The sequence below is a fragment of the Cetorhinus maximus genome, chromosome 26 (assembly GCF_964194155.1).
Source record: "Cetorhinus maximus chromosome 26, sCetMax3.hap1.1, whole genome shotgun sequence".
NCBI classification, from domain to species: domain Eukaryota; kingdom Metazoa; phylum Chordata; class Chondrichthyes; order Lamniformes; family Cetorhinidae; genus Cetorhinus; species Cetorhinus maximus.
Genome location: NC_135904.1, coordinates 6,671,285 through 6,743,373, shown reverse-complemented (window position 1 = coordinate 6,743,373; position 72,089 = coordinate 6,671,285). Strand labels below are relative to the sequence as shown.

At 46.0% G+C, this 72,089-nt stretch overlaps 1 protein-coding gene and 1 long non-coding RNA gene across 5 annotated transcripts in view; one reads left to right on the top strand and one right to left on the bottom strand.

Annotated features, from left to right (window-relative positions):
- Window positions 1–2,576, bottom strand: part of LOC144668247 (A-kinase anchor protein 13-like) — a 385,814-nt gene extending 383,238 nt beyond the window's left edge. For 2 of the 4 annotated variants that reach the window (XM_078530039.1, XM_078530037.1), the window contains exon 1: window positions 2,222–2,576. The gene's annotated coding sequence lies outside the window, so the exon portion shown is untranslated. The remainder of the gene's footprint in view (window positions 1–2,221) is intronic. The other 2 variants (XM_078530033.1, XM_078530032.1) reach the window with 2 other exon arrangements.
- A 33,672-nt stretch (window positions 2,577–36,248) lies between these two features.
- LOC144668163 (uncharacterized) lies at window positions 36,249–48,358 on the top strand. The gene is made up of 4 exons (XR_013573431.1): window positions 36,249–36,398; window positions 44,050–44,139; window positions 47,276–47,678; window positions 48,284–48,358. It is a non-coding gene; the product is annotated as an uncharacterized LOC144668163 (long non-coding RNA).
- Window positions 48,359–72,089: the final 23,731 nt, after the last annotated feature.

The window sequence follows — 72,089 nt, the reverse complement described above, 5'->3', positions numbered from 1 at the left end:
AAAAGAAAGCTGATTGGTGAATCTTGAAAGGGGGAAAAAAAACCCACGTATCATTGAGGAGGAGGGTTAAAGGGCGGGGGGGGCCGGGGTGGGATGAGGGGCCTGGAAACAGGAAAAGCACCAGGGCCCATGATTTCTCTCCCCAGTCCTGTTTATAAGGCTGGAGTTACCACTGCTGACTGCACCTCAATGTAGGTTACACCAATGTCAGCCACACTGGGGCTCTGTAAACTAGGATGGATGCTCAGAGCACTGCCTCACCCCGCAAAGGCAGTTCATCCAATCTTTTTCAGAAGAGCACAGAGAGATCGCAGGACTCTATTTACACAAGAAAGAGATCCTGTATGATTTTTTTTGAAAAGTAGTAAAACAAACCACCAGCGTACTATTAACATGCAGGTTTACACCAACTTGGAGTTATATTGCTGCTCTGGATGAAAAGACAACCTTGAGAGCAGGGTGGGGGGCGGGGGGGGAGGAGGGGAGAGAGCAAGGTGGAGGGGGCATGGGGAAGAGTGGGTGGAGGGGATGGAGAGTGGGCGGAGGGGATGGAGAGTGGGCAGAGTGGGGGGGAAACAGAGTGGGATGGAGGGCGGGTGGGGGGGAAGAGTTGGGTGGGTGGGGGGTTGGGTGGGGGTGGAGGGCGAGGGGAGCAGCTCACACCATTTGCTGCTTTGGAATCAATTCCCGAGTCAAATTACCATTTTCATGTTAATGCATGACCAACCCCAACAGAACCGTATCCGCTTCATAAACATGCAAACAACAATCCAGCTTTTCTTTCTGATAATACTGCTCTGATACTACAGAAGGTGCTCAGGGGAGGGTCCTTTAACAAACATCAGGAGCACATGTTTACAAATTCTGTTTTTTATTGCATGGGATTCCTGGATTTTGGACATTTTTTAAAAAAAAATTATAGCAAAAGACGTGTTTATATCTGCACACAAAGGGATTGCTACTCCCTCTAATCAATTATGGTAACTAAATAAGCCAAGTTGTTATTACATAGGATTTCAATGTTTTTAACCAAACTCGTGGCTTTGGTCATTCACAGACGATTGAAAAAGTCAAGTTTGTAAACTTATGTTCGTTTATTTATTTTTTATAATCCATCCGCAGTTCTGTCAGCAGGAGAGTCGCTCAGCTAATTTTCAAAAAGGGGACTAGTTAAACCAAATGGATTCATTCAAATGAATTCTGAATGTCAGACACCGCATCGAATATCAAAGTAACAGTATCCTGAACATCGTACAACCAGAGAGAGTGTGCTTTAATAAATACTCAGTGTCGGAGTTCCCTGTAAGATCTGACCTTGATCCTTGCAAAGCGGATGAACCGTGCGCATCCCTTCCCCAGCACAACTATTAATAACAAAACAGCGCATAACGCTTAGTGACAGACCCCAGGAACACCATCGAATATCAAACGTTTCAGCCTCTAGTCAGCACTCCAACTTCGCAAATATGTCCAAATTAAATAAAGGAAAAAAAGATATAGAAAGTGCACCTGACGCTAAAGTAACTCACAAGCGAAACCCATCCACAACAGAACAAATGATCAAAATGTATCATTTAATAAGGGACCACAGACCTAACGCTCCCCAGTTTAAAGTGTTTTTGGGGAAAGTTACATTTAAAAGTCCATGTAGGAAACATGGTGTTTCTCTCTCGCACAAAACTAAAACAAAAAACAGTTTTTCTTCCAAAAACATTGTGATGAAATACTCTTTGAAGAAGAATATGTTTGAAAGGCAAATGAAAATAAACTTAGGAAAAGTGAAAAGCCAGAACCCAAGTGGAATTTACAACTTCTGAAAACTAACGCAAAACTTTGACAAGATTTAGAGGAGGGGGGGAAAGAGAGAGAGAGAGAAAACAAACCTTTTTTAAAGAAAATAAAAAACCACATAGATCTTAGTGGGATTTTTATATCAAGGGGGGGGGAGCTGGAAGTCTGAATCCCTGTTACATTGTATCCCTAACCCCCCCAGCAAAACACACACACAGAGACACACAGAGAGACACATTGGCCCTGCAGGTAACAATGCAGTTGCAAAAAAACAGAACAAAGCCCACAGTAAGAAAGAGGGATATTAAATTACACGATTGCAAATACATTCATTTTGCGAACATATATTTTGGCTTTCCTTCCTTCCTTCTTTTTTTGGGGGGGGGGGGGAAAAAATCTTTAAAAATGAAGTTCATTGTAAAAATCTTACCTTAACCAGGCCTCATTTAATGAGAACAGCTAGTTTTAACTGTGCTCCCTCATTGCCTCCGTCCGCATTCCCTCTCAAAGATGTTACCAACTCATTGCACTTTTGCTGTATTATAAAATGCTTTTTCTTCTTTCTTCCTTCCCTCTCCCCCTCTCTCTCTCTCTCTCTCGATGATCTATATTTTCATTGAGTTAATCTCAGATACTGTCTGGGGTTGTTGAGGTCGGGGAGGGGGTTGGTGTTAATGGCCTGATCCAGCCCAGCTTCTACTTTCTTTCAATTCCCCCCCCCAAACACACACAGACACACAACTTGTTACTCCGGAGACTCGACACTTCGTCCCTCAACTTGGATTAAGGCTACTACGCCTGCGCGCTCGATGCCGGCTCCCTTTACTGCTTCCTCGTCCCTATTGGACGAGCCCGACCGCAATCCCGGCACCTATTGGCTCTCTCCCGTGGCAATCCTAATCTATAGCCGATCTATAGGTTGAGTCGCCAGGCGTCGAGGACCGCCCCTTATTAAATTCTATGGGTCTCAGAAACTATTTCCCATTTTCCACAATGTGGAAGGGAGAATTTAGAAACATATATTCCACAATCAGTTAATAAAAAAATAGAAATCCATATTCAGATATAATTATTAGAATGCATCCTGATTAATGTTATTAGTTTGGAAACACAAGCATAAAGCTATATTAACCACAGGTAGTCACTTTGAATTAACCTAATTTTGCACTAATTTGACTTTTATAAGTATCTCCACTGGAAAGCAACATCCATTAAACTTGGGGAGGGGGAAACACCCATCTTTACCTCTGTCCCATCTCTCATACCTCTCCATGCTTGCCTGATCCTTTGATGAGCCATAATTTTCACCAACTAAACTTTGGGAAGACTCACCCCAAGCTAAACTTAGTTTCTGCAACATCATTTGCGACATTTGAGCCTTCCCAGCTCAAATTGAGCTTCTGAACTAACTTTCTCTGTTCCACAAAGACTTTACAACATCTCCTGCCTTTGCCGCTATGGTTGCCAACCCTCCAGGATTGGCCTGGAGTCTCCAGGAAGTTAAGGACCATCGCCAGGACACTGCTGTCAACAGGGCATGAAAAAAGATTGTATTTTTTTTCATTTTCTTTGAACATTTCTTTTTGGCAGATATAAAATTATTGAAAATGGGAAAAAAAGGCCATTTGGTTGACAGTCAAGCATCATCTAATTTGGTCATTAGTCTTTCTGCTTTCCAAATGGTGGCAGAACAGCACAAGGATGGATGTATTGGCCAATTAATGGCTGGAGTGCGGGGGGGGGGGGCAAGTCATGTGATGAAACCTCCAGGAATACATTTAAATACATTTAATCACAGTTAGCAACCTTGACTCTGGCCCATTTGCTTCTGAAACCCTCTTTTCACAAGACTTAATGGTTCCAATACTCTCATGCCTGGCCTCTCATCCTTGATCTTTTATAAGCTTCAGCTCATCCAAAACTTTGCTGACAACTTCCCATCTTGTACTAAGTCCTGTTCATTCATCATCCCTGTCCTTATTGACCTATGTTGACTCCCAGTCCTCAAACTCCTCAAATTTCTGATTATCACTGTTGCATTTTACATCCCTCCATAGCCTTTCCCTCTCCATCTGTGTAAACTCCTCTAGGCTACTACCCCACACCCACACTGCCACAAAAAAAATCTCCATCCCTCTTTTGCCTCACATCTGTTAGTCATGCTTTCAGTTGTCCAGGTCTCACATTCTGAAGCTCTCTCACTAAGATCTCTGTATCCCCACTACCCTGCTTTAAGCCTCTTCTAGAACCTATCTCCTTAACCAAACTCTTGGTTACCCTTTTGAAAACCCCTTTCTTTGGCTCAAAGTCAATTTTTTTCCCTACGCTTCCGTGATATGTCTTGGGATATTTTTCTACATTAAAGGTACCGTATAAATTTTTGTAGTTGTTGTAAAAGTTTTAGAGGGCATTTGTCAGCTTGGGTCAATTATTAACACTCACTTTTCTGAGCCAAGATGTAAATTCAACTCCCAGTGCAAACTTGAGCTCATAATCTAGGATGACATTTTATGTAGTACTGTCATTCAAATGAGACATTAAACTAGGCCCATGTTTCTCTGCAGATAGATATAAAATGTCCCATTAAAAAAACAGGGGTTTCTCTTGATCTTTTACCCCATATTATTTCCTCAAAAACTTTAGCCGGGACACCAATTCAAGGTGAATGACAAAAGAACCAAAGGTGACATGAGGAAAATCTTCTTTACACAGTGAGTGGTTAGGACCTGGAGGGTACTACCTAAGAATATAGTGGAGGCAGTTTCAATCATAACTTTCAAAAAGGAATTGCACAATTACTTTACGAGAAGAAATTTTCAGGGCTCGAGGGAAAAGATGGGGGAGTGACTGATTTTCCTCTTACAGACGGATGGCATGGACATGACAGGCTGAATGGCCTCATTAAATTTCTGCTGCAATCATTCTATGTTGTTGACGGGAACATGCTGTGCACAGAAGGCATGATGCATTTTCCCTACTCTTACATCTGAGAGGCAGTTTCAAAACCCCAAATGGCTGAGTCAGTGATAAACTGGACAGTCGCCATCTTTACTTTCAGAATTGCGTGATGGTATATTCATGTTTGTCCACTCCTCTGTATCTATTGTCTAAAATGTATTAAATTTGCTAAGCATGGCTTGCATTCTTTATTTGGGCATCGCCAGCCTGCAACACTGTCATACCTGCAGCTGGACATTTCTACCAGTCGATGATGGTAATTTACCCCCTTCCCCGGTTCACAGTGGTAAAGGCCAACTTCAGCCAACTGGCCTCACTAAAATCAGCCACCTTAACACAGGCAGATGGAGAAATACAGCAACCTCAATCCATTTATGGACAAGGTGCAGAATTATAATGGTAAAAATGGGAGCAGGTTTATTTGTTTTTTTTTATCAGTGTGACTAGTTCCTGATCATACTCAGCCTCAGCCTTGTCAACACAAACAAGGTGCGAAGGACAATTATTTTCTGAAGAGTTGAAGACAAATTTGACCAACTCATTCTCGACTTCTCTGGTGCATCTCCTAGTGGCTGATTATAAAACGACACTGGTCGTGGTTTGAGAGCTGACCTTCATATCTGCCACAAATGATAAAGGGAAATGGAGAGAGAAAATGTATAAAACAGAAACGATTCCAATGTCACTGATACAAATTAACACTGAGGCTAGCATTCATTTTTGAGAGCTTACTGAGATTTCCATTACAGTCAAAAGGTAGATTGAGATTTTAAAGCAAAGTAAAATAAGATTTTAGTTGTTGAGTTACTTATGATCACACAATAGCAGTACCACATCTGTGCTATTAAACACGATGGAACCAGGAAAGAAATGATTTGCGCTTATGTAGAACCTTTGATCACCTCAGGGTGTCTCAAGGAGCTATACAACCAATGAAGCACTTTATGAAGTGTGGTCGCTGCTGTAATATAAGAAATGTAGCAGCCAATTTGTGCACGGAAAGCTCCCGCAAACAGTAATGTAAAAGTGACCATATAATTTGTTCTTTAGTTTTGTGAAGTTGATTGAGGAATGAATATTGGTTAGGATATGAGGGAAAACTCCCCTGCTCTTCCTTCAATAGGTACATGGGATCTTCTATGTGCACCAGATTCAGGGAAGGTTGAAGCGTGGAGATGGTGGGGGTTTAAATCTGGGGTGTGAAATCCATAGAGATTAAGTGTGGGGGGTGGAGTCCTTGACGCAGTGGATTAAACAGGGCCTGTGGAGGGATTGGGCTGGCTGCCAATGGTCTTTTTCTTATTGCATGCCTTCATATATTTTTAAGGAACAAATACAGTGAGGGAGGACCCCAAGGCCAATATACTATATAATAGGTGAAAAATCAGAACAAGAGCTTGCAAACGGGCAATGTCATGCTTGCAAAATCACTTGAAGCAATTAAGCAAGTCAGTAAAATTGCTCAAATTCAGATCTAGGGAAGTGAACACTTACAGCTAAAATACTGATTTTAGACAGCGTCAACATTTTTAAAAATGAGAATGTTTAGTGAAGAATCAAGTCTTGCAGCACAGCAGATGATATATTTGAAAAGCCTAGGGGGAGAGGATGAGATAAATCATGCAGGTTCTTTTCAATTTCAGCCTTGGCTCAGTGGTAGCACTCCTGTCTCTGAGACTAAAAGTCATCAGTTCGAGGCTCACTCCAGAGACTTAAGTACACAATCTAGGCTGATACTCAATGCTTCACTGTTAGCGGACAAACTATTAAAGTCAGATTCTGTTTGTCTTCTCAGGTGGATATAAAACACCCCAAAACTCTGTCCAAGGAAGAGTAACGCTTCTCAACTAAACAGATTACCTAATCATTTATTTCATTGCTGTTTGTGGGAGCTTGCTGTGCACAAACTGGCTGCTGAGTTTCTTACATTATAACAGGGCTACACTTTAACTGGACTTTGTTGTAAAGCACTTTGGGAAGGACTGAAGCCACAAAAAAATGCTATATAACATTACCTTTCTTTGGATGACTCCAAATTTGGGTGTTAACAGCTTGTAGATTAGAGAAAGGAAGTTCCTTAGTGTTGAAATCCTGGCCAACAATGAGTTAAAATAGGAGATGGTGTAGTCAGAAGACAGGAAGGAGGAAGAGTATAAGATTGAGGAGTTACAGCTAAGGGAAACCAAAAGGTGGAAGTTCAGAATCATTGACATAATGAGGCCAATAAAATAATATCATGTTTTAGACATGTTTCACAGCTGTGCACACACTGAGATTTTGAAACTATGTCACAATGTCACAGAAAACTAACATACCACCACAAAAAATAAAGGAGGTATGACTGAAACTATACCACAATGGAAAGAAATCCAGATTAACATCCGACTAAGGATTTAAATCCCACACTTAACCCGTCTAGATACTTACTGACCTGCAGTGGATTGGTAGCCTTTTGCTGCTTCTATTCCGGATTAAAGGTCAGGAAGAATTAAGTTAACGTCACTTGTAACACAGATGTTTTTTTTGCAAAAGCGGAGAGTGCTCAGCATTACAGCTCAAATGGAATCCCTGCTGGGAATGGAGCAGGGGAAGCTCCTATTTATGGGGTACATGAGAGAATGTCCCTGATCTAGACTAATGTTCTCATTTAATTTTTGGGGGGGAAGGAGAGTTAATTTTTGCAATGCAACACAGTCCCCACTGTTTATAGTGGCTCCATGATGTCAACAAAATTTTCCTGTTACACCTGGTGCATGGTAAACTATAATAAATTTGCAACAGTGAATTAACAAGTCATGATGGGATGTAACCAACTGCACATTTCCATTGAAGACTTCATCGGGATACTTTCCTGTTCATATTGGAAGTATTTCACCTATAGGTTTTAAAAAGTCAGGTACATTACAGAACACCTGAAATCTCCAATTTCCAACTGACCCTCCCATAATCATCAACGGTTGCATCTGAATCAATTTCCACTTAATTGGCACCCCATCCATCACATTAAACATTCACTATCACCAATGCACAGTGGCAGCAGTCTGTGCCATCTACAAGATGCACTGCAGGAACTCACCAAGCCTCCTTCAACAGTGCCTTCCAAACCCGCAAAATCTACCATCTGGAAGAACAAAGACAGCAGACGGATGGGAACATCACTTGCAAGTTCCCCTCCAAGTCTTTCACCATCCTGACTTAAAATTGTATAATTGTTCCTTCACTGTCACTGGGTCAAAAATCCTGGCACTCCTTAACAGCACTGTGGGTGTACCTACACCACATGGGCTGCAGCAGTTCAAGGAGGCAGCTCACCACCACCTTCTCAAGGGCATTTAGGGATGGACAATAAATGCTGGCTTAGCCAGAAACGCCCACATCCTATGAATGAATTTGTCCCAAATATAGAACATACCGCCCATTGTTTTTTCTAAGTGCTGTGGCAGGTGGGTTTTGCAATGCGTTTCCCGCTGGTCGTAGTGGTGGCAAATCGCACCTGATTCAGCACTTGGAAGCTCATTAATGATGCACAGGTGAGTAGCTCTCCGTGTCTCCTGGTGGGTAGGAAGCTGAGTCGTCCACCCCACTGTTACCTGGCTGGGTCGACGTTCCAGAAGCCATATTTAAACGCCACCTGAGCACACATGTTTCGCTCTCTCCAGCCCAGCTGTCTCCAGGACATGCACAGAGATGTCTGAGGACCAGAGGGGGAAGGGTTCGAACCACAAGAAGAACGCTGCACCCTGTTTCAGCCCTGATGCCCTCAAGGCCTTGTTTCGAGGAGTGCATGAGCCTAGGGATGTGCTGTACCCGAGGGATGGCTCCAGAAAGCATACCAGCCTCCCCCCTCTGGCCTGGCAGGAGGGTCAGTGCGACCAGCCACCGCACCTGCTACATCATCCAATGCAGGAAGAGGGTGAATGACATCATCGGCTTCACCAGTGTAGGTCAACATTCAACTCCAATATCGAACTCTCATCCTGGCATCATGTACTCAAAGGGCTACTCTCTTCAGGGATCTCACACAACCACTAGCGGGGGGCACATGTCACCACTGATTGTCTCACGGAAGTTTTCACATCAGCACATTTCATCCATCACGTTGCTCACACTCCATCCTCAGCCCTTTCTCGGGAGGGCTCACCATACACAGAGGGCATGCATGTTTCCAAACCTCTGCTCCATCCCTTCTCATTACATTCCTTTCTTTTGTCTTCACCCAGGGCAAGCTGGCCCACAACAGAAAAGAAAAATCCCAAACTGGGGGAGGGGCGGCCGACATCATAACCCTCATCAAGTTGGAGGATGCCACCAAGCTGGCTGGCTGGGGAGGACAGGGATCACTCCTGTGCAGAAAGGGAGATCGGCCTCTTCCTCCCAATGCTGGACACCTGGGCTGTCTGTGCCTCCGACTGCAGCAGGGAAGTGTCAGTGAGGTATTCTCCAGGAGGTAACCCCAGGCCAATCTAGAGTTATGCTCCACTGAGGTGTGTGTCTCTGTGCTGGTGGAGGGTGCTGATGAGCGCAGCAATGGTTCTTCCTCAGTGGCTTCCTCAGCTGGGGCTTATTGTCGGACACCCTCGTCTCCCTTCATCTGCTGGTGCCTATAAGAGAGGGAAGATAGTTTTAGTTCATGAGCATTCAGAATAATCAGAGTGTGGTTCGAGACCAGCCACCTGCTCAATCCGCGTCAGATGATGATCCCCTGAGAGCAGCCGCCAATACAATGTTGGAGATGCAACAACAGGTGGCGGGACATCAGGCAGTCACTAAGCAGACTGGAGCAAACAATGGAGGCATCCGTCTGTGTTCTGTATAATGTCGTGGCTCCAACATGCCAGTGCCTCGAGGTCACAATGGCAAGGTTGGCAACTACCGTGGAGAACTCGGGCCAGCAGGTTCTGCCAGATTTGCGCTCAGCCCTGGATTCTATGGCCACACACGCTGGTGGGCACCATCAGGGTCTAGGTGATAAGGGGGTGAGGCACCTTGACCTCCCTCCAGGTGCCCCTTCCCCTCACGGAGTCATGGAGGGGCCCTCGGGCACCCAAAGGGAGGATGAGCGCCAGTCGGACACCCCGGGAGTCTCCACTCAGGATATTCCAAGAGTGTCCAGCTGCGCAGAATCCCCTCTGCCTGTGACCACATCCATCCCAGCTTCTCAGGCCAAGGAGCATCTGTCCCTGAGCAGGAGACCCTTATCAGGCCAGGCTCTCCAGTTCTCGGGCCACCAGAGAATGCCTGCCAAGGTCATCACAGACATCAGGACGTAGCAGTCAGCAGGCTGCCTCCACCTCAGCTGGGAATGGGGGGCTGCACCCAGGCGTAGTGGTAGGGTTAGGAAAATTAAGAAATATTGAAATCACTCTTGGGTCACAGGTGTGCAAACACTAAAAATATTGCACTTTTGTTAATACATTTGCTGTTTCTGTGAATGGATTGGCCAGATGAAGGTGTTGCAATTATGTGCATTTGAATCCTCTGATTTTGAGGTTTAGCATCAACCCACTCAGTCTCTCTTTGTGAGATTCACATTCATGTGATATCAACCTCACTGAAGATATTTCCTGCACGCTTGCATGATGTCATGGAGATGTGTTACAATCTTTATTGGAAGCCTATGCTTTATGCGCTTGTAACCCTTTATCCTAATGATACACCATAATGTGAGGGCAGCTCAACAGCCATGAGGAATTAGCTGCAGTTGTGTCTCCTTGGTGATAGCGTCAAAGGACGAGACCTGGATTGGAGGATGATATCCCCAACCATGTCCTCACCTCACTGGCGCTGTAGTTTCTCATTAATGTGGCGATGCCTGCATCAAGTAAGTTGCTGCTGCATTCTCGCTGATGTGTCAACTTTCATTCCCAGAGCAAGCACATACAGGATGCACTGCTGGCCTTCTTAGAAATCATGGCTTGGTGAATCATGAGGCTGGAAGACTCAAGTCTGAATGCTGAACTTGCTGTCCATGTGACTGGTTGGCCATCCCCTTGAAAGCAATGGAATTACATTAAGGGACAGGAGAAAAGTGGCCATCTCCTGTTGCCTTCATTTTACTCCTCCTGGAACCTGGCAGCAATTAAAGTGGCACAGGTGCGTCTTCCACATCATGCTTCCTCAATGGCATCATCCTGTGGAAGCTCACTCTCGTCACCTCTTCATGGCCCTTGCCTCATGTGGACCTCTACCCTCCCCTTCTAGAGGCTTTGCGTACAGTCACCTACAGAAGAGATCCCTCCATTCCCCCCACCCCTCAAAGAAAGCTTCACCTACACCCCCCCCCCCCCCACAACTTTACTATGTTTTTCTCATATACAGGCTGCAGATGCCTCTACAGAACCAGACAAGCCAATGGACCTAGACTGCGAAAACACCCTGCACACCAAGCTGTGCATTACCCCAAATGAGCACACAGCCCTTGCTCCTCCCTGAAGCGGGAGTACAATTTGCTTGCCATGCATAGCCCTGCAGCATGGGCTGCTGCACCCCAGGACTGTTTCTTCTCTATCACTCTAGACTGTGAAGTCCACAGAGACCAAGGACAGCCTTTATTCTCTCATTCCTGACTGTGATCCAAAGGAGTGGCTCAACTCTCTGACTCTGGCCTGCTGGCTCCAGACCAAGGACTTTGATTTTCAAAGCGTTGACCATTGCCCTCATGACTGAACACTACATTGGCTCCCTTCCCACCCCTCCTCCCATCTTCATGAGTTTCAGTGTGAGTCATACCTCATCCTCTACACTAACACGCTCGTAATCCGGAGTCTGCGTGCTCACCCTCCCATTCATACTTGTTGTATCCCATTCACACCCTTGTTTGTCAGTGTTTCAGTTTCACTTGCTGGGCTCTAGCTTCCCACCCCTTGGTCTCCCCTCTGCCTGCTATCATTGCCGCTCTTCCTCCACCCCCTTGCAAAGCCTTCCTACCTCTCTGCCTTCCATTGTTCCCCCTCATCCCAACCTCTTCAAATGCCTTTCTGCCTCTTTGCCCCCTGCCCATGTGTCCATTATCCTTTCGCCCCGCAACCCCAGGTTGAAATGCTGGTCCGTCTGAATGTTCAGTCCTGCCTGAGCACAGTGCTGTCCTTCTGGACTATGGAGGCAGCCACTGGAGGCAGACCAACCCAACATCCTCAGCAATGTAGCGTTCCAGTGGCATCGCAGCGAGAATGGTGCAGCGCTGTGGCAGGTAGGCTCTGAATGTAGCACTCACCTCGAAGCCGTGAGCAAAGTGAGGTCCGACCACCGCGCACCACCTTCTTCAAATGTGAGTCGGACCGGTGCAATTTGCCACTGGCATGACGCAGGATTGGAAGGAGGCATGTGATTCCCAGCGAGCAGCTGATTTAATGAGCATTCATGAGATGGTAATGAATGCAAATGATGTTCGCATCACTCATCAGCGAGATACCCGACCCGCCATTAACCCACCACTGGGAGAACTGCAAACTGTTTTCACGCCGGCAGGGTTCCGATTTTTTGGCTCCTGCTGGATTCCCTGATCCCGCCTGCCACAAAACTTGCCGCAGGCAGGGTGGGAAAATTCCTCCCAATATTAGGAATCTCGTCAGTAAGGTAAACATACTTGAACAAGATGCAAATTTCCCTAATGTAGGTGACTGCCGATGATAAGTGATCAGTATAAGTGCTGGAGACTGTATGAAAATGTTCCAGCACCACTTCAGGTTGCTTCAGAGACCTATTCTCTTTCTTTTATCCAATATCCCCCCCTCCCACCTCCTGAGGTGCTGACCTCTCTGAGATCGCCAACTTGCCCTCTTTTAAAGTAAGAAGTGAGTATTCTTCATGTGTGATTCTAGACACTGAGCGACAGCAGGCTTTCAAATTAATCACACTGGAGCTTGTTGCTCATCCGACATCCACACACATGTACCTTTTCAGCAGAAATCACTGGATGGCAAGTGCAGTGTTTAAAATTATATTGCGCAATTGAATCTGTAGCCAGCAGATGGGGACAAGTTATGGAGGTAAAATGCGACTTATTTGGTACACACCTGGCAGGCACCTTTCACAAAAGAAAGTGCTTGCATTTATATAGTGCCTTCCACAAGCTCAGGACCTCCCACAGCACTGCGCAGCAAGTTAAATACTTTTGAAGTGTGGTCACTATTGTGTTTAGGAAACATAGCAATGAATTTGTTCACAGTAAACTCCCAAAAACGATCACGAGGTAAATGACCAGATAATCCGTTTTTGTGATTTTCGTTGAGGGATAAATATTGGTCAGGACATCAGGGTGAACTCCTCTGTCTTCAGAAAACAGCACCACGGGATCTTTTACATCCAGCTGAGAGGGCAGATGCGACCTTCGTTTAACGTCTCATCTAAAAGACGGCATCTCTGCCAGTGCAGAACTCCCTCAGTACTGCAGTGGTGGTCTAGATTTCATGCAGAATCCACAACCTTCTGACTCAGAGGTGTGAATGTTACCAACTGAACCACAAATGGCATCACAGAATCACAGGATGTTGCGGCAGAGATCATTTGGTCAGTCAAGTCTGCGAATATCTCTTCATCATAAGCATACTTCCACCCATCTGCTGGATACTTATATCTTTAAATATTCCTCTTATTCAAGCAGCTATTTGTCTTTTTTAAAAACAATTATACTGCCACATCTGTGACAGAGAATTGCACATTCTAACTCTATATTATTTTCGTTAACTGTCCTTTCATTCTTTTCATGATTGTCTTAAATTTGTGCCAACTATTTACTGTCTCTCTAACCAGTGGAAAATAGTGTAGTACTTTCCACTTTATCATCACCCTACAAAAAACCCAAGGAGCACTGGTAACATTCTAACTGATCTGCAGCTATAGCATATCTGTCAGATATCAGAGTAAGAGACCACCGAATTGGAACATATGGTGCTGGAACGATGGTCTTGAGAGTAATAAAGTCAAAGATTTTGTAAAATAATTGATTTTCTTCAGTTTATTCAAGCCTAGTGCCAGTATACAACAGCCATCAATAGAGGAAACCTAGCTGATTATATTTGCCTATATTTTCCTCTAACCACCCAGCTACCGCCCCCGACAATTCTGGCTGAGCCCAATTCTGGCATCTTCCCCCATGATCCTTACTTGGATTCTGCACTTTGTGTCCAAGATCAAATGAGCCATTGAGAAAATCCAACACACAGGTCTGACCAGGACCAGCTGTTCTTTCCTCATTATCCATGTAAACAACCCTGTTCTGTTTTTCAAATGTCCTTTAAAAAAACTCTTGAAGGATATTCTGGAGGGTAGATGACTTTGGTCACATGGCTGAGCAATCAAAGTCCTCACACATACTCAACATGTGTCTTTAATAAGTGTTTTCATCCAATTGCGCATCAACAATCACACAGTGAAGCAGAAACATAAACCCATTATATTCCATTTGCTGTTGGATTCCTGTTAACCATTCATTGAGTTGCCAGGATATTTCTGCGTTGCATCCAAAGAAAGAAACAAGGTCTAAGGAATCCGTTTCCTGTTTGTTTTCATTTTCAGTTTTCTCCCCCTCTTCTGCAGACGCTGACTCTAGTTGGTGTAACTCCACAAGAACTAACAGCTCTCAATTCCTTGCCCAAGTGGCCTTGTTTCAAGCAGCTGTTGAACCAGTGAATTCTGGCAGACTATTCCTGAGTGTCAGCCATGGCTCAGTGGGTGGCACCTCTTGCCCCTGAGACAGAGGCTGTGAACTCAAAGTCCCATTTCTGAGATTTGAGCACAAAACCCCAAACTGACTGAGGAAATGCTACACTGTCAGGAGTTCCATCTTTCGGAGGAGACTTTAACTTAAGGGCACATGTGCATTCTCAGATGGGTGTAAAAGATCACATGGCATTATTTTGAAGAGGTGGGGAGTTATACCCAGTGTCTTGACCGTAATGTATCCCGCCATTAAAGTCAGAAAAACATGTGATTGGGTCATTAACACATTGTTGTTTGTGGGAGCTTGCTGTGCACAAATTGGCTGCCACGTTTTCTACGTTACAACAGTGACTGTCCTTCAAATTCACTTCATTGGTGGTAAAGTGATTTGCAGTGCTCTTAGGTTGTGAAAGGCGCTATAGGAATGCAAGAGTTTCTTTCATTAAATGGTGCAATCGCTGGCACACTGATTTAAAACATCTGAATCAGGAATCAGTCAATAGATGTGACTGGTCCGGACAAGAGAAGCTTCTTGTTTAGTGGGTATTTTGGAAAAGCTATTCCTGTCTCCATTATTTCTGCATTTGACACAATAACTGTGGCCTTGAGTGAAATGCAGGAGCATTGGTGTGATGGTATTTCTTTATAGGGTTGGTTTAACAGTCTGAGCCATGTAATTACATTTGTCATTGTTCTTGTCCTCTAAAATCCCATTTCACAATAACCTCATCAAAATAAAAAGGGGGAGAGGAATAGAGAACTTCTTTTTAAAAAATAATTTTTATTTTGCGTGAATTTTGTGTCCGCTATTCAAGCAAGTTTGTGCCAAGGAATGGAGTGCTCGAGGGGTTAGCATCATATACAACAACACGTAAAGCTCTTTCTACTTCCTCCCAACCTTGAGATGGTTTCTCTTTCAACTTAGAGGGGTCACGGGCCATTAGTTCGTGACGTGTGGATTTCATTCATCTAGTCACAATCTCCAGTAACTATGCTGCGTTTGCTCACTCTGGCTGCTGGTTAGACCTATCTTAGAGCGTAGGGAAGCTCACAACAAATTCCAATTATCAATTGCCAAGCACTTGCAAGAAACAACAACAACTTCTGTTTATATAGACCCTTTAACGAAATGAAATGTCCCAAGGTGCCTCACATTATTCACAAGGAGCATTACAAAACAAAGTATGGACCCTGAGCCACATAGGATGACAATAGATCAGATGGCCAAAACCTTGGTCAAATAGATAGGACTTAAGGAGTGTCTTATAGGAGGAAAGCAAATTAGAGAGGCAGAAATGTGTGGGGAGAGTATTCCAGAGCTCGGTGCTCAGGCAATTGAAGGCACAGCAATCAATGGTGGAGCTATTAAAATTGGGGATGCACGGGAGGCCGGAGTTAGAGGAGTGCAGAGAATGTGGAGCATTGTAGGTCTCAAGGAGATTACAGAGATAGGGACGAGCGAGGCTTTGGAGACATTTGAAAACAAAGATGGGAATTTTAATATGAAAGCAAAATACTACAGATGCTGGAAATCTGAAACAAAAACAAAAATTGCCGGAAAAACTCAGCAGGTCTGACAGCATCTGTGGAGAGAAAATCAAGACATTGCTTGACTGGGAGCCATTGTAGGTCAGTGAGCCCAGGGGTGATTGGGGAATGGGACTTGCTGTGAGTTAAGACACAGACAGCAGGGTTTTGGATGACCTCTACTTTACGGAGGGTAGGATATGGAAGACCAGCCAGCGGGGTATTGGTAAACTCGAGTCTAGAATTAACAAAGGCATGAATGAGGGTTTTAGCTGAGACAGGGGTGAAGTCAGGTGATGTTACAATGGTGGAAATAAGCAGTCTTAGTGTTTGCTAATTTGAATAGGTCAGTGACACTATAGAATTACGAGAATGATCGCATCAACTCTACAGGTAGAATTTTGCCCTTGGAGTGCGGGATCGGCGGGGACGGTTGGGAAGTTGACTGCTGCCTGCAATCCACAGTGCACCGCGATTTTACACGGGCAGGCCAATTAAGGCTCACCCAGCGTGATACACGAGTGGCAGTGCTGAGCGCAGCCTGTGCGGGCGGGGGGAGGAGTGCGAGCAGGCCTAGTGCGCACTTGGCGCACGCGTGAGAACGAGCGCTGGGTGATCTCCCTGAGGCACGGAGCTGCCTCAGGGAGATGAAGAAAATATTGAAAACATTATTTAACATCAGAAAAAATTAATAAAATGTGTCCCAAAAATTAATAAAACGTGAAAACATGTTTTCAATTAAAAATTAAAGTTTGTATTTCGTTGGTATTTGCTTTTGGAAGCCTCAACCCGCCCGTGGATGAGGTTTCCAAAAAAATTGCATGGACCGTTTGGCCTTTTCGCCTGCCTGCCAACCGTTAGGTTGAATGGGCAGTGAAAAATTCAGGACAATTGATAACTTAATGGCCTTAATAGGCCTTTTTAATTGTCGGTGGGTGCGCTGCTGGCTCTGTGCACGCCTGCCGCCTGAACTATCATGCGACTCCGCGTTGATGTCGGCACGCTTGGCCGACGTCAACGTGCGTCATTTCACACTAGGTCGGGTTGGGCGCGCACCCACCCCCCCCAAGCTAAAAACTCTGGCCTATGTTTATCAGCTCATGCAGTTCTAATTCTAAAATGTCTCTGGCTGAATATATAACTGTTTCTGTCCCAAGAACTTCACGGTGGTGACTCCAGTGCTTTGCTCCTTCTGTTTGGGCCTCAGCAATGCTCCAGCTGGACACACAGTGGAGGCTGCTGTCCTCACTTGCCGTGTGCCTCACTGTATTGAGCTCCCACCTCTGGAAACCACCCCGCCATCCCTGATTGGACGGTGAAAGTGGAGGCAGCCTGTTAATTAGTCGCATTCCATAAAATTAAGGTAACAGGCCTGCTACTGAAATATGTGGGCTTGGGACCCAGAAATGGTTCCGCGTCTGATGCCCACAGGAAAGTTGAGCCCATATATTCTTTTTTGCATTTCTTCCTAGCAGACTCCCTGATGTGTGTGTGTGTGTGGTAGCCTCAAGTGGACAAAATGCACATTGCACTTTTCACTACACTACAGCAATCATCATCAAGGATGCGGCAAAGACATTATGAAGTTCCTGGTGGCCTGATACTTCTGCCTCCATGAATTCCACTCCCAATGGCAAGGCTGCAATGTGGGAGGACAGCAGCCTTGCTATTTTCTACAAATATCCATTAGATCATATGTGCCACAGCCTCCAACCTCCATTGTGCAGCTGCCTCCTCGTACTCACAGGGGCCTGTGCGACGCTGGCAAACCTGCTCACGGAATGCCTATTAAGTGCCTCACTAACTTGCTTAACTATCTGCCTGCTGGCATCAAGCCCATTGGTATTGCTGGTGTACAATTTCCATGAAAAGAGCGAGGAGGTGGGAGCCTGCCCAACGCTTCCATTCCAAAAATCTACATGGTCCTGTCTCCAAAGCTGCCTCCCTGGGGCTGGGAAAATCCTGGCCTATGGCTTAACGTAAGTTACTTAACATAAGCTTTGTGGGTATTGACTGACATGGAGTTCCAACAAATCCAAGGTACATAGCCAAGACGATATGAGGGAACTGATAAAACTTACAAATGATTGTTGCAGGTTAAGCAAATCCCTAGATTAGCTGGAAACCCCCCTGTGGTCACAGGCTGAGGCTGCATTTTTACTTAAAAACAATTCAGATAAATTGCTTGTCTGTCGGCACAGTTTGTTTTTCTCCCCATGTTGTAAACACTCATTGGGACTAATTTTAACTTTGGACAATGACGTAAGGGAGGCGGTGTTGAATCAGCCGCCCATTTTACATCACTCCCAACTTTCAATTTCATTGAAGCGAATGAAAGGGAAAATCGGGGGGAGGGGGGAGCTCATAGTGGGAGGTCAATTCAATATTGTACATTCTATACTGATGCCCAACGTTAGAAACTCCCAATGTGTCTCCATCCATTGCCCCATCTATTCTCCCTATTTCTTGAGCCTCTCTAGCTCCACCGAAATGACAGTTGGGAGGCCATAGGAAGTAAAAGGGGAAATGAAGTTCTATGGTACAAGAAAGAAATCAATGAAGATGTGAGCTGTAAGGGAGCCAAGTCCTCAACATGACACCCAGCAGTTTGCTAATTTGGGTAGGTCAGTGACTGGTGACTAGTGTCAGACTTGGCTCAATAATAGTGCTCTTGGGCAGAATCTTGTGCTCTCGCTGGTGGTGAACTTGGAGGCGGGAAGGGTATGTAATTAGGCGAGGTGGTGGGGCACTGGAACCCTGCCGTCTTTCTGTCTCTGCCAGAATTAAGTCCTGGGATGGAAGGCCCATGGTCGACCGCCCAGCCATGGTGTCAACTGAGGCCCTTAAGTGGCAAATTCATAACCACTTAAGGGCCTCATCCCACCGCCGCAGGTATTAACCCCAGCTGCAGGTGGCCTATTACCTTGCGGCCTGCACGACAGGTGAAAATCTGCCAGCCGCTTGTCTCCTCAGGGAGGAGCGGGTGAGGCGGGGGGTCCTCGATCAAAGGCACTCAGTGCCTGATCAAGCGACTGGACATCAGGGAGTGGGGGGGGCCCATCGAGAGCCACCCCCTTGCCCCCTTTCCCTGCGACACCCACCCTCCCTCATCATTACTTACCTGTAGCCTGAGTCCTCTGTGATCCTGGGTCTCCAGTGGGGTTCTGAGTGGGGTGTACTTCAGCAGCAGCCAATGGCCTCCTCAGTGGCGCTGCTGAGCGCAAGAGCTGCTGGCCCCAGATTGGCTGACAGCTCTCGCTAGGTGGGACTTCTGCCTCTGGGGGGGGTCTTGATTCCTGGGCAAGGCCCGCCGGTGGCCTTGCCACTATCTGATTGGCTTGCGGTTCGATTGGCTTGAGGCAGCACGGGTCCACCACTGGCTCTCTCCAGCCGATGGGCGAGGCCTCCAAAGCCACGACAGGATTCCGCCCAAAGTTTCTGAGTCAGATAGTTGTAAGTTTAAGCCTTGCTGCAGAGACCTGGGCAGAATTTTCCCTTTGGGTCAGGATCCCGGAATGGAGATCAAATGGGGATCAAATCTCTGCCCTGTGTGGGAAACATACAGCCAGCTGTGATTTTCCCCTAATTCGTAGTCTGGAGATGGACTTACCGTCCAATTGATAGGAAGCCCTCCTGCTCAGAAGAATCTGTAGCCTGCAGTTCAGGTAAGAGAGAGAAGGTGTCATCATCTGAGGCACCCTCTCTCCAACTTTTTACACTTTTAATTTTAAATTGCCCTTCGCAGCTGGGTCACCGTTGTGGAGGGGGAACCTTTTTTACAGGTTGGCTTGCGACTGCAGCTGTAACCCCGGCAGGCCAGGAGGCCCTCAAAGCCTGCCACGTGCACTGGCTGCCCCGCTCGGACCTCAGGATGCCGCCTCCAGGCAGATGACCACGGCCATTGATGCTTCCAGGGGCCTGTAGTCCGACTGGTAAACTCCAGCTGGCCTTGGACAATAGGCCTTCACCTATGCTTAATTGGCTACCCCCACTTGCAGGCGGGTAGGCCTTCCAACTCTGAACCCACCTCCATGAAAATGATGGGTATTTTCGTGCCCCTCTGCCACCATACTTGCCCAACTGTGGGTAAAGGTCCAGTCCTTGAATGAACACTGTTGGATGCTGTCTTTGAATGAGATGTAAATCTGAGGCCCTGTCCAGCTCCTGAGGTCATGTAAAAGGTCCCGTGGCACTTTTCATTCGGTGTCCTGGCAAACATTTATCTCTTAAACAATACCATGAAAAACTCATTGTTTGACATCCTATCTCCTTGCTGTTTGCGAGACTTTGCATTGCACATATCGACTGAAAGATCATCAACCTGTAACACGGAATCTGTTTCTCACTCCGTAGATGTCGCCTGACCTGCTGTACTTCCAGCATTTTCTGTTTTTATTTCAGAGTTCCAGGAACTGCAGAGTTTTGCTTGCTTTTTTTTATTTTGCGACTGAGAGCCTGTCATGTTAGTAAACATTTCCGATAAACTTCTCATTCCTGATGGATGTTCCACGTAAACAAAACAGCTCAGAACTAAACTGGTAGCCTGTGTTTCCTTTTTGTCCACCCACCATTGTGTGGCTGGCGGAATGTGTGAGTCTTGTCTTGAAGGCTGAGTGATGTCTAAGGTCCCTTCCATCCCTTCCATCTCCAAATCGTCAATGTTTTTATCCTTTTATCTAAATACCTCTGTAAGTCTTTTTTTTCTCAATTTCAACTTTAAATTTGTCAGTCCCTTCACTTCTAAGCCTCCAATTTTCTTCTTCCTCCATCAGCAACCCCTCAGTGTATTTGTACCGCCATCTTCAATTCTTATTTGCTTACAGTCGCTTGGTAGTACAGAACTCGAATATTACTGAAAAGGGAGACATGTCGCTGAAGCTTTTCAACTTGCACTCAACAGGACAAATGCAAGAATGCCAAATTTCAAACGATCACAACAATTTATACTACAGGAGAAAAAGTTGGTGATTGGTTGGCAAGCTGGCTCTGATTGGCTGAGGTATTGCCTTTTCTCCTGATACAGTAAATTGTTCGTAATCATTCAAAATTTGGCATTCTTGAGCTTGTCCTGAATAGTGAGTACTGACTCATTGGCAAGTTGACTCTGATTGGCTGAGGCAATATAATAATGAGCAGGGCTGTTTTAGTGATTTCGGTTGAGGGATAAATATTAATCCAGGACATTGGAGGAGCCCTCCTGCTCCTCATAACAATGTCATGTTGCTCCCTGAGAGAGCAGATGGGGCCTTGGTTTAACGCCTCATTCAAAAGGCAGCACCTTTGACAGCTTAGCACTCCGTAAGTGCTGCACTGGGAATGTCTGCCTGGATTATGTGCTCAAATTGGACTTGAACCCAGAAATCTTCTAACTCAGAAGTGAGAGTGGTTCCAACTAAGCCATTGCTGCCACGCTAACCTATCACTAACCAGCAATCCTAAGGACATAAAAAGAAAGACTCTATTTATATAACTCCTTATCACATCTCTTCAAAATATTTCAAAGTGCTTCACATACAGTTAAGTGTTTGCCAACTCAACAGTGGGAGTGTAGAGACTGTTACGCTGGCAAAGGCAGAAGCCATTGTGCATCAGTAAAATCCCACAAAGCTCATCACAAATGAGCAATTGATCAGTCCTTTGATGTGTTGGTTGAGGGAGAAATGTTGGCCAGAATATTGGGATACCTTCTTGCTCAGCTTTCAATCATGCCATGGAATCTTTAATGTCTACCAGAACAAGCAAATAGAGGAGAAAGTGAATAAGACAAGAAAAATACAAGTTGGAAAAAAATGTTTACAGCTGAAATAGCAAACGCCATAATTAAAAGTCTATTTTATTATATATTTCTCACCTCCCCAGTGGATAGTCAGACACCCTACAGGCACCCCCACTTAGTGCTGTAATTGCCAATACAATGGTGAAATTAAAGTATATTAAAACTCTTGTCCATCTCTTTCCTTGAATATAAAAGAACATTCAGAACATAGGATGAGTATAAATAATACTGATATTATCATCTGTAATAAATATCACGTGTGTGTGGTTTCTGCATCTGCTTTGCATTTGTTGATTGCAGCTTTTGCATTGCTAGGGTACTCCGGCATATATAAAAAAACACAACACGGCAAACAAGCATATAGGTGGATGTTGTGAATGAGCAATGGACAATTGATAGATTTTCCTACTCTGAAAGAACTGTTGGTCTTCCAGTCCCAGTTCTGTGATGCATTTGGATTGCACCTGCACCCTCAAAATGATTAAAAAAATGTTCACATCACTGCCCCCTCCCCCATCACCCATGTTGATATGGATCTAGGTTTGATCACTTTGCCAAGAAAAGTATTCATAATTTATTGAGTTGTTACCTTCAATGTGATCACAGACATGGTTTAGGAATCTTTATATAGTGACTGGAAATAGTCTCCTGTTTGATCTCTAGACAGTTGTATAATGTATTTGAATATGTCTGTCGAGTCATGTGTTTTTTTTTGTTTTGGGTGAATTTTCTGGAGTCACCCAGGATAGCTGGCGATGAACCTGTTAAAGTGATGCTGCAATCCTGGCTTTCTTTTTTGTTGGAAGACTTCTTGATAACTTAACGAGTCCTTGAACCAGTGGAAGTGCTGAGGCCCAGGTGGGAGTGGCAGTGCACAATGCAAGAGGTAGTGTTGCACTCTCACAGGATGTCAGCACGTCTACCCCTTTGCCGCCCTCCCCTCCCACCCAATCCAATGTAGACCATTGCAGGATAAATGCAGCATGGCAGCTCTCACCGTGCCTTGTACACACCTACATGATGGTGTTGCTGCAACCATCCACCTGGTGCCTGCTGATGGACACTTGTGGCTCCTGCTCTAGTACTCAACTGATGATGTGCGGACAGTCCCACTGCTGAGATTTGAGCATAAAATCTAGGCTGACACTCCAGTGCAGCACTGAGGGAGTTCTTTCAGGTGAGACATTAAACAAAGGCCCTGTCTGCTCTCTCAAGTGGACATAAAAGTTCCCATGGCGTTATTTTGAAGAAGAGCAGGGGAGATCCCTTTGGTGTCCTGACTAATGTTTATCCCTCAACCAATGCCAATTAAACAGGTTACCTGGTCATTATCACAGTTCCCTTTGTGAGGCATTGCTATTGGGAAGTTGGCTACTACATTTCCTACTCTTCAAAAGAAACTTATTGTTTGTAAAGCGCTTTGGGATATCCTAAGGTTGTTAAGGATGCTATAGGAATGCACATTCTTTCTTTTTCTTTATGGTGGCCTACATACCAGGGAAGCCAGCCACTGCTGCAAGGAACTGAGCTTTCCCTTGTTGCTTGATGACCATTGAGATCAATGGAGCAGATAATACACAGTTCTGTACAGGTGAAGACCTACCTAATGCAATCCCCATCTTCATAAGCTCTTTCAACCTTACAATCCTCCAAGATTTCTACCCTCGAATTCTAGCGTAATATATATCTCTGATTTTAATCACTCCACCATTGGCACCCATGCCTTCAGCCCTAATCTCTGGTTTTTCTCCTAAATGTTTCCGCATCTGTATCTGTCTTTCCCCATTAAAATGCTCCTTAAAACCTACCTCTTTAAGCAAGCCTTTGGTCATCTGCCCCAATATCTCCTTATGTAGCTCGCTGTCAAATTTTGTTTATAGTGCTCCTATAAACTGCCTTGGGATGACTTACAGTGTTAAAGGTGCTATATAAATGCAAGTCGTTGTTTCTGTTGTTATGTACTGCAGATTCTGCTATCAAGGCCGTGATTTTCAAGCCCCGCATGGTGGGTCCCGCCCCGGGGGATGCAATGGGCCAGCCAAAAGTCCGTTGACCGTCGGCAGGGACTGGAAGATCCCAGCAGCGGGTGAGGCCGGAATATCTCAGCCCAAGTTTTTAAAACGCAAGTTTGGTGTTATCTGAACGCTACCTCAGGATTTACCTCACCTTCTCCCGTCCATTATTCCGATATTGGTGGCACCTAACAAAAGCGAAAAGGGGCTTTGGCCTTTTCGCTTTCGTTTCTAAATTTAAGTGGTAAATGTCCTGACCTGCAGCGGCTCCTGCTTCATATTATTACTTCCATTCCATCCCATGTGTGCTCTACCTGAAGGCAGCTCCTTGGCTCGTTGTTTGCTAATGCTTCACCCTGAGCTGTTGTCTTGACAGTTTTTGTCAGCGGTGCTTTGCCATTGCCTTTCACTCTCAGGGGCAGGGTGAGGAGGCTGATCCCAAGTCTACCTCAGCTGGAACAGGAATCAAACCTGCCCTATTGGTGTTACTCTGAGCGATGCACTAGCCATCTAAGCTAACCAGCCCCGGTGTTGTTACCTGTATTGACATAAATCACATGGCTAGCCAGGTATTCAAATGGTTTACCAAGCTACTTAAAGCTCAGGTCAACATCCTCTGATTCTTGAATTAAAATAAGCTTTAGCTAAAAAAAAAACAGACATAAGAGGATTTTTTGAACCACATTATTTTGAGTGGCTATAAGCATGTTCAAAAATAAATAATTGAAAATATGCTGTGGCCAGAATTCTGGGCTCAAAAGGCCACAAATTATCTGTAGTCCTTTCCACAGTTAATGCAATGCAAGTTACCAGCCAAAAATACACATTCACAACAGGGGTTTATTCAAAGTCATTTTATTAGTCATAACCATACGTTTAAAAAAAACAGCATTTGAAATAAACCTTGCTCTGAGTGGATCAAACTCATAATAATGAGCCATGGCTGTCCTTTCAACACGTTCCGGAATGCAAAAATCGCTTTGGAATGAAGATGATCACAACAGAGAAGAGTATTAATCAGCAGAGTTTGCAGGCATGACTTCACAGCCTAGTGCAGGTTGCACGTTGATGACCACCTCTGTCCCTCAGGTCTGACAACAAGTCAGGGCCCGGACTGCCTGCTCGGGTGAAGGTCGAAGATCCTCCAGCACTAAATGAAGAAATGCAGCGGTTTTTCCAAGTAACCTGGCCCAACATTCATCCCTCAACCAACAGCAGCCTAACTGGTGACTCATCCCACTGCGGGAGTGTTTGCTGTGCATCGAATGACGTTGTGTTTGCTGAAGTAGGAACAGTTTTGCACACTGAAGTAATTCATTGTGTGTGAAAGTAAGTTGAGCCATTTCTGAGGGACGTGATAAGGTATTATGTAAATACACGATATCCATCTGCCATTCTTCCTCAGATTGTATGTAGTTACTTCTGCGATGATGCTTTTCTCTGATGTTTGCACTCTGCTGGCTTCAAAGTGTATGGCACCAAACTTCAGAGCCGACTTCTAGCCTCTGTGATGCTTAGCTAAAGAATGCAGGGCTTGTCCTGCCACTGTGGGAACTTGTTGGTCTTTCTGACACTGCCCTGAGATTTCTCTTGTCGCCTACATAACTCACTGATGTGAAATGAGCTGCATGCAGATTGATACATTAGCAAATGCTCTGCTTAAAACAATGCCTCTGTTTGGAGCCTGTTCCCTCCTCAGAAAGCTGGTGGCCAGTTGGTAAGGAGGTCATGATCAGTCGCTGCCTGTCTTGAGTTGCTGCATCCTCAGTTATTTGTGATGGGCTGAGACTTTAATTGAAGTAATAAAATGTTCACAACATTTTTATTCCAATTGTTTGATCCCTTAGAGGTTCATAAAAAAAATCAAACATTGTGGGTGGTTCTCCTCCCTCTATTAGTGGGATTGGTTTCTTCCCTCCAGCACCTTCAGTCGTGGGATTGGCATCTTTTGTCATATAATCAGCATTGATGCCAGCTTGGTTTGTGTTCTACACGTGCTACAGGTTGACTCCAGAAATACATTGCCCAATTGTTGTAACATTGGAATGCAAATCCAACTGACATGGGGGCACCAATAAGTATGAGTTGAAGATACCCTGAATATTTTTATTCAGCATCCTGCAAAACAAAGCCATTACTAGCCGTAAAGCCAACATCCTATGTCTTCTTTCCAATGTGAAAAGGCAGTATTTATGTAGACAATGGGGGCCTTGCCTGCTGGCTGGAGTGCCAGCAAGAGCCCCGCATCTCTTGTTTCAGAGAGGGCCCACTGATATTGAGATAAACAGCCCTGGGATTAAGGACACTGGGGACAGAATCCCTGACCCCTTTAAGCCGTCAGTTAATCAGAGGCCGGTAGCTGTCCATTGCAGGCAGTACCAGTGGGAGTGGTGGCAGTTGCCGGCAATGCACCCAGGGAGAGGCCTGGGTTTGTTGAGGGACACATGCCACAGGTGAGTGAGGAGAGGGTGTGGGTCATGGACGAGGGTCCTGGGGAGGGGACTGGCAACAAGGGCAGGGGGTGTCTCTCAGTGGGCTCCCCCTTCCTGATGCCACATCCCTCACTGAGTGCCTGACAATGAGGGACCCCCACCACTCAATTTGCTCTTCGGGCTTCCCACATGGTGACTGGTGGGATGAGGCCCTTAAGTGGGTATTAACTGGAGGTGGGGCAGGAGGGCTGTCCACAAGCCTACCGCCCTTGACTTAATAGGGGCAGTGATGGGAAGGCAGCCAATGGAATCCAACACCCTCCCGTCCAATTAAATGCTCTCCAAACTCACCTCCAAACTCACCTCAGGGAAGGGCATTAAATTCACACAACCACAGGATGTCTCTAAGCATTTGACAGCCAGTTAAGTACTTTTGAAATGCAGTCACTGTTGTAATGTAGGAAACACAGCAGCCAATTTATGCATGGCAAACTCCCACAAAAAGCAATGTGATAATGACCAGATAATCTGTTAGCTTTTTGTGATGTTAATTGAGGGATAAGAATTGGCGAGGACATCGGGGATAGCTCGCCTACTCTTTGTCGTAATAGTGCCATGGGATTTTTTGCATCCACTCAAGCCGTCAAACAGGGACTTGTGTTTGTCTCATCCAAAAGATGGTACCTCTAACAGTGCAGCGCTCCCTCAGTACTGCATTGGAGTTGACTTTGGCCTTGATTTTTGTGTTCAAGCCCATGGCCGCCATTTAATGGTACTATCCAATGCAATACTGAGGGAATGCTGCATTGTTGGAGGTGCCATGCTTGATCCCAGGAAAGGCCCACTGCTGCCCAGTTAAGTGCCTGGCTGGCCCTTAATTCAGCAAGCCTTCCCAGGAGGAGGCGACAGGGGCTCTTGCTGTCTCTCCAGCTAACAGACTAAACCTTGGTCGCCTCCATTAAATACCACTCCTGGAGTGGGCTTGAACCCAGAACCTTGTGACTCAGAGGTGAAAATGCTACCAACTGAGCCACAGCTGACAGTCTCTAGCTCCACAGTCCCAGTCACCCTCTGGTAGCTTTCCCTTCAACTTTTGTGATTCTAGGCAGTGAATAGTTGCAGATTCTTCTCCAAGGCACAACCCTTCTTATCCAATGTACATGCACTGTCTAGCAGGATTCTTTGGGCAGTGATCAAGAGTAGGAAGAGTTTCTCTCGCAGGGGCGTTATGGAAGTATTTATCATAAGAACGTAAGAAATAGGAGAAGGGGTAGGCCATTCAGCCCCTTGAGCCTGCTCATTCAGTCAATTCCCTGGGACAGAGTTTAATGACACCATCCAGTGCACTACTGAGGGAGCACCACTGTTGGAGGTGCCATCATTGATTATGTCTTACTGCTGGCTATGATATTCTACTCTTTATTGCCCTGAAATATTGGGCCTGATTTTAACTCTGTGAAAATGAATGGGTTTTGAGTGAGTTAAAATCTCACCCAATATTGGCTCCCAATAACCCAATGTCTGTGACAATGCTGTATTCCCTCTCTACTGCATAGCTTGCTATCCATAGCACATAGCCACACTTTGCAAGACTGTTTCTAATTTAAATCAGGGATAGTAAACACACACTATTTAGAAGGAATGTTAGCTCATAAGCTCATGATGTAAACTCCAAAGAAATGGTGTTTGGAGTCCAGTCAAGCTGATAGGGGTAGATAGGAATGCCTATTCTTCTTCTCCTCGGCAAGTGAGCACTGGGAGGGGGGCCTTATGAATTTGTTAGAAACAAGATGCCAGCACATTTCTCAGCAGCACTTTTCACCTCATTAATGTTCATCAAAATACAAAGGACTCACAGCCAACTGTTCAAAATATGTACGCAAGATGCCAATGTGATTTGGCCTTTTTGGAAACCACGGTGTTTGTGTGCAATCAGGAAGTGTGGGGTTGCGTGAATGAAGCAAATAAGAAAACAGACTCTTACTATTCTTTGAACTTCAGCTTTTTACCGCAATGGAGGATAATTTCTTCTGCCCACATAACTTCCATGGTGATAATGCAAACCATTGATAATTGAGAACCCCATAGTCTTCAGTGTATGGTACTGAAAAGCCCAATGCACCATAATGAAGGCAAGTACAAAATAAACAACCAGGAAATATTAGCAGGCTGTGCAATAAGGTACATCTCTTGCAAGGTACTGTCTGGCAGATAATTGGAAAGGTGGATAGATATGGGACAGATAATGGAGCTGCCACTACATGCGTTGTGTATATGTCCCTGTGACATTTGGCAACAACAAATGTTATAAGGGAATTGGTGCCCCAGTGGCTCAATTTGCAATGTAAAGCTGAACATGCTGCAGATCGCTCTAGCTTTGATCTTTAATCTGTTTCCTGTTTGTTGATCTAAACTGGGGTGACAGCAGCAGGTCTGGGCCTGGTTTATGGAGAGTGAAATCAGACAGTATTTTATTGAAATGGTTTTCATCTGTGGACACTGCTGCAATGCCAGGTTGTATTGCATCCCATATGTGATATAGCTGCTGTTTCTCACTGCCTAGGTCCGTGCATGAAGAATTGCCCCAGGGCGAAGAAGAGGAGCTGATACTGTAACCTCAGTACAAGCTTGTGCCTTCAAGGAAGGATGGGAGAAAGTTAGAGGCAAGAGGAAGAAGGGAAGATAATGTCATCTTCATCAAAAAAAGAATTGGGAAATAAACCATTTTGGGTCAAATGGGCTCATGTCTACATCATGACATGAACGCATCCACCAAACTCACTGGTCATTCACTTCAGAAAGAGATTCACTAACTCCTCGTGTCAAAAATTAAATGGCAGGCAGATCATTGAGGAGCAGCTTTGAATGCAACAATCACAAACTGAAGGTTAGGTCAACCCATGAAGATTTCACACATCGTTCATTGACAATGATTTCAGAAGAATTTATTTGTATGGTTATTGTATTAAGATAGAAAGTACAATAAGTGAGATGGGTGACAGTGGCTAATGTCACTGGACCAGTAATCCAGAGGCCCAGGCTAGTAATCTAGGGAGACAGATTCAAATTCAAACTAATAATTAGTTATTTATTAACTAATAAATCTTGAATTGAAAGCTAGTCTCAGTAATGATGCCATGAAACTAGCCATGAAATAATATAATAATATATATTATTGTTATATTGTTATATAACAATAACATGATTGTTATAAAAGCCCGCCTGGTTCACTAAGTGCTTTAGGGAAGGAAATCTGCCATCCTTAGCCCATCCTGGCCTACATGTGACTCCAGACCCACAGCAATATGGCTGACTCTTAACTGCACGCTGAAATGGTCCAGCAACACTCAGTTGTATCAATCCGCTACAGGAAAATTAAGGTTCAAAAAGGCAGCTCGCCATTGTCTTCTCATGGGTGTTGCCCATCCCTAATTGCCACACTAAGTTCTGCTTGACAATCACTCTCCTCCTTGTTGATCAAAATTGGCTCCCAGTCCAAACTTTGGCTAGTTTATGCCTTTGATACCCTCCCTATCTTTGTAACCTCCTCCAAACCTGCAACAATCTCCACAACCCCAAACTCTCCATTCCTCTGACTGTGGATGCTTCCCTTCCTTCATCCCAACGTTGGTGACTGTTCATGCCATTGTTCTGGGGCTTCTGCAGTTTTTCCACCAACTTTACCATGGACAAGCAGGATAATCTCCACGGAAATTCACCCCCCTAAGTGTTAGCAGGCCATTCAACTTAGCATCAAAACTGAGAGCCACTATGTTCCCATTGGATATCCACTTAAGTTGCCCTTTATTCTTCCCCTCCTTAGTCCAAGGATACTGTGGCCAATCATAGCTGGCCAATTAGACCTCCCCAACTATTGCTCTGGTTGAGCTCAGGATAGGGAATTGATCATGGGACTTCTTAGCTCAGCTCCATACTGGTCAATGCATTTAGCCTCCTAGGCAGTTGGATGATCTTTGCATGGAAACTTCATATCAAACTTTTTCTTTTTGTAGGAGCTGTAAGATGTGCCAAAGCCTGTGCCAAAATCTATGCTAATACTCCAGTACACTACAGTACAGAGGAGTGCAGCATTGTCAGAGGTGCCAGAGAGGATGCCATGACTGTTCCGATGGTCAGGATCCAAGGTGTTTTCAAACAAGAGAAGGCTTTTACCTGGTATCTTGGTTAAAATTGTTTCCCTCTAACAAAAACAGACTAACTAGCCACCTACTGCCTTCACCTATTGAATGACAGCAATGCCACTTTAAAGCATTTAATATTTGTGATGATTCTGAGAGATGAATATGGTGCTACATAAATGAATGACTTTCTTTGTGCTTGGAGTTGCCAACACAAACAAGGGGAAGGGAAATTTATGAATCTGCAGCAAAGAATCTGCCAGTTCTTTCATATAATTACTAATTTTCCACATCCACTGGTTTCATGACAACATGGGTCGGAGTGGCTGTCTTAATAAGGACAAAATATTTAAAGTTCTAACTGTGGTACACAGCAGGTCATTAAAAATAAAGAGAAGAGTCTCTAAAATAGTATCTTGCCACATCTGCAACTGTTCCTCAGCAGCCCCAGTTAGTAGGCCCCAATATGTCGAGAGTTCCAATGCCAAAAGAAACTTTATGTAATGTCTGCAGCGACGCAGAGCCAAAGACAACAGCCAAGAATCCAGAAGTATACAAAGCCCTTTCGAAAACTGGGCAGGAATACGTTAAATATTTCAAAACATTCAGGGATATTTTTGTGCCTTCGGTTTGTCCGATTGTCAGGAGTCTTATTTTTGGCTATTTCAGAGGCCTTGTTTTCGCCAAGGGCTCGAGGTTCACTGGAGTTCGTGTGATGAAACATTGCCGCATGCGGCCGTGCATTTGTTCAGGACACAATCCCTCTCCTGGCTTCACGGAGCATAAAGGAGCTCTTCGGGGAGCGCTCTGGCTTTGTCCATCAGTAGTTTGAGACTTCTGTTCTTTTCTGCTTGCTAATTGCATGGAAAAAGAGATGGGGAAGGAATGATAGCATTTAATGCTTTAAAATAAAGGCTGCACCCTCACAGTGGACTACACTCTTCAGCCCTGCCCTACTCCCTCTGATCCCTGTTAATTAATTTTTAAATCATTGTCCTTGCCTTCAACCTCCTTACATTATGGAGAGCTGATGGTGCAGTGGGTATAGTGTCTCTGCCTCTGAGCCAGAAGCTCTAGGTTCAAGTCCCACTCCAGGAATTGATGACCAAGGAAGGTGTGTTCATAATGTGGCCAAACAGGTTGAATATCAATCTGCAAATCCTTCTACTGCACAAGAAAGGCAGGTGGAAGATGTTCCTGGTTGGCCATGTGATGGAAAGAACATTGGAGCCTCTACCATCACTATCCATAGCTCCAGACTACAACATGCATGTGAAAGTACATGTTGCCACAGCAACTCAGGTGCCCTGAGTGATCACCACCTCCTTACATCAGCCTTATGTTCCAACTATCAATCTACACAAGCCCTATCCATTACTGGCGCCCACACCAACTTATTCCTCAGCCTCTGCCTCCCCTGCTCTGTCACCCATGATGCCCTCCATCCTTTGCAATTTTTTTCCTCAACACTTCTGCCTACTCTTTTTTTTTTAAAAAGCCTCCTGAAGATCTTTCCCTTTGATCATGCTTTCACTCCTCTTTCCCTCCCCCTCTCCATCCCTCTCCCTGCTCGGCACCCACCCCTCTCCAAAGTGCTCCAAGGTGTGTATTCTTACAGGGCCACGACAGAAATCTAAGTTATGGAAGAGAAACTGCGTAGTCTATTGAAGGCAGAGCCAGGGCTAAGCTGGCTCAATAGCTTCTGTGTTTATAAGTAATTGGCCGGCACAATGATGGTTATGGGTGACTCATTTTGTAAAGTACAGCAGCAGCTGCTCACATGCAGACTGCCTAGGCCCAGTTAATAACACTGAAAATGGAATTGCTATGTTCACTGGTTAGAAAAGTAGGAGGTTGTTGCAATAGTAATGAAATAAAATTGCAGGGTGCTTTCCTTCTTAGCTGTAAGATGAGAAAGAAAACATAAACTGTGATGAATGTATTTGTTGTTGCTGTGTGTGCACGTGCTGTACTGTTGTGGACACAGATCTTTCTATTCATTTTTGCCTGAGCTTCTCTAATAGCTGAACTTAATTTAAAAGCAAAAATAAAAGCAAAAAACTGCGGATGCTGGAAATCCAAAACAAAAACAAAAATACCTGGGAAAACTCAGCAGGTCTGGCAGCATCTGCGGAGAGGAACACAGTTAACGTTTCGAGTCCGAATGACCCTTCAACAGAACTAAGTAAAAATAGAAGAGAGGTGAAATAAGCATTAATTTAAAGACTGGGCCATAGCGTAAAACGGGCAGCATTGGATTAGAAGTCGATTGTATGTCTTGTCCAAGATCAGGAGAGGAGAATCGTCATTGGCTGTCCCGCGATTGGAGGGTGAAGTCTACTCAGGGCCGTGTGTTTCTGCCATGGGTCTTCATGTGGCCAAGCAGGCTGATTCTTGACCCACAGGTCTTTGGACACGTGGGACAAGGTGTCGCACAAGGTAGTGGGATCCGGAGTGCAGGGCTTTCTTCTTTTTCTTTCCTCCTCAGCCGTTGCTCTGCCTCATCGTTAAGACGTTGTGACTCAAAGTGTGACGCAGCTTGATGGACAATTTGTCGCCCTCCTTAAGGACTGGTAGCAAACTCCCCCCAGTCACTAATGTCAATGCTGGCGCACTTCAAGGTGCGTTTTAACAGGCAGTCGATCCATTATTGCATGTTTTTCTTTCCACAATTGCCATGGGTTTGAAATGATCCCTTTTTTGCCAGTGGGTAAATGCGCTGCCCAGAGCCACACGCATCAAGAAGACCCCATCTTGGATTTTGCTTAGTTCTGTATTAGTTGAGTGTGAAGCAGCAGTTGGCCGAGGTGGGAGGAGGGGGGCAGTGGTCATAGAAATGGGTATTGGCAAACTCTGGGCAAGGTGGAGAAAACTCCGTCAGGATTCCTGCCTCTGATGGCTGTCCACGTGTGTGATTGTCAAGGGAGGACAAGATCTAGAGCAGCTGAGATAGCACCTCACATGTTGACTCTCATTGTCAAAGCTCACATGTGAAGATTACCCATTCAAGTGACGTACTGGAAAAAAACCATTAAATCCTGTTCCCGTGCAGTAGTGGTAGACTCCTCGTTGTTTGAGTATGTCCAAGCCGTAAGTGCTTTCAAAGGTCACATTTTTTACAGCTAAACTTACACTAAGGAAATCGATTATAGCGGAAGAGAGGTGCGTGCTACTGCCCCCACTCTCTGGCTGCTTTTGGCAAGGATCCAAGGTCCTTGGCAGCTGCAGTGGGTGGCTGGCACCGGGTGCTTCTCTGCTTTCACCCTTAACTGCAGTCCAGCCAGGGTTACTAATTATGATTAATGCCATCATGTCACAATGGGACAAGGCGAGGAGGTAGGCTCCAAGAGCTACCTCAGCCTGTATGGGGATTAAACCCATGCAATTGGCATTATTTTGCACCATGCTTTTAGCCAACTGATCTAACTGTCCCCTAGCCCCCGTATAAAACAGCACCCTAAGGAGAGTGTTCTGGGATGGTCCTTCTATCTCTAGGCATGGGACTTGGTTAGTAGACAGATTGTAGACATACTCTGGTATCTGCTTAACACTTGTTTATTAGTACTACATCTAAACAGATTATAGAGTAGGCACATTGCTCCAAGGCATGATTCCAACCTCTCATACAAACTGACAAATTAGGAGCAGGAGTAGGCCACTTGGCCCCTTGAGCCTGCTCTGCCATTCAATAAGACCATGGCTGACCTGATTGTAACCTCAACCCCACATTCCTGCCTACCCCCAATAACCTTTCACCCTATTGTTAATCAAGAATTAATTAACTAGCTCTGCCTTAAAAATATTCAGGCTTTGCTTCCACCACCTTTCGAGGAAGAGCATTCCAAAGACTCACAACCCTCTGAGAGAAAAAAATTCTCCTCATCTCTGTCCTAAATGAGGGACACCTTATTTTTAAACAGTGACCTCTAGTTCTAGATTCTCCCACAAGAGGAAACATCCTCTTCACATCCACCCTGTCAAGACCCCTCAGGATCTTAAATGTTTCGATCAAGTCGCCTCTTACTCTTCTAAACTCCAGTGGATACAAGCCTAGCCTGTCCAACCTTTCCTCATAAGACAACCCACCCATTCCTGATATTAGCTGAGTAAACCTCTCAACTGCTTTTAACAGATTTACATCTTTCCTTAAATAAGGAGACTGATACTACATAATATTCCAGATGTGGTCTCACCAGTGCCCTGTACAACTGAAGCATAGCCTCCCTACTTTTGTAATCAATTCCCCTCACAATAAATGCTAACATTCTATTAGCTTTCCTAATTACGTGTTGCACCTGCATACTAGCCTTTTGGGATTCATGCACTAGGACACCCAGATCCCTCTGAATCTCAGAGCTCTGTAATCTCTCAAGCGAGAGTCTAACATGTGACTGACTGATGTCAGTAGTACATCATCATCTATATCATATATTAGCATATTGCATCTGTTATCGCTTTATAGTACAGAGAGGAGGGGAGAAAATTGGGGGAAAGTAATATTTTGCCTTAACTACATAGGGTCTTAATTATTTTGGCAAGTATTATATCCTGACCTCTTCATCAGTACACTTTGTTCAGCTCTTTTTGTGCAATAAGTTGTGGTCAATGTGAAGTGTACGTTTGAAGCTTACTTTTACTAGTCATGTGGATTTTTTTCCATAGCCCTGTTCGAGGTTTTATTACCTTATTCCCTTAGGTTTCATTTAGTCATCATGCTATGATCATTTACAGATTTGCAAAGGCAGAAAGTGCTTAATTGAAAGATGAGGTGCCATTCCTCAAGCTTCTGTTAAGCTTCATTAGAACATTGCAGAGGACACCAGAGTGGGACTGGGGCAGAAAATTAAAATCGAACAGGTTGGTCTCTTACAATTTTAATTCTCTGCCCCCAATTTCTCATCATAACCACTGCTCTCATTTCCGCAGCTGGTGCTTTAATGATCTGTTATTGCCATTTACACCTCCTCTGGATCCAACACTCATTTCTTTATGTGTCCAGTTATTGCCTCCTTTGGCCTTGGACCATCATCCCTTTTGTCATTTAATCATTTCAGCCTTCCAACCTAGCACTCCTACCCTTTGGGTCTTTCACCCCCCCCGCCTCTGTACCTGCTTAAAAACTGTTACATCTTTGAATTTTTCCAGTTTTGATGGAAGGTCCTAGACCTGAAACATTGGGCAGAACCTTGTGGAGGCAATGGGGGTCTTGGCACCAGCTGGAGAGCCGACTGGAGCCCACGTCACCTCTTTTCGGGAAGGCCTGCTGCATCTTGTTCCATCCTGGAACTTGACAGGCCAGTGGCGGGCCTCCCCCCAGGATCGAGGACCCCAGGGCAGGAGTCCCGCTCGCCAAGAGCTGTCGGCCAATCAGACCCCGGCAGCTCTGTTCAACGGCAGCTCCACCGAGTACAAAGGCCTTTTCTCAGTTTGAATTTGAAAAAAAATTAGAGAGGGGACACTTCCCTTCTGAAGCACCAACTCCTTCACTTACCTGCTATGGCATCCCACTGCTGCTTCTAAACTGGAGGACCTCCTACTAGCCCTCCAGCTTCAAGAACCCATCTGCCGTCCTTAACTGGACAGCAAGCCCACCTTCTGACAATTAACTATCTGCTCTGGGGAAAATGAGTGGCTGTTTCCCACACAGTGCAGGCTTCCAACCCCCCATGTGAGCCTGATGGCGAGGGTCAAAACCCCACAGGAAAATTCTGCCTCAATTCTTTCTTTAAAATATATATAATTGCACTTACCAAAAAAGAAAGAGATGTTTTTTAAATCGTACGAGTTGTTTGTCTATGTGTCAGTATTCATGTTCCAAACTGTCTCCTGATATTAATAATAGCCCCTCTCCCTGCCAAAACTCCGTCCTTTCAAGTACTGTTGTGTTACCGATAAAGTTAAGAGCCATTTCATTCCATAAATGAACACAGAACACCACTTAGCCATGCAAGGAGCACAGAGGCATTGTCATGGAAAATAGAGACCTTCTTGAATTCATTCTTCGTTATTAAAATGAAACATTAAGCGTTATGTCGCACAGAAACTGCTCGAATTATGACCAGGGTGTAAATTTCATATTGTGCCTCAGCGACAGGGGCAGCAGGTAAGAGTGTGTTATTTAATTTTTGAATTATTGTTTTAGAGTTCAGAATGCAGGAGCAGACATGACTTCATCCTAGTCTGCACACAAAGCCAGGGCAACAAGCAGAAGTCATCGTGTGTTCCAAATGTTATTAGGGGTTCCTGTGCTCCCAGCAAGGCGCTGTGCTGAAAACAAGCGCAGGTTTGAGAATTGGTGCTACAGCATTGTAGGCTTATCTCTGAACATGCTGCATTGGACTGTGGCTGCTCACTGGAAGCATGGGATCAAAGGTCTTACTCCATTGCTTCTATTTTGCTCCTCTGAACTTTCCTATCTTGTCTTTCCAAATACACCACCACACTCCTGCCCTTCGGCCAGGAAGAAAGTACTTGCATTTATAAAGCGCCGTTCGCAACCTCCCAAAGCGTTTACAGCCAACGGAGTTCTTTTGTAGTGCAATCCTTCTGTGTTGAATTCAACGTTCATCCCACTGTCTTCCCTCAGGTTCGTAAGAATGAGACTTATTAAACCCTTCTTGGTACCATCAAGTGTCAACAAGGCCCAGCGGCAGCACTCTTGCCATCATGTCAGAAGGTCGTGGGTTCACTTGAGCACATTGTCCAGGCTGACACTTGTCCAGTGCAGTACTGTGGGAGTGCTGCAGTTCCTCTTTCAGGTGAAATGTTAATCTGAAGCCTTCCTTGCCTCTTTAGGTGGACAGAGTGACACTATTCGAGGAAGAGCAGGGGAGTTCCCCAGCTATGTTGGATGACAATTATCCCTCAGTCAAACCTCCACAAAATAAAAAATCAACTCATCACTTGTCTTGTTGCTGTTTGTGGGATCGTGCGTTGTGCAAATTGGTTGAAATGAAACGTCAGCGGCTATAGTTAAAAAGCAGTTGAAGGCTGTGAATCACTTTGGGATGTCCTTAGGTTGAGAAAGGCGCATGTCATTGCATGCCTGAGATGTTGATCAATTTCTCTGCTCTTGATATTGATTGTAACTCATGTTCAGCTCCACAAGTCAGGAATTATTCCCTGAGGAGAGGTTGATAGTTGCAATTCTGTTACTTCATAAATTCCCAGTGTCATCTTTCAGCAATAAAGTCTAACCGTGCAGCTTTTCAATGTATTTCATGCCATGGTCAACACTGCGATGTTTCCTCGGTGTGTGAGCTTTCTGTGCTCGTAAAAACATCAGTGTTTTCCACTTTGTGTATATTTACCAGCTGTGCGCCTCCGCTACAACAACAACTTGTATTTATATACTGCCTTTAATGTAGGAAGAAGTCCCAAAGGGGCTTCACGGGAACGTTATAAAACAAAATATTGTGGCTTACACATATGGTGATATTAGGGCATTTGGCCACAAACTTGGTCAAGGAGGTAGGTTTTAAGAAACATTTTAAGGGTTGAAAGAGAGGTGCAGAGATTTAGGTAGGCAATCCCAGAGTTTAGGGCCGTGGTAGCTAAGGTCACGGCTCCCAATGATGCAGCAATTAAAATTGGGGAAGGGTAAGGGGCCAGATTTGGAGGAGCACAGAGATCTCAGAGGATTGGGGGGCTGGGGGAGGCCTCTCCCAGGGCAGCATCCTCTGGTCCCATTGGCGTCGGGCGCCATGGCAGATGGGGGAAGACAATTCGGTGTGAGGGAGGTGAAACTGGTTTCACGATGGCGTGAAAGCGCAGCGGGATTATCCGTGGTGTCCGCCATGGTGGAACACAAATCCCGCTGGAGGTCGGCGTGAACCCGGTTTGCATCCTGGTAATGGGATGCAAAATAAGGGCCCAACTGGAATCGTCTCCTCCAGGCCAGAGTTCCCGCCGGCCTAGAACATGTCCGGGCAAACCTGATGTGCAGGATTTACCTTCAGGGTCTTGCTCAGGTCGCGAACATCGGAGGGAAAGATGATGCTGGAGCCGGACAGCTACCAGACCCTGGAGGAACACGTGCATCGCCCACTGGGTGGATCCTCATGCACTTGGCTCCACCAGGAAGCAGCTTAGCTTGGGAGGTCTCCAGTGATATCTGGGGTCTGATTCGGAACATCCCGGTCTTGACCATGGGCTGCTATGGATGATCAACTCAGGGAGGGGGGTGGGGGTGGGGGGAAGGTCTAGCAGTGAGTTGGAGAGGAAGGTGTACTGGGGTGATGGTTTTAGAGGAAGGTCTAGGTTTGACTGGGAGGAAGGCGTACCGGGGAGGTGGTGGGAGGAGTGGGAGTGAAGTTGGGAGTGGAGGGGGGAACAAAGGTGTCAAGGGAGGGTGAGTTTGGGAGGGAAGGGGGCAAAGGTGCCAGGGGTGAGTGAGGCTGGGGTGGGGGAAGTGAAGGTGTTGGGGGGGTGTGAGGTTGGGAGGGGGAGGAGGGAGCATGGGGGGAGGAGGATGTAACAGGGGAGAATATGACAAGTGAGGAGCTATGTGTAAGGTGGGAGGAAGGTATAAGGCAGGGAGTTTGGAGGGGGGAAGGTGTCTGGGGGAAGGGGGGAGGAGGGAGTAAGTGGGGGGATGTCCAGGCGAACATGCAAGGGAAGGGTCTGTGGAGTCAATGACTGCCTCCTGGGGAGTGAACTGAGGGTGGGCATGGTAGGAGGGAATGGCCAGTATGAGAGGGCAGGAGAGGAGATGCAGGTCAGCTCAGATGGACAACTGAAAGTGAACCCCAGCAGGCAGCATTGAAAATGCTTAGGACAGTAAGATGAGTCTGATGGAGGAAGGCTCCCCATGCATGGGAGAGTGCATGAGTCTCCCCGTGCATGGGGGAGTGCATGAGTCTCCCCGTGCATGGGAGAGTGCATGAGTCTCCCCGTGCATGGGAGAGTGCATGAGTCTCCCCGTGCATGGGGGAGTGCATGAGTCTCCCCGTGCATGGGAGAGTGCATGAGTCTCCCCGTGCATGGGAGAGTGCATGAGTTTCCCCGTGCATGGGAGAGTGCTTGCATGAGTCTCCATAAGGCCCTGCCACATACACCTCTCCCTCCAGAATCACTTGTGGTCTGGCTACGTGCATCTGAACTGCTAGTTCGGGGGTGGGGGGAGGGGGTGGGATGCAGGGAGAGCACTCACAAAGCATGTAAATGAACCTGAAAGGCAACATTATACATTATTCAGTGAAAGTGAATATATTTTCAGATTAAAAAGTGACAAAATATGTTCACCTGTGAAACCACTTGTGATCAGAATTTCTTAACTTTTCTCAGCCTACCACTTCTTCTAGGTGCTGCCCTGACATCCGCAGCAGGGGTGGAGACAGCCTGTGCAATAGTTGGCCCTGTTGCCTCTGATGACTTTGGCATTTGTCCTCTGGAGAGCCGAGGCCTTGAGGGCCCCGGTTTGCTTTGGCTGTCCTCCTGTGGGTCAGCTGCTCCCTCTGCAGTGACAGTGTGGCTTTCAACGTACCTTTAACTAGGAGCTTACTGCTGCCTGCTCTGCACAGCTGTGTTGTGGGTGGTATTGGGTGTTGCTTAACCAGTCATTGTTCCTTATCTGAGAAGACTGTAACACTGGCTCCAGTGTCTTATTTGAAATTGATGAGTTGGCTGTTTACAGAGATGTCAGCATTCCAAAGGGGGATTCCAGGATCCTTGATCTCACACAAGAAGCTTCTTGGTGTGATACCTCAATCTCGTGGATTGTTTTGGGGTCCTCCACATGTCTCAAGTCCTAAACTTATACAGTTTTCCAAAGTGTCCCAGCCAATTGCAATGGAAGCACTGTGCAGAGATTGCTGGACATTGCTCTTGCCTGTGTGGTCTTTTGGCTCCACTGTGCTGATATGGTCTCCCACTATCTTGTGGTCTGTTTGGGTATTGCCTCCTTTGGCCTGGAGTCTCCCTGCCCTTTTGTTGCTTTATGAGCTGGACAGTTGGGGTGGCTCTCAATGCCAACCTCACCATGTAAAATGGACTGGTGTTGTTGGCAGATTCCAGACTGCCTGACTATTTGGATGGCTTTTTTTAGGGTCAGATCTTCTTTTTCCTGTAGTACATCTGAAAGGGAATCATCAGCCACTCCAACTACTATTTAGTTTCTTATGAGATCTGATTTAAGGTCATTGGCCTTCAGCCAATCTGTATAACTCATTTATGAAAGAGTCAACGGGTTCTCCAGGCTGCTGGACTTGCTTGTTGAACTTTTCTCACTTTAAAATGTTACTATTTCTTAAATTAAAATAGGTATTGAAGGACTTCAGGGCATCTTCAAAATTATCTGAACATTCAATTATTTCTTGCCTCGCAATTATATCATCGGCTATTGGACTTACTGAGTACAGTAGTGTATTCACTTGTTTAGCCTCTGTCTTCTTATCTAATCCTAAAGCCATCATATATCTCGAAAATCTTTTTCGCCAAAACCCCCAATTCAGCACCCACTTTATACCAGCCCAAATTGATCTGGTAGGGTTGATTTATTATCGATGACTGTCTTTCAGCACAGAGGAGCACAGCTTTAGATGATGTGTCTGTTTTAAAGATGGTGCTGCAGTAACTGTTTTCTTTTCCTCTTCCTGTACTTGTCGGTTTTTGGCGGGCTCATGCTGTGATTCTAGGTCCAATTTCAAAGGAATGGATTATTTGCACCAAATCTTTATACCAAAGGTTTGGGCCCTTTAGAACATTTTCGGTGTATTTTAGGCCTATTGAAAAATGAATCCCAGCTCTGGCTGAGGCTTTAAAGCTCCTTTTTTTTAATGGAGCTCGCTGCCACACGGTAATGATGTCGACCCTACTGATAAAGACTTGTTCAGCCTTTGCATTGAATTTTGTTTTCTTTGTTCACTGTTGTGATCTGGCTCGGTCCTTTGTCTCTGCAATCGATGGGGATTCACAATGGACCTGCATGTGCTCTGGTGGTGTCATTTAGCTGCACAGTTCTTCTGTCCTTCCAGCCTCCACATCTGCAATGGAGCTTCTTTTAAGGCCACGAACAGCTGTGTCTTCAGTTCAGGTGCATTCCAGTCAGGTCAAGATGCTGTTCCTTTAGTTTATCAGATTCTGGGGTCCTTTGCCAGCTTCTCAGGGTTTGTTCCTTAACTGCTCCTATGTTGTAAGGTGGTTTGATGTCTCACTAAGAGGCCTAGAGGCTTGTGTGGTTGAACATGAACTGTTTATTGTTAACACACAACCATATACATAGCCCTGTCTAGGTGCTATCTTCATGCTGACTTCTCCCAGATTCTCCCTACACACATTTTACCATCATGTGACTCTCTACATCAGAATGTGGGCAGCACTATTCTCCAGTCCCACATTAACCCTTGCTATGCCGAACACCCTTATGCAACAAGACAGTTTTAGGTCTCCACTACCCTTGGTAGCAAAAAGTAGTTCCTGATTTCACTCCTGAACGGTCAAACTCTAATTTTAAGATTGTGCTTCAGTGTTCTGGATTCCCCCACCAGGAAATAATTTCTCTGTATCTAGCCTCTCGAATCTATTACTTATTCTAAACACCTGCCCGTTAATCTTCTTTCAGTAGCAGCAACCTATTTTGAGGTCACGTCAGTGATGTAATCTATTGCTTCATAAAGCAATGAGTGATCCATTGTCACCTTTAAGTTGCATCATAAACAGATAGAGTTTCCAATCCTCCAGCAGTGCATGGGAATCTCCACGAATTTAAGATTAATGCCCTGTACACTACTGTGAGCAACACTCAGGAGAAAAACCACAGGGGTATTAAAATAATTTAACGTGCAGTTTAAGCACATGGACTGCACAAAGGTTAAAAAAAGGTCCTTTTATTCCACTGGCATCAAAATGGTATAAAGTGTCAAGGTAAAGTGTAACTCCAAGGAACAACTATTTCCAGAGTATATTCACCGTTGATGCTCCAGATCTCCGTCCTAGTCGACGCCTCGGCTCCTCAGTGCAGCACTCACCAGACGGGTTCAGGCTTGTCCTGTTGCCCAGCTCTTGGCTGCAGTCCTGCTCCACCCCACCCCCCCCCTCCCCCCTCTCCACGAGGCTTCTCAGACTCAGGGGTGCCGCCAGTCAAACTTTCTAATTCCCTTCCTGGCTCCTTAGCCACCCTCAGGGGCGGCAAGCTGCACCCTAGGCTCCTGCCACACTGCCGCTCACAAGTCCTGGCCGCTTTTTCCCTCACCACATGGCATCTGGCTCTGCCTGTCAGCCAGTCAAACACACTCCTCAGCTCCCCTGCTCAGTGCTGTCCCCCACCATCGCCACCTGCTGCTGGAGGTCCTGCTACAATAACATTGTTGTTTTCTTTTCATTTTCTTCAAACCCTTTCATACATTAGTTATAAAAATATTGAAAGTAGCAATGCTGTTTTATTGGGAGGGAAGGGAAATCACAAGATGAAACCTCCAGGAATGCATCTAACCAGAACTGAGAACCCCATAAATGGATCTATGAGCAGTTTATAAAGATATATAAAAAGTTTTTAAAAATTGTCAATTTCTATTTGTGTTGTACATCCTGAATTGCACTCAAAATAATTAGCATTCAGTGGCTGAACTGATCTGCAGTGTAACCCTCTTTGGAAATATTTCACCAAAGAGGCTTACCCCTTTCAATACACATGGATTAAGGTATTTTTGACCACAGTTACACACACGTTGGCTAGTTGTCACATATCTGATGTGACAAAGATACTCTATTTTGGAGTCTGCACAAATTTCTTGTCCTGGAAACCAAACTCTCAAGTCCCCTTTAAGACCATGACCTTTGATTGGTCATTCCCATGTGATGAAGCCTCAACATGCTCATTTATTTCAGAGTGTCTGTGGACACCACTGTAACAATCAATGAGTTGGAGCTCGGCTGGGACTTATAATAGAAACAATGGGTGGAACTTTACAGCCCTGTCATGCTAGGGGTGGGGCTGGATAATGTGGCGAGCTGTTCCAAACTCCATTGACTTCAGCAGAGGCTGGAAAATCCCGCCGGCAAGAGGGGCCATAAAATTTCACGCAATGTATTTTCCGGCAAACAATGTTTATTTACATGACAAGTAGCAAAGCGAAATGAGTCTACTTACGGAATCTAGAGTCTGTAGCAAACAGAACTCATGGGTGAAACTGCAGCAACACCTCCCGATAAAAGCAGGGCGATTGTTTCAAGATGCAGTGAGTGGAGGATAGGTACATGATAGAAGTAAATCCCAGTCACTTTCAGCCAACTAGTCTCCAGGCAATGCAGGACTGATGCTCCAGTTCCCCATACACTCAGCTCCTGATTTCAATTGCACTATACTGTGGTCTACATGGCAACCAGACAGCTCCCAAAAGAGTAAACAATACTCCTTAGAAAACCAAATGCTCTATTTTAACAGCCTCCTAATGACAATCCCTTCCTTCTTTTGCTGGGCGGTAGTAAACGGAAAGGGAACAGCATTGACTCCCAGTTCAGCCAACATCCCAGAGCTGGGGAAGGCCATGAATGGAGACACACAAGTCTATGGGTTTGCCCAAGTCATGGATGAAGCTGTGCCAAGCGCCAAATGGCCCTTTGGGCTGAGGGACACGATGAGGGTCACCACCCTAAAAAAAAACACAAGGAAAGTTGCTATCAGCCCTCACTTGATGTCATACAAATTTTATTGTTTCAATATTCCTGTCACTTAGACACTAATTAGATTTAAATTCATGCTCTTTAATTTGCACCGTGCACATTCTCAAATAGTCCGAATTATTTATGTTCTACAGTTTGCTTTATGTTTCACGTAACAGTGAAAAATGAATTCAAGATGGTCTCTCTCTGTTATCTAGAACAATGTCTCTGTGCTCCTTGTATGGGTAAGTGATGTTCTGCATTCGTTTATGGAATATAGAGGCCCTTAAGTTTATCAGTGATGGAGCAACACTTTAAGAGAAGGAGGATTTGGCAGGGAGAGGGGTTTATTATTAATATCAGGAGGAGAGATTGAAAACATGAACCCTCTCACACAGACAAAGAACAGGTTTGGATAAGTAACTGCCAGGATTTTTAAAAATACTCATGTTTTTCTTAGTAAATGTAATTGAGCCAATTTTCTGGGCTTGCGTTGCTAGCAGGGACCTTGCCCATTGGCAACACATGTCAGGAAATCATACTCATGCTGCTCACACAGTACACCCATTAATGGAAAAATAAAAGAAAGATCTGCATTGATACAGCGACTCTCGTGGCCTCAGGATGCCTCACAGCCCTTTACAGCCAATGAAGTGCTTTTCAAGTGTAGCCACTGTTGTTGTAATGTAGGAAACATGAGAGCAGCCAAGTTGTGCACAGCAAGGCCCCGCCACAAACAGCAATGTGATAATGGCTGGATAATCTGTTCTTATAATGTTGATGAGGTATAAATATTGGCGCCAAGGGCACTGGGGAGAACTCCCATGGTCTTATTTGAAATTGTGCCGCTTTTCATCTTTTTTAATGCCAGCCTGAAAGGGCCTCAGTTTAAAGTCTTATCCATAGCACGGCAATGTAGCACTTCTTTCAGTGTTGCACTGGGAGTGTCAGCCTAGATTTTGTGACTCAGAAGCTACACACTCAAAGTTGGCAGAACTGAATGCAGATGAGGCTCTTTATGGGCAGTGCAAATGTGAAGACTCAGCCCAGATATCCTCCCTCCCTTGTGATGAAATCAGGATTCATTGCACTGTCTCCTACCCACCTGGGCCTCCAAACTGCGGAGCTTCTCATCTCCCTCAGTTTTCCTCGTAGAAACTAAACGCTTTTTAACACTCAAGGTTGATGCCAACTCCTGATTAACCTCAGTAATACTGTGCATCACGTGGCTGGTGCATTAAGCATTTTTTCCATTGTTTGTTAATATAGGGATGATTTATAATGAACCAAAGCACAGTTACGGTGCAGAAAGAGGCCATTCAGCCCATTGTGTCTGCGCTGGCCAAAAAGAGAAAAAGGAAACTAGCTGCTTATTTTAATCCCACTTTTCAGCACCTGGTCTGTAGCCTTACAGCGTTTCAGATGCAGATCCAGGTATCTTTTAATTGAGTTGAGCATTTCAGCCTCAATCACCAACTTAGGCAGTGAATTTCAGGAACCCACCACCCTCTGAACTAGGTAACACCAGCATAAGATAGCATTTGAACAACAAAAATGAACCCTTCGAGTTAACCCACCAGAGCCCAAACGTCCAAACCTTGTGGCTAATATTTTTGAGTTTGAAATTTGGTGTTTCCAAATATGGATTCAAATTTCAGTGAAAAGATTTAGGCTGGAGCTCATCCAAATGGCTCAGGTTCAGCTGTGAGGTTCTCCACAGTCAAATAGCTGACCTACACTGACTATCTAGATTGTCACACAATGAAAGAAAATTAGCACCTCAGCGACAGACACTTTCAACTCTGGACCCAACATGGGAATATCAAAACCAATTGCAGCATCCCTGTCAATAACTCTGAATCTGCTCTTAGTTATGAATGATTTGGGCACAATCTTAGCCAGGCTCATTGAAATAGCAAGATGCCAGTCAGATGCTGCCAGCTTTTCTCCCAGTCCATGGGCTGAATTTTGGTCAAGTCCCACTGCTGCGGCCAAAAGCAGGAGCCACATCCACTTCAGCTGGCAGTGGGTCCCTGGGGTGGCATTTTGCCGGTGATGGCCAATTAAGAGGTTGCCATCCAATTATGGATAGGGGCCCTCCCCCTAGAGCTGCCAGCCCAATCAGAAGGCTAGTGGTGGCCATTGCTGAAGCACTGGTGAGATGGCACCTCAATGGCGGGGTCCTCTCAAAAACAGGTCATTGTGGTTGGGGGAAGCCAATTGGGTTGTGGTGTTGTGGAGCACTGGTAGTGCCATTGCCCTGAGGAAAGCCATTGTTGCTGGACTGCCCCTCCATGGGCCATAAAGTGCCCATCCCCAAGGAGGAACCACCTGGCAGACCCTTCTGACGGAGGCAACATGGCCATGCAGGCGGGAAGTGGTCCTTAATGGTTACTTAAGTGGCTCTATTGGTTGTTTAGTGGGCGGCCGGGCCACCAAGTTTCCTGCCGCTGCCAATATGGCACAGCAGTCGGAAGACACCAGGCTCCCCTCCTGATGCTTTCCTCTGCCACTTCACCAGCTCTCCCACCTCCCAGCCTGTCACCAATGGGCCAGGATAAAGACAGCCCCATAAATGTGCAAGTGTGTAAAATCCACGTGTAGGAGGTTTTGTGGTGCAGTGGGAAGTGCCTTTGCCTCTGAGCCAGAAGCTCTGGGTTTGAGTCCCCCCCTCCCCCGCTCCAGGACTTGACGGCCAAGGAATGTGCGCTCATAACGCAGCTGAACACATTGAGTATCCACCAACACACGCCAATGGCAGGCGAGGGGAGCGGGAGGGATTCCCGGTCGGCCATGTGATGGAAAGAACGTTGGAGCCTCTACCATCATTATCCATAGCTCCAGACCACAACATGCATTTAAAAGTGCAGATCGTCACTGCAACTCAGATTCCCTGAGAGTGCAGCACAGCACCGACACCAATACCTGGTGTTGCACAAGTTGTAATATCTACCGCCCTACAGGAGGTGGCAGCATCGAGACCCTGCCCCTGGTTTTATTAAGAACAACCCTACTTGCTCCATTATTCAGTTAGGAAACACACATAACACTGAACTAGAGCAGTTTTCACATATTCACAACTACATCTATTTTAGTGGTTAATATTTTAAAATCCTGGTGCTCTCTTGAACTCTTAAATCTGTATTCAACTGGACTGTGGTAAAACTTTATATATGATTCATTAATTATATGTAAACGAAAGAATAATTATTTGATACACTTTAAATCAGAGTAAGAATTCCATCTACAAAATCAATTTCAGACGTTTTATGACCTGTTCGTATTTAATTTTGCTCGGTTCTGCTTTTTAATTATGGTAAGTCTTCATTCTGCATCAGTAATTCCGAATTATTTAATGTTGGATTTTTTTGATGGTTTCAGAGTCTTTTTTGAACTGAGGGTTAACCAATTAGCTGTTATAAGGTGAAGAAAGGATGGCGCTCAGCTGTGATTTACACCATGGTCTTATAGTCTGTCCTCCACTCACTATCCAGTGAACAGTGAACATAGCAACTGACGGATTGCCTGTGCACATGGGACTCCAACCCGATGAGAGTCAGTGCCAGCAGAAAAGGATGGGTAGGAGGACAAAATGAATCATTCTGGGGGATGTTTTGAGTTCAACAATCAGAAGTTGGAAGCTCATTGACTGGTGAAATACTGGAAGCGTCAGCCCATTGCACAGTACCTCAGGCCCCCCTGAGCTATATGATGAGTGCCACAGCTATGAGGCATTGTGCACGGATAGAAGGCCGGAGATAATTGTCAGGAGAAGATGCTAAAGGTTGTGGAATTTTCTAGACTGTCGGAACTAATGATTAAATTGATCATCGGGTAACCAAAGATCAATAAGGGATGGGCACGGGGGTTGGGGAGGAGGGGGGGAAGGGGGTGGGGGGAGGGGGTGGGAGGGGGAGGGGGGTGCGTGGTAGTGGGGTGGGAGGGGGGGAAGTGGGGGTGGGGGGAAGTGGGGAGGGTGTTGGGGAGAGAGGGGGGAGGGGGGTGGGGGGGAGAGGGTGGGTGGGGGTGGGGGGGAAGAGGGGAAGGGGGTGGGGGGTTCTGTGGGGTGTGGGTGGGTGGAGAGGAGGGGGTGGGTGGGAGGGGGGAGGGGGGTGCGTGGTAGTGGGGTGGGAGCTGTGCAGGATGTGTACGGCAGCTTCACCCGGACTTTCTGGTGAGTTACATATTCCATTTTGACTTGTATACAAATGTGGGGAAGATGCTTTACTGTGACTGCTCTGAACCTGTAGCCACATTGTGATTGGTTATCCAGGTTTCTATTGCATTACAGAAAGGATTTGAGATATTTGTTTTAGTGATTGACATGTTGGGATTGATCTTGCTTGGTGAATACTCACTCTCTTAATTTTCTCCCACTCTTCCTTGCAGCACTCCAATCTCCCTGTAACCCAGTCTCTCATCAGGGACAATTCTGCATGTGTGAAGCTGGACCATGTTAGAAGGTTATTCAGCAGTGGGACACACCATAGCTGAGTCCAATCCTGCTCCTTCATGACATCCAATTGAACAGGTTTACCAGGAGTTGGAACCTTAGCTGTTTTCAGCACCTGTCTTTGTGTGGACCATAGATGGAGCCTGGAGTCTTTCTGATCTTACGATGATCCTGACCCATGCTGTTTTTGCCACCTGTGCCATTAGGGGGAGTCCTTTCCTCATTTAATTGAATAAAAATTCTCAGATTAAATTCTTTCTGTTCATCGAATATAACATTTTTGACCTGTTCTTTCTGCATCTGTTGCAGACCCTAAATACTTTAATTCAGTCAAAAAATACAAAGCAGATTTACTGAGTTTATCAAATGCTGGCTATCAGTCAGTGGCCGGTCTTTCCTTACCGAGTGATGGCCCTGTTTTCCCTCTTTTTGAGAGGGATATGTGGGAAATCAATTGTCATTTGTTTGATTTATGGCTGGCTATTTTACCTTGTAGCTGTGTTTTGAGCCACAGAATCCTTTTTCTGTTGCATTGGTCAGTTCCTCCTAATTGCCAGGCCAGTGACTGCTGACCTCCTGCCCTTGAACTGACTGAAAACCTTCAACACCTCCTTCCATCTCCACTGGGATTTAATCATTTTGAATGCTGAAGGGGGCAACTGTGCAATGGTCTTCGTATCTGCGCTGCACTCTACGATAGGGCTCACTTCATCATGTGCTGGTCACCACCTAATCTTTTAACACTCACCAGTTTAGCTCAGGGTCAAATGTTTGTGTCTAATCGGTGGTCATACTCCAATGTAGTTCTGGGGCAATGATACATTGTTAGATGTGCTAATGTGACCATGATGTTGAACTGCCAGCCTTTCTGCCAGTCTAAGTTTCTGTTAATAATCTCATGGCACCATGAGCAACTCATCAAGGTTTTTTTGGCAACACCTCCCAAACCCATGGTCTACGCGACCTAGAAGGACAGGGGTTACAGCTGCAAGGGAACACCAACACCTCCAAGTTTTCTACAAGTTGCACATAAAACTGGCTTGGATATAAATCATAATAGCAAAATACTGCAGATGCTGGAAATCTGAAAGAAAAACAGAAAATGCTGGAAAAACTCAGCAGGTCTGACAGCGTCTGTAGAGAGAAAAACAGGGTTGACGTTTTGAGTCTGTATGATGCTTCTTCAGAACTACAGAGAAGTAGAAATGTGATGAAATTTATACTGTTTAAGGTGCGTAGAGCAGGTGAAGCTGGATAGAAGGCCAGCGATAGGTGGGGCCAAAGGAGAGATTGACAAAGATGTCCTGAACAAAAGGACAAAGTGGGTGTTAATGGTAGTGGTACGGCCAAAAAAAGGTGCTGATGGTGGCTTAAAGGTAAGAAAGCAGAATGTGATAATAGCAGGACAGGGGTAAGCACTCTGGAAAGAACAACATGAAAAAGTGTCAGATGGCCCTTATAGGAGTGGAGTGGGGGGGGGAGGGGGTGGTGGTGGGAAAAAAAAGAATCGAAAATGGGATAAAAAGGGGGGGGGTAAAAAAAGGGAATGAAACAATGAATTAAAATAAAGTGAATAAAAATACAAAGAAGTGGATAAAAAAAAACGGCGATATATTTCCAAGTCAGGATGGTGAGTGACTTGGAGGGGAACTTCCAGGTGGTGGTTTTCCCATCTATCTGCTGCCCTTGTCCTTCTAGATGGTAGTGGTCGTGGGTTTGGAAGGTGCTGTTGAAGGAGCCTTTGTGAAGTGCAAGTTCATCTTGTAGATGGTACACACTGCTGCTACTGTGCGTCGGTGGTGGAGGGAGTGAATGTTTGTGGATGGGGTGCCAATCAAGTGGGCTGCTTTGTCCTGGATGGTGTCAAGCTTCTTGAGTATTGTGGGAGCTGCACTCATCCAGGCAAGTGGAGAGTATTCCATCACACTCCTGAGTTGTGTCTTGTAGATGGTGGACAGGCTTTGGTGAGTCCTTGCGAGTTACTCATCACACAATTCCTAGACTCTGACCTGCTCTTGTAGCCACAGTATTTAGATGGCTAGTCCAGTTCAGTTTCTGGTCAATGGTAACCCCCAGGATGTTGATATTGGGGGGATTCAGCGATGGTAATGCCATTGAATGTCAAGGGGAAATGATTGGATTCTCTCTTGTTGGAGATGGTCATTGCCTGACACTTGTGTGGTGCAAATGTTACTTGCCACTTGTCAGCCCAAGCCTGGATATTGTCCAGGTCTTGCTGCATTTGGACATGGGCTGCTTCAGTATCTGAGGAGTTGCGAATGGTGAACATTCTACAAGATGCACTGCCTGGGAGGGTGGTGGAGGCGGGTTGTCTCACATCCTTTAAAAAGTACCTGGATGAGCACTTGGCACGTCACAACATTCAAGGCTATGGGCCAAGTGCTGGTAAATGGGATTAGGTAGGTAGGTCAGGTGTTTCTCACGTGTTGGTGCAGACTCGATGGGCCGAAGGGCCTCTTCTGCACTGTGAGATTCTGTGATTCTGAGATTGTGCAATTATCGGCGAACATCCCCACTTCTGACCTTATGATGGAAGGAAGATCATTGATGAAGCAGCTGAAGATGGTTGGGCTGAGGACACTACCCTGAGGAACTCCTGCAGTGATGTCCTGGAGCTGAGATGACTGACCCCCAACAACGACAACCGTCTTCCTTTGTGCTAGGTATGACTCCAACCGGCGTTGAGCTTTCCTCCTGATTCTCATTGACTCCAGTTTGCTAGGGCTCCTTGATGCCACACTCGGTCAAATGGTGCCTTGATGTTAAGGACAGTCACTCTCACCTCGCCTCAGGAGTTCAGCTCTTTTGTCCATGTTTGAACCAGGGATGTAATGAGGCCAGGAGCTGAGTGGCCCTGGTCACTCAGGGCCAGAGACCTGGCAGAACCCAAACTAGGCAATAGTGAGCAGGTTATTGCTAAGCAAGTGCCACTTCATAGCACTGTTGATGACCCCTTCCATTACTTTACTGATGATCGAGAGTAGATTGATGGGGCGGTAATTGGCCAGGTTGGATTTGTCCTGCTTTTTGTGTACAGGACATACCTGGGTAATTTTTCACATAGCTGGGTAGATGCCAGTGTTGTAGCTGTACTGGAACAGCTTGGCTAGGGGTGCGGCAATTTCTGGAGCACAAGTCTTCGGTACTATTGAGAATCAAATTGGCTGAAGACTGGCATCTGTGATGCTGGGGTCCTCCGGAAGAGGCTGAGGTGGATCATCCACTCGGTGCTTCTGGCTGAAGATTGTTGCAAAAGCTTCAGTCTTATCTTTTGCACTGATGTGCTGAGCTCCCCCATCATTGAGGTTGGAGCCACCTCCATTGAGCTGTTTAATTGTCCACCACCATTCATGACTGGATGTGGCGGGACTGCAAAGCTTAGATCTGATCCTTTGGTTGTGGGATCGCTTGGCCCTGTCTATCACTTGCTGCTTATGTTGTTTGGCACACAGGTAGTCCTATGTTATAGCTTCACCAGGCTGACACCTCATTTTTAGGTATGCCTCGTGTTGCTCCTGGCATGCCCTCCTGCACTCTTCATTGAACCATGGTTAATCCCCTGGTTTGATGGTAATGGTAGAGTGGGGGATATGCCAGGCCGTGAGGTTACAGATTGTGTTCGAGTACAATTCTGCTGCTGCTAATGGCCCACAGCGCCTCATGGATGCCCAGTCTTGAGTTGCTAGATCTGCTCGAAATCTATCCCATTTGGCACGGTGGTAGTGCCACACAACACAATAGAGGGTATCCTCAATGTGAAGGTGGGACTTCGTCTCCACAATGACTGTGCAGTGGCCATTCCTACCAATACTGCCATGGACAGATGCATCTGCAGCAGGTAGGTTGGTGAGGATGAGGTCAAGTATCTTTTTCCCTCTTGTTGGTTCCCTCACCACTTGCCACAAACCCAGTCTAGCAGCTATGTCCTTTAGGACTCAGCCAGTAGTGGTGCTACAGAACCACTCTTGGTGATGGACATTGAAGTCCCCCACCAGAGCACCCTTGCCACCCTCAGTGCTTCCTCCAAGTGATGTTCAACATGGAGGAGCACTGATCCATCAGCTGAGGGAGGGCGGTACATGCTAATCAGTAGGAGGTTTCCTTGCCCATGTTTGACCTGATGCCATGAGACTTCATAGGGCCTGGAGTCGATGTTGAGGACTCCCAGGGCAACTCCTTCCCAACTGTATGCCACTGTGCTGCCACCTCTGCTGGTTCTGTCCTGCCAGTAGAACAGGACATACCCATGGTGGTGTCTGGGACATTATCTGTAAGGTTCTGTGAGGATGACTATGTCAGGCTGTTTGGCACGCATGTAGCCCTGTTCTATAGCTTCACCAGGTTGACACCTCATTTTTAGCCTATGCCTGGTACTGCTCCTGGAATGCCCTCCTGCACTCTTCATTGTACCAGGGTTGAGCCCCTGACTTGATGGTAATGGTGGAGTGGGGGACATGCCAGGGCATGAGGTTACAGATCAAAAACAAAAATAAAAATACCTGGAAAAACTCAGCAGGTCTGACAGCATCTGCAGGGAGGAACACAGTTAACATTTCGAGTCCGTATGACTCTTCAACAGAACTAAGGAAAAATAGGTGAACTATAAGCTGGTTTAAGGGGTGGTGGGACAAGTAGAGCTGGATAGAGGGCCAATGTTGGGTAGAGGCAAAGAAGAGATTGCCAAAGACGTCATAGACAAAAGGGCAAAGAGGTGTTGACGGTGGTGACATTAGCTAAGAAATGTGCTAACAGGTGACATTAAGGGTAGAAAGCAGGACGAGCAAGGTACAGATAGCCCTAGTGGGGGTGGGGTGGGGGGAAGGGATTGAAATAGGCTAAAAGGTAGAGATAAAACAATGGATGGAAATACATTTAAAAATAATGGAAATAGGTGAGAAAAGAAAAATCTATATAAATTATTGGAAAAAGGGGGGGATCGGAAAGGGGGTGGGGATGGAGGAGAGAGTTCATGATCTAAAATTGTTGAACTCAATATTAAGTCCAGAAAACTGTAAAGTGCCTAGTCGGAAGATGAGGTGCTGTTCCTCCTGTCTGCGTTGAGCTTCACTGGAACATTGCAGCAGGTCAAGGACGGACATGTGGGCATGAGAGCAGGGTGGAGTGTTGAAATGGCAAGCGACAGGGAGGTCTGGGTAATGCTTGCGGACAGACCGAAAGTGTTCTGCAAAGCAGTCACCCAGTCTGCGTTTGGTCTCTCCAATGTAGAGGAAACTGCATTGGGAGCAGCGAATGCAGTAGGCCAAACTGAGGGAAGTGCAAGTGAAATGCTGCTTCACTTGAAAGGAGTGTTTGGGCCCTTGGACAGTGAGGAGAGGGGAAGTAAAGGGGCAGGTGTTGCACCTTCTGCAGTTGCATGGGAAGGTGCCGTGGGAGGGGGTTGAGGTGTAGGGGGTGATGGAGGAGTGGACCAGGGTGTCCCGGAGGGAACGATCCCTCCAGAATGCCGCCAGGGTGGGTGAAGGGAAGATGTGTTTGGTGATGGCATCATGCTGGAGTTGGTGGAAATGGCGGAGGATGATCCTTTGAATGCGGAGGCTGGTGGGGTGATAAGTGAGGACAAGGGGGACCCTATCATGTTTCTGGGAGGGAGAGGAAGGTGTGAGGGTGGATGCGCGGGAGATGGGCCGGATACGGTTGAGGGCCCTGTCAACTACCGTGGGTGGAAAACCTCGGTTAAGGAAGAAGGAGGACATGTCAGAGGAACTGTTTTTGAAAGTGGCATCATCAAAACAGATGCGACGGAGGCGAAGGAACTGAGAGAATAGGATGGAGTCCTTACAGGAAGCGGGGTGTGAGGAGCTGTAGTCGAGGTAGCTGTGGGAGTCGGTAGGCTTGTAATGGATATTGGTGGACAGTCTATCACCAGAAATTGAGACAGAGAGGTCAAGAAAGGGAAGAGAAGTGTCAGAGATGGACCATGTGGAAATGATGGAGGGGTGGAGATTGGAAGCAAAATTAATAAATTTTTCCAGGTCCAGATGAGAGCATGAAGCAGCACCGAAGTAATCACCGATGTACCGGACTTTGTAGCAGTTTGTTACAACTGAGTGGCTTGGTCACATTGTCTAGTCCACAGCCACTGGAGTGTAGGGCAGACTGGGTAAGGATGGCAGATTTCCTAAAGGGGGATTAGTGAACCAGATGGGTCCTTACAACAATTGACAGTAGTTCCATGGTCATCATTAGACTTTTATTTCCAGGTTTTAATTGAATTACATATTCCACCATCTGCTGCAGCAGGATTTGAACCCTGGTCCCCAGAGCATTACCCTGGGTCTCTGGATTACTAGCCCAGCAACAATACCACTACACCATCACCCCCCCTCACTGAATCCTGTAACTCCCTATCTAAACAGCACTGTGAGAGCATCTTCACAAGGGATAAGGCGATTCAGGTGAAGGGGCCCCACCACCACCTCCTCAAAGGCAATTGGGGCTGAGCAGTAAACGCTGGCCTTGCTGGTGACTCCCCATCCGCAGAGCATCTGCAGGATACTTGAAAAGGAAAAATTGCTAGGGTTTTGGGAAGAGCGCAGAAAAGTGGGACTAATTAGACAGCTCTTTCAAAGAACTGACAGGCATGATGGGCTGAATGGCCTCCTGTGCTGTAAAATTCTATGACTCCTATTTGACAGTGTGGGGGCGTATAGCGTGCACCAGCCTGAAAGCTTCACATGTTATCTTACAGTTACAGTTACTGGATTGGTGTCTGTTTATTGAGTTAGAACTGGGGAGTGGGTGGGGCCTGCAAACAGCAAGACCGGCCATGTCACTGGTTTTGTTGTGAGGTGTGTGCAGTGAACAAGCTCCAGAATGTTCTATGGGCGGTGGGGGGGGTGGGAGTGTGGTGGGGGAGGGTGCGGTGGGGGTGGGGGGGGAGGGTGCGATGGGGGTGGGGGGGAGGGTGCGGTGGGAGTGGGGGGAGGGTGTGGTGGGGGGGAGGGTGCGGTTGAGGGGGGAGGGTGTGGTGGAGGTGGGGGGGAGGGTGTGGTGGGGGTGGGGGGAGGGTGCGGTGGGGGTGTAGTGGGGGTGGGGGGATGCGGTGTGGGTGGGGAGGTGGGGGTTGGGGGGTTGGAGGGTGATGTGGGGGGGTGGTGGGGGTGGGGGGCGGTGGGGGGTGCAGTGGGGGGTGGTGGTCTCCAACTGTAACCTTGGCTGGAGACTGGGGCAACATCAGTAGAAATTCAGGGTCTAATTCTTTATCTTTGGATCCTACAGAGACCACAGCGTTTGGAATAACATCGCCTTCTGGAGCCAGCAACATCCTTACCTCCGGGTCAGGAAAGACGTGGGTTCAAACCCCACTCCCAGGGTCAAGTGCAGAACACAGACTGACATTTCAGTACAGCCCTTATAGCGTCCTGCATGACTATAGGTGCAGTCCTTTGAATGAGAATAATCCCAATCAGTTAGCTTTCTAAACCCCCCATAGCACTTTGCAGGAACCTTGTTGAACAAAATTTGCCCTGAATCGCATAAGCAGATATTAGGAAAGAGAAGCAGAAGATTCCTCAAAGAGGTAGGTTTTAAACAGCATCTTAAATCAGGGTAGAGGTGGAGGGGTTTAGGGAGGGAATCCCAGAGCTTAGGGCCTGGGCCTAATGTTGGAGCAATTCAAATCGGGGATGCGAAAGATGCTAGAACTGGGGGAACTGGGGGAAGTGCAGAGACCTCGGAGGATTGTAGGGCTGGAGGAGATCACAGAGATGGGGAGGGGGTGAAACCACGGAGGGATTTGAAAACACGGATGAGAGTCCTTAAATTAAGGCATTGCCAGGCCGGGAGCTCATGTTGGCCATCGAGCACAGGGGCGATGGGCAAACAGGACTTGTTAGGATACGTGCAGTAGAGTTTTGCACCACCTCATGTTTACAGAGGGTGGAGGATGGAATCCAAGTTCTGGCTGTTCAAATAAATGTAAACTATCAGTACAGGGTGTTTTCCCTGGGTTGTGGTTAACCCTGGCCTTTCAACCAATATTAGCAAAAACAGATTGTTGGATCATCCATCTCATTATCAGTGGGGCCTTGCTGTGTGCAGATTACTTGTGGTGTTTTGCTGAAGTAACATTGATTAATTTATTGCCAGTGAATCACCGGGAGATATGTCTGAGGTGCCATGCATATCTTTCATTTCATTTTCTTTCAATATTTATGCAATATTTGGGAGCGTGGGGCATATTGCTGAGTAATTATGTCGAACAATCTGGAGAAATATTCCATTTCTACCATGCGGCTTAATGAGCAAATTGAAAGCAGCAATTTGAAATACATCCCTAAAGACGAGCTTTCCTAGCCTCCTGAAAGGGTTTCAACAAATAATGCAGGATTTAAGAAAAAATAAATAAATCGTTTGGAAGCATATGGTCCTATGCAGCAGTGTGTAGTTGTACTGGCAGCAACTAAGCAAATGAATCATAACTCTGTGGGCGGGTACTGACATAACAGCAGATGGTCTGCTCGCAGCTAGTGGGAAACCCTCTGTTGTCTAATTAAGACTCTGTGTCAGGTTATCTGTTCCGCACCATTGGCTGCCAAGGACGAGAGAGGAAGTATTTTCGCTGTATGACACAGCAAGTATATCCTTCAACCAGGTAAACGCTGGCCTTCTGTTTGATTTTTGATGTGGAGAACAGGGGAAAGATCAGCCTGAAGAGGAAAGGGGAATTGATTTAAAACGTTGATATCACTGAAAGCAGAATGCATTATTGTCTTTCCTATTTCATCCGCCGTCGCAATTTCAAATTTATAACCTTTCCTCCTAATGGAAATCTTAATGGGAGTCATGGCTGGGATTTGAAGCAGGTGTGCTCAGGGTGGGAGAGTTATTGCTCTCCAGCGGCAACAAGGAGGTGTGCATCAGCAAACCAGGCAGGACTTCCATTACACACCTTACCTAACCACCCAGGGCAAAAACGACGCAGGGAAAAAGAAAGTTTGATTTCACTCGGATGCTGTACGTGTCGGCTCAGGAGCTGGTTAAACCACAAGCCAGACCAGACCAAAGTCTCCAGAAACACTGGGCTGTTCAGGTACATTTTTATTCTTGGGATGTGAGCGCTGCTGCCAAGGCCAGCATTTAATGTCCATCTCTAATTGCCCTTCAACAGGCAGTCAGGAGCCACCTACAATTGAATGGCTTGCTAGGCCATTCCAGAGGGCAGTTAAGAGTCATCCACATTGCTGTGGGTCTGAAGCCACATGTAGGCCTGACCAGGTAGGGATGGCAGATTTCCTTCCCTGAAGAGGTGGGTTTTCATGGCAACCCGATAGTTTCACGATCATTGTTAGTTTTACACCAGACTTATCAATTAATTGAATTTAAATTCCTCCAGCTGCCAGGATTTGAACTCATGTTTCTAGACCGTTAATGTGGATCTTTGGATTACTAGCCCAGTGACATTACTACTATGCTACCGTCTCTCCATTCTCCCGCCCCCCTCCTGGGAGGCAATGGTGTAGCGGTATTGTCGCTAGAAGGGCAGTGCTCTGGGAACCTGGGTTCAAATCCTGCCATAGCAGATGGTGGAATTTAAATTCAATATAAAAAAAAAAGCTGGAATGATAGCCATGAAACCATTGTTAATTGTTGTTAAAAACCCATCTGGTTCACTCATGCCCTTTTGAGAAGTGAAATCTGCTGTCCTTACCTGGTCTGGTCTACACGTGACTCCAGACCCACAGCAATGTGGTTGATACTCTGAACAAGGGCAATTAAGGATGGGCAGTACAATGCTGGCCTAGCCTGTGACACCCACATCCAATGAATGAATAAAAAAAACCTTTCCATTAAGCTCTGGCCTCCCATGCTGTCCGTGTACAGCACTGCTGTGTTGTCTCTGCATTGGTATTCACATTTCTCAATGCCAGTTAAATGGTAATGTTTGGAACAATGCCAGTGGCTCTGCCACACCCCAGGCAGGTGGCCATTATTCAAGAGTGAGCCTCGAGTATCAAGAGCCAAAGCAAACCCATTAAGGTTGTACTGCCAGGTTTGAAAATTAGGCTGAACCCAGTTCTCTAGGATCTGGGATTAATACTAGAGCTCCCTTGGGCTTTGCAAGGGGTAGAAACTCGCTTAGAAGTGCAACAACTCAGCGGGAAAAGCCACGGGCTCCCTACACTAAACGTTCCTGCATCCGTGGCCTTTCCTTGTCTGTCACTACGCCAAGTATAAAACAGGCCGGGGCGGGGGGGAGCAGGAAGGGGGCAATTGGGTCTCAGGGGAGAGGCCGGTGGGGGCCAACTTTTTCAATGGTGGCAGCAGGGTGACCAGATTATCAAAAGTCAAAACCACAGGAAACATTGGCCAGAATTTTACACGCCCTCCCCATCGGCGGGTTTTTAGGCGGGGTGGGGTGGGTTGGGGGGGGTCGGCGGGGTGGAGTGTGAAGTTGAAGGGGCTGGATTTCCTCCAGGTTTCCACCCATCCTGACCACACAGTGATTTTATGCTGGGGTGGGCAAGGCCTCGGACGGGAAGCCCACCCTTGCCCCGGTTGAGGCCCTTGGTCACTTAAGGGTCATTTCCCGCCCAGCCTCAATTTTTAGGATGGTGCGAGGATTGAGCTGGCTTGGGGGAAGGCCGAAAATCTACAAGGTTACAACTTGGGTGGGAAGGTGTGGGGAGTGGGACGCCTCCATCACAAGCCCCCCTCTGAGGTCAGGACCCCCCTCCTCCTTAAGGTGGCCTCCAGATCACCCTCCCCCCCGCCGGCCTCTCCCCCGAGACCCCAATTGCCCCCTTCCTGCCCCCCCAAAGCCTTTCTTACGCCCCCGTTGCCCTCGGGCCCCTTGAACTTACCCGGGCCTCAACTCCCCAGTCTTAGGCTTTGACGTCCTCCTGAACTTCCTCTCTGTCCACTTCAGTGCTGTCACTGCAGGGACTGGGGAGCTGCCGGCCAATCTGATTGGCTGGCAGCTCCCTAAGGCGGGACTTCCTCCCGAGTGAGGGGCAGAAGCCCTGCCTGCAGCCACTTAACCCTCATTCGAGTGTGAAGGGGCTGTGGGGCACTCTGAGTCGGAGGGGTGCGTTCCCTGCTGACTCTTTGAATGGTGGGAAGCAAGACCCTGCCATCTGAAAAATTCAGGCCATTGGAAAGCCTTGGGGAGGCAGCGCCAAGTGATGATGCACCTGTTGGGTGACCAATGGCAGGAGCCTGGGGGTAAGACCATAAGACATAGGAGCAGAAATTAAGCCATTCGGCCCATCGAGTCTGCTCTGCCATTCAATCATGGCTGATAAGTTTCTCAACCCCATTCTCCCGCCTTCTCCCCATAACCTTTGATAAGACCATAAGGGTGGGGCACTTGATGGTAGCAGGTCCTGTGGTGACATCTCCCAGAATATGTCCAGCCAGAATTGGCAACACTATTAAGACACCCATTAAATGAAGGCAGCAGTTATGAACACAGACTTTTGTCACAATGACATTTTTATGCCTTATTTTCTGATAAAAAAACTGAACCAAGGCTTCATTTGTCTCAAGATTCCAAAATCCCCTATTCCGCTCTAACGTTACTGTGCAATGCACAATGGTCAGACCGATCTCCATTTAAAAGCCTCGTTTATTTTCAGTTGCACAATGCATTCTAACAATAGACATTTTCGGCCAGAAGTTGGATTTTGAACTTGTAAATGTACCTCGAGTGTGGGAGGTTTTGTTTGGACCCAGGGCTACAAGCAGGAGAGCTCGCAATCTTTCAAAGAGAAGTTTGGTTGAACGTGCTATGGCTCCACCAAACTTGCTTGCCCCCTTTCCCAGCGCTGGTTGTGGTTCACTGACGGGCGCCATCCTTCCATCTCATCAAGTGCGGCTTGCGTTTAACGGACGCCGTTGTTAATCTTCTGTCATCACCCAGAAGCTGATTCCTTCCCAGAACTGGAATGCCGGTGAGAAGCATTTCTGAGTATGGGAGCGCGTCCCAACGCAACGCTTAACCATCAGCGAGTGGGTGACATTCCAAATCCCAGGGTGCCGTGCAGCAGCGCAAGATGGTTTTCTTTTGGATTTTCCAATAGCAAGTGGAAGGTGAGGGGTGAATTAAAGGGAAAGGAGCTCAGGGGAGCTGAAAACCGGGGCATTTGAGCTAGTTGGAGAAAACCTTCGGGACAACGGGGCACTTGGAGAAAAACCAGGACTCTCCCGTCAAAACCAGGAAATCTGGTCACCCAAAGGTAGCGAGGCCCATCTGAGAATTCAGGCTGTATCTGAGGTCTAGACCCTGGAGGAGGAGCAATTTAAAATATATATATCTCAGCACACGGCTCAAACTGAGCACCAAGGCCATGTTCTCTGGCCTCTGGGAGTAGTCACTCACGTGAGGCTTGGTCCTGGTCACATGGGCATCCACAGCTGGAATGCAGGTGAGGTAGCCTCCCTATGACACTGCATATTCCAGTTGTGTTGGCGACCGGGGTCACTGGTCTCATGGCTGGAATTGCAGCCTACGGAATTTCGGGGCTTCTGTGATAGAAAACTAGTCAAACTTGGGATTTCTTTTTGAATATATTTAATCGTGAATAAGTTTGCTCTTAAGCCTGAATTCAAATCTGACCCCTTAATGAACAGCTGCTCTAACCAGAAGAGTCACTGGTTAGTGACCAGCATCAGGTCACCACAGGGTGATTTTATTTCTTTCTCTGCACCTTTACACTGAAGGCCAATTGCAACCTGACCCAGTTGCCACTCTGGCTGGAAAAAGAGAAAGACATTCATTTAGCAGCTACCATGACATTGAGCGGAAGTGGCTTAAGAGGAAGAGCCATCACCCCCTTTCCAAGGCCAACGAGGAATGGACAATAAATGATATTGATGCCCATACCCCAAGAATGAAAAAAAAATCTCAAAGTACTTCACATCCTCAGCACTGGTTCAAGAAGGTGGCTCATCACCACCTCCTCATGGACAGTTAGAGATGAACAACAAATGCTGGCCATGCCAGCGATGCTCACATCCCATGAAAGGATTTTAAAAAATGATTTTGTGATGACTGTTGCTGTGGAGGCAAACCCAGCAGCCATCTTTCACACTTATGATTTCACAACAACAACTTGTACTTATATAGTGCCTTTAACATTAAAAAAAAGTCTCAAGGTGCTTCGCAGGAGTGTTATAAAAGGCCACCTGGAACCAATAGGTGAATGGCTACTAAACCTTTTTTTTTTGGTTGATGAGGAAAGGCAGGCCAGGGCACGAGGTGATCTCCCTCCCGTCTTCAAATGATATCATTTCATCATTAAAATTTTCAAGAACAGGTAGGTGGAGCTTTAGCTTAACGCTGCAGCTAAAAGACAGGGTGCTGTCCGCCTCAATTAAAGGCCCCAGGCCCTGGTTTAGGAGTTGGCCTCTTAGCCTCCTGACCCCGAGGTCAGAATTCTACCAACTGAGGCAAACTCACAATTAGCCAGCAGAGATACGGGAATCTGAAATCTTCCTGCTAAATCTTACACGGCACAGTACCACGGTAACAGCAACAACAACTCGGATTTACACAGCGCTGTTAATGGAATAAAACATCCTGAGCGCTTCGGGGAAGTGCAGGCAAAAATTGATCATCAAGACATTTGGACAGGTGACCAAGTGCTTGGTCGGAGGAGGGTAGGTTTTACAGAAGGCCTTAAAGGAGGAAAGCAAATTGGAGTGGCGGAGAGGTTTAGGGGAAGGATTTCTAGAGTTTAGGGCCTAGGCGGCTGAAGGCACCATTGACAAGCAAGTAAGTTATTTATTCAGCGCGACGCCTGTGAAAAACCAATTCAGCAGCAGATGAGCCCGAGCTCCAGCCCCCTCTCATCTTTCAATCTGATGTGCAGTGGAATTGTCGAAATGGAAATGAAAGTAATACAAATAAAAAGTTTACTGGAAAGATGAATTGTTCACTAGATTTGATTGCCGAGCAACTGACAACAGAGGGAGAAAGAAAAAATCAAGAGACAGAAGGAAAAAAATCAATTATGCTGTATGGCTTCAGAGACAGTTCACGTGCAGTTGATTCCATTTTGAGTCACCACTTCATCTCATTTTGGGTAATTTTTAAAACCCTTTCATCTTTTTGCTGCAATGCGTATTGTTAGACATCTGCTCCCTACTGTTTGAGTCAGAGGATTGTGGGTTCAAGCCCCACCTCAGAGACTTGAACACAATATTTAGGCTGACACACTCTCTGAGGGAACACTGCGTTGTCAGATGTGCCGAGTTTTTGGATGAGTTGTTAAACCAGAGCCTCATCTGCTCCCTCAGGAGGACAGAAAGGATTTTACAGCCACTATTTGAAGGAGAGTAGGGGAGTTCTCCCAGGTGTCCTGGCCATTATTTATCTCTCAACCAACCTCACTAAAACAGATTACCTGGTCTTTTATTTCGTTGGTGTTCATTAGATTTTCTGTGTGCAAGTTGGTTGCCATTTGTCCCGTATTAAACCAGGGGCTATGCTTCAAAAGTATTTCATTGGCTGTAAAGCACTTTGGGATATCCTGGTGTTGTGAACAGTGTTATATAAATTCAAGACTTTCTTTCTAACATATCCACTTACATAAGAACATTAAGAACAAGAAGTAGAAGCTTCAGTAGGCCACTCATCCCCTTGAATCAGCTCTGCCATTCCATAAGATCATGGCTAACCTACCTCAACTTCATCTTCCCGCGCTACCCCCACATCAAGCACCACTTTGATACAGTTCCCTCATGTACTGCCGTCTGTTAAAGGAGGAAGAGTACCAATTGAGGGAATACGTCTTGGACAGAATCTTGCATTCCACAGACAGGCGGGCGGCCGACCCGATCGAGCGTAAAATCGCGCGAGATGACATCAGGCGAGCGTCCCCATGTCATCGCGCACTCAGGCGATATTTTGCTCGCTGGGCATCGGCAAAAGTTGGAAGTGTGGCTGCCAACAATTAAGACGGTAATTAAGCCCATTAACAACACGATTGTCTCCGATTTTTCGCGGCCCATCCAACCTTATGGTTGGCGGACGGGCGAATCGGCCGGGCGGCCTTCACAATTTTCATCAAACCTCATCCAAGGGTGGGGTGAAATCTCCGTCATGAAATAAAATAAAAATTAATATCTGTGGATAGCATTTTTATGAGGTATATTTTCAGGTGCTTGATTGTGATGCATGGACATTTTTTTTTTGCAGGTTTTTAAACCTTTATTTCATCATTTGAAGATCTGCAGCTCCCTGAGGCAGCTGTCTGCCTTCAGGGTGCTCTCTCACAGCGCACACCCACGCCAATGGTGATGCCATCGCTGCCCTCCTCCCGCCCCCACCCCAGCAGCAGCGCTAAGGTTCTTGGCGCACCTTTCGAGCAGGCTGCCCGTTACTTGGCCAGCCAGCTTGAAGTCACAGTTGGGGGCCGATCACGGTTGGCAGTCCGTTTCCTGGTCGCTCCCAGGCCCGCTGATCGCGCGTGCCTGCCAAAGGTCAAATTCAGACCCTATTCAAAGTAATCCTCTAATATTAGTATGAGAAAGTGCACAACATCATCTTTCAAAAAGCCCCTTTCTGCTACAGCAGAGACATCCCATTTTAAGCCTCTTTCCCTCCAGTGACAACCATGATAGGGAGCAACAATTTGTGTTTGTTTTGTTCATTCATGGGATGTGGGCATCACTGGCCGGGCCAGCATTTATTGCTCATCCCTAGTTGCCCTTGAGAAGGTGGTGGTGAGCTGCCTTCTTGAACCGTGCTGCAGTCCATGTGGTGTAAGTACACCCACAGCACTGTTAGGCTGGGAGTTCCAGGATTTTGACCCAGCGACAGTGAAGGAACGGTGATATATTTCCAAGTCAGGATGGTGAGTGACTTGGAGGGGAACTTCCAGTTGGTGGTGTTCCCCTGTATCTGCTGCCCTTGTCCTTCTAGATGATTGTGGTTGTGGGCTTGGAAGGTGCTGTCAAAGAAGCCTTGGTGAGTTCCTGCAGTGTGTTCTGTAAATGGTGCACACTGCTGCCACTGTGTGTCCGTGGTGGAGGGAGTGAATGTTTGTGGAAGGGGTACCTTATTAAGGTGAAGTGTTGGGGAAAGGAACAGTTTTCACTGTAGGTCACACCCAGCATAATGTAGATGTATGCCTCATGCCCAATCTCAAAAAAATGCTCACCATTGTAGCAAGCAACATAGTTCTGTTTCCCACACTGGGGTGTGCTGTAGAATGGCCAATTTAGGTGCAGTTTATAACTATGGGCCAATTCCCACCAGTTAGTGGAGTGAGACAGCCCAAGCTTATTTTGTCCAATACAGCTACGATCAACGGACAGAGAAGGCATTGTGATGTTGTAAATTGAATGATGAATATTTCACATAGGGAGCTATGTACACAGAATTCTTTAGCCCATTGAGGAAGACACAATAACATCATTTAAGAGGTAATTGGACAAATACCTGAACGAGAAGAATATAACAGGATTTTGAAATAGCTAAAGATGAAGGTGAAAAGGGCCAAGGAGTCTTCAACATGTCCAGCCCACGCCCTGCAGCAATCAACAAAGTCAATAGGGTGTTGGATTATTCCCAAAACTGGAGTATTTAAGTCAAAGGGCATATTGATCATGGTGCTTGTCTTCCAAAAGAACCAAAACATGAGTGAACGAGCTCGCCACCACAAGCTGGGGTGCAAAAATCACCATCCTTCATATTCTACTGTAGCTCTTATTTTGACAGCTGAACACTGTACACTTGTATGGCCTAAAGTCATCGCACCAAACTCATTGACACACAATTTCACTCAGTAATGTGGATGATCTCTGGAACTCTGAGATAAACTTCAGTTCAGCGGTTACCAGTCCAATCTAATATTGCCCCTGCCTCCATTCGATAGGATGCAGCAGTAACCAGAGAGATAATTCATATCAGCAGCAACTTGGACCTCCCCAACCATAGAGACCTTCAAGACCCCCCAACTCACCACATGACTCTACGAAACCCCCTCAAGACATGAATCGAACAGCTCCAACTCCATAACATTGATGAGACCTGGAGGAAAGCTTATGCAGAAAGCACCCTCCTCAAATAAACAGGTTGACTGGGATTTTCCAGTCCCACCTGCTGTGGGAAAGGAAATTCCCATCTGAAGTCACAGAATCACAGAACCACACCGTGCAGAAGAGGCCCTTCGACCCATTGAGTCTGCATCGACACGTGAGAAACACCTGACCTACCTACCTAATCCCATTTACCAGCACTTGGTCCATAGCCTTGAATGTTATGATGTGCCAAGTGCTCATCCAACAGGCCTTTGACCCGTCCATCAAATTTTCTGTCCCGCCCGTGACGATTTCCACTGTGGACAGGGTGCAGAAAAATCCCAGTCATTGTCTCTGACCCAACATCTCAACAACCAGGCTTCAATCTGCCCCGGAAAATGTGGACAACCCTCTACAGAATATGGACTGGACATGGCCAATGTGGCCGCCTGATGTACAAGTGGCACCTCAAAGCCTCACCTGGCTGCGAAACTCTGATCAAACCCAGGAGCGCAGAATAACATCTTCGCCCAGACTCAAGTTTGCGGGTGACATCCTGGAGTTACACTTGCTCTCCAGTGGGGCATTGGACGGATTAGGTAACTTGACATTAAAACTGTGATTAAAGCTTCTGCTCTGAAAGCCATACACAAGAAGAAGGGGCTACTTGTGCCAAGCTGTAACTTGAATGTTAATTTAATGCTGATATTTATTGGAATGGACTTGGGCCTGTTTCTATGGCAGGATGGGGGACATGAGGAAACTCCAGGGTTGTGGACATCCTACTGAATTTGATGGCGTGTCCTCTTTAGCATTTTTTTACACCATTTCCTGCTCCTCCTGGCCCACAAGCTACACGAAGAAACAGCTGGAACAGGCAGCTCCTGCCTCCCTTCATCTACCATTGTACTTACTGAGCTGACCCCCTCAAAGTGGGTTACATGGATGCTCCCAAACCTGTCATGGTTAAATCAGAAGGAGGTGGGTTTGTTGGTCAATGTTTCCCGGTTTTACTGATTGAAACCCCAGCCCTGCCCTGGGCCTCGCCTGCTGTGACATGGGGTGGGGAGAGGAGTTAAAATTCCCCCATTGTGATCCGTTCCGGTTGGCAAGAGTTAATAAGAGAAGGATTGGGGAGGCATTAAATGCAAAGATTGAACAGGCTGGGGCTCTTTTATCTACAAAAACAGAAGGCCGAGGAGTGACCTGGTAGGAAGAATTCTTTAAGATTATGACAGGATTTGTTAGGGTAGACGCTGTCATGTCCAGTGAAGGCATTTCCTATTCCTAACTTCAAACATGGACTGTGTTCCTGTGAAGGCTATTTTTTATTTTTTAAAATGGACACTCACAAGATGGCTAAAATGCCTGCCAGGCTTCCAGAAGGTTCTGAACTGAACTATACTGACTCAGGGTCTCCCCCTGGAATGGACATATCAAGATGAATGTTATCTGTGCGATTTACACATGCTATTGTCAGTAATTTACCCAAAACTTAAAGTCGATAGACCTTTGAACTTCTCGTCTCCAAGATCAATGCTTCACAAAAGACAGCGGAAGCCACCAGTTATCCACAAAATAAACGTGAAAGACCACCATCTATCTCTTATTGCAACTCAATGGCCTTTGAGCTTTAAGCCATTCAGAGTGGACAATGGCTGTTGATCATGTGATTGTATCTGGCCTCTGACACTGAAATTCCTTATTCTCCCAAGACCCAGGAAAAAGCAGAAGACACCAAAGGGGACAGCAGCTGCAGAAAAAGGCTGTGCCATCTTTGCCTTTTAAAAACCTGGAGGCTGCGAAGTCTTTAAAAGCCTGACAGCCTCATTCCTAAATCCAAGCCCACTTGTAAAGAAATTAGACCTCCTGATATGGAAGTCACAAGTGCCTAACTTCATGACCTTCTGAACATTCATCTCTCTGGGGGCATCCTGCAATAATCCTGATATCCGGCTCCAGCTATCTGAACTCATCTCTGAACTTCCTTTTGCACTGTACTTGCAAAGATTGCTTTCTAATAGTGAGCGAGACACTTTTGTTTACAACCTGTAAAAGTGCTCTATTCTCTTTAACTGTATTTTTTCTCAAGTGCGTGTGTTTGTGTGTGTGTCTGTGTGTGTGTATGTGTGTGAGTACTAAGTGATCAACATAGCATTTAGACACGGGGTGAGTGTCTGAATAAACAATCTTCTTTATTTTTAAACCCACAAAAGTTTGCTGCTGGTTCTTTAAATTGACCACACGTTAACAGGGGCGTAGAAACACCTTTCCAAAAAACCACACATTGCAGAAATAATGGAAGGGAATTGGGGAGTTTAGTTTATCTTTCCTCCCCTGTCCATAAGAATGTAGAGAGGGCAATTCCACTTGCAGACAAGACCAGAAATAGGGGCCATAAATATAAGATAGTCAATAATAAATCCACTAGTGAATTGAGAAGAATCTTCTTCATTCAGAGAGTGGTAAAAAAATATAGAACTCTCTATGATGTGGAATAGTTGAGGCAAATAACATAGGTGCATTTTAGGGGAAGCTAAATAAGCACACGGGGGAGAAAAGAATAGAAGAATAGGTGGATGGGATTAGATGAAGGTGTGAGAGGAGGTTTGTTAGGAGCACAAACACTGGCATGAACCTGCTGGCCTGAATGGCCTGTTTTTCTACTGTAAATTTTTGTAATAGACGCCAAGCATTGAATACAATGCATGGAAATTTGGGCTTTGAAGAAGGGAGCTTCCAAGGCATCTAAAATTGATAATGTTATAGAAAAGGTTAACCTAGAGTACTACCTTAAATTAAACAGAGGAAGTAGACCTCGGGGGACATGGGTTCAAATAAGTGAAAATCATAATTTTATGACTGACAACAGGAAATAGTTCTTCACATGAAGAGTGACCAACGTGTTGGATAAACTTTCAGATGGAGCAATGGAGGCAAATCATTTGTGGAACAATTGGATGCTACAATCAGGGCAGGACATTAGGGTCTCTTCAGATGGATGAAGATGGCTGAGTGGTCTTCCTCACCTTTAATTATTTTGTGAGATAGGGGAAAAGAAGAGAAATGGAATGGAAGGGAATACAGGCAAAGGCGATATTTCTCTCTCCGCAGACACTGCTAGACCTGCTGAGTATTTCCAGCATTTTCTGTTTTTCAGACAGACAAAGATGAGATTGGCCAAGGGGTCTCTTTCCGTGCTGTAATTTTAATGATACATGACAAGAGTTGCAGCTCGATTGGAAGGCAGGCTTCAGGAAAGAAACTTGTCACCGTCTGACCTGCTGCAGCATAAGACATAGGAGCAGAAATTAGGCCATTCGGCCCATCGAGTCTGCTCCGCCATTCAATCATGGCTGATAAGTTTCTCAACCCCATTCTCCCGCCTTCTCCCCGTAACCTTTGATCCCCTTACCAGTCAAGAACCTATCTATTTCGGTCTTAAATACACTCAATGACCTGGCCTCCACAGCCTTCTGTGGCAATGAATTCCATAGATTCACCACTCTCTGGCTAAAGAAGTTTATCCTCATCTCTGTTCTAAAAGGTCTTCCCTTTACTCTGAGGCTGTGCCCTCGGGTCCTAGTTTCTCCTACTAATGGAAACATCTTCCCCACGTCCACTCTATCCAGGCCTTTCAGTATTCTGTAAGTTTCAATCAGATCCCCCCCTCATCCTTCTAAACTCCATTGAGTATAGACCCAGAGTCCTCAAACGTTCCTCATATGTTAAGCCTTTCATTCCTGGGATCGTTCTCGTGAACCTCCTCTGGACCCTCTCCAGGGCCAGAACATCCTTCCTGAGATACGGGGCCCAAAATTGCTCACAATATTCTAAATGTGGTCTGACCAGAGCCTTATAAAGCCTCAGCAGCATATCCCTGCTTTTATATTCTAGTCCTCTCGAAATAAATGCCAACATTGCATTTGCCTTCCTAACTACCGACTCAACCTGCAAGTTAACCTTAAGAGAATCCTGGACTAGGACTCCCAAGTCCCTTTGCATTCCAGATTTCTGAATTCTCTCCCCATTTAGAAAATAGTCCATGCCTCTATTCTTCCTACCAAAGTGCATGATCTCACACTTCCCCACGTTGTATTCCATCTGCCACTTCTTTGCCCATTCTCCTAACCTGTCCAAATCCTTCTGCAGCCTCCCCGCCTCCTCAATACTACCTGTCCCTCCACCTATCTTTGTATCATCTGCAAACTTAGCCAGGATGCCCTCAGTTCCTTCATCTAGATCATTAATGTATAAAGTGAAAAGTTGTGGTCCCAACACTGACCCCTGCGGAACTCCACTATTCACCGGCCGCCATCCTGAGAAGGACCCCCTTATCCCCACTCTCTGCCTCCTGCCAGACAGCCAATCTTCTATCCATGCTAGTACCTTGCCTCTAACACCATGGGCTCTTATCTTACTGAGCAGCCTCCTGTGCGGCACCTTGTCAAAGGCCTTCTGGAAGTCCAAGTAGATAACATCCATTGGCTCTCCTTTGTCTAACCTACTCATTACCTCCTCAAAGAATTCTAACAGATTTGTCAGGCATGATCTCCCCTTGATGAAACCATGCTGACTTTGCCCGATTTTACCATGTACTTCCAAGTATTCTGAAATCTCATCCTTAATAATGGACACTAAAATCTTACCAACGACCGAGGTCAGGCTAATCGGCCTGTAATTTCCCGTCTTTTGCCTCACTTCCTTCTTAAACAGGGGGGTTACATTAGCGACTTTTCAGTCCTCTGGGACCCTCCCTGACTCCAGTGATTCCTGAAAGATCGCCACTAACACCTCCACTATCTCTTCAGCTATCTCTTTCAGAACTGTGGGGTGTAATCCATCTGGTCCAGGTGATTTATCCACCGTCAGACCTTTCAGTTTTCCTAGCACCTTCTCCTTGGTAATGGCCACCATACTCACCTCTGCCCCCCAACTCTCTTGAACTTTGGGGATGTCACTCGTGTCTTCCACTGTGAAGACTGACGCAAAGTACCTATTCAGTTCCTCTGCCATTTCTTTGTAGCATGCAGTCCAACATTGCTAATAAGATTGTGATTGAAAGTATTTTTTATTTATCTTGATTGTTCATACCATCCTGACATCTTCTTCAGTTAATAAAGTCGTTGCTGGTGGCTACTTCATCATATAGGAAGGAGAGCCATCCTAAACCTTTTCAGTATTTAGTTAATATACTTACTTATTCCCATCCTGGGGATAACAGTTATATAATATCCAGTTCCCAGGATATTGATATCAGTAAATTAGAGTTAGTTACTGCTCTCTGTGTTGAGAGTCTGGTCCACACTTATATAATGAAAACTTGATGCAGAAAGTACTCTTTCATAATTATTGTCAACTCATATTCATTTATGTAGGTAACGTAAGTAATTGCACATTATGTACAGATGTACCTGTAGCTTAATGTCACTGACTTAGCATTACTGTTACCTACTCTAATCTTTATTTATTAGTTGAGTTACAGCAATTTTTGACCTTCCCTGTTGTCCACTCCCCTTCCATTCCAACCTCACTCTTTTCTTCAATCATTTCCTCTCCTTTTCCTCTTTCTACCTTCTTTCTTTATCTTTAACTATTTCTTCCAATTTCTTCTTCTGTCCTCTCCTTTCCGCTTCTTTCCTTCCACCTGCCCTGCTCTCCTTTCTTTTTGTCCCTGGGATGTGAGCATTGTTTGCATGACCGGAATTCACTCTCCATTCCTAATTTCCCTTGAGAAGGTGATGGTGAGCCACCTTCTTGAACTGTTGCAGTCCATGTGGTGAAGATACTCCCATGGTGCTGTTAGGAAGGGAATTCCATGTTTTCGACCCAATGACAGTGAAGGAATGGCGACATAGTTCCAAGTTAGGCTGGTGTGTGATTGTAGGGGACCTTTTAGGTGATTGTTATCCCATGCATCTGACTCCCTTGCCCTTTGTAGGTTTGGGCGGCGCTGTCAAAGGAGCCTTGGTGAGTTGCTGCAGTGCATCTTGTAGATGGTACACACTGCTGCTTCTCTGCATCAGTGGTGGAGGGGGTGAATGTTGAAGGTGATGCGTGGAGTGCTCATCAGTCTGTTTTGTTCTGGATGGTGTCAAGCTTCTTGAGCGTTGTTGAAAAACTGCACTCCTCCAGGCAAGTGGAGAGTATTCCATCAGGCTACTGATGGAATACAGTAGTATTACATCTTGTGCTTTATAGATGGTGGACAGGCTTTAGGGAGTCAGGAGGTGCCACAGAAGTCCCAGCATCTGACCTACTTTTTTAGCCACAATGTTTATATGGCTGATCCAGTTCAGTTTTTGCTCAATGGATGTTGATGGTGCGGGATTCAACAATGGAAATGCCCCCTTTTCTTTCTCTTTCGCCATTCTTTACAATTCCCTCCCACTGCATCTGCCCTCTCCTTTCTCCTTTTCCACCCTCGATCTACTGGCTTCCCCCCTCCTGTGCTTTTACTCTGTCTCTTCCCCACCCCTTACTCCTGTTCTCTGCTCCCAATAACTAATAAGATTACAATATACTCAATTACATTGCCAAACCATTTGATTACTTACAGAATATGTTACTAATGGCAGAAAGCCGCATTAAAAGGTATAGTCTCATAAGTTATTATGGGGTAAACTACATGCCTGGTGTTGGACAAGAAATACACAAAATATCCCAGTCAGTGGTTTCTGTGCCTCTGGGCTGCTGGGTGCAGGGTTTGGGGGTGGGGTAGTGGGGAGGGGGTTA